General features: G+C 36.9%; 1 protein-coding gene across 2 annotated transcripts; it reads left to right on the forward strand.

Annotated features, from left to right (window-relative positions):
• The first annotated feature begins 456 nt into the window (after positions 1-456).
• Positions 457-31,913, forward strand: Fam199x (family with sequence similarity 199, X-linked). Of its 2 annotated transcripts, none has more exons than XM_058571606.1 (6): positions 457-937; positions 12,571-12,790; positions 21,085-21,234; positions 21,481-21,642; positions 23,113-23,250; positions 24,566-31,913. In XM_058571606.1, exons 1-6 carry the CDS (start codon positions 741-743, stop codon positions 24,734-24,736), a joined length of 1,038 nt encoding a protein of 345 aa, XP_058427589.1. In that variant the 5' UTR covers positions 457-740; the 3' UTR covers positions 24,737-31,913. The 2 variants fall into 2 exon arrangements, with proteins under 2 accessions (XP_058427589.1, XP_046276760.1); XM_046420804.2 differs by having other exon boundaries at positions 460-937; positions 23,113-23,379.
• Positions 31,914-72,089: the final 40,176 nt, after the last annotated feature.

Consider the following 72,089-nt stretch of genomic DNA (forward strand, 5'->3'; position numbering starts at 1 on the left):
CTACTTGGCGTTTTTCTCCTACAGCTCTTTGCACAGTGCTGGGCACACACGCTACAGGAGCTCAATAAATACTTGTTGAATTGAGACAGGATGATCGAGTACGCTGGGAACAAGGACACATGAATCCTTTCTCACGCACCCGCGGTGTGACCTTGGCCAAGTCCCTTTTCTCAGGGCTGCAGTTGCTGCTTAGGTGCGAGTGGGAAAGTGGAGGAGGACGCTGGTTTGAGTCAGTCTTTCCAAAGCCCTGAATCCCTGATTCGACGCGTCGGGCGGGGCGGGCCACGCGGGGCTGTGGCCCGCGGAGGTTCAGTTGCTCCTCCGCTCCAGCAGGGGGCAAGGGGAGCGGCTTCCCGCCGCTCTTCCTATACTGGACGGCGTCTGGCCGACTGCAGCAGTCGCAAGCTGCGAGCGCAGTGGGCGGGGCCGCCCAAGCGGGGCGGTGGCGCTGCGCTGACTGGCTGGGCGGGGTAGTGGCAGCGGCAGCGGCTGAGGCTGCGGCTGCAGAGGCCACTGGGGCGCCGACTGGGTGGCCGGCGACCCTCTCTGCCCTCGTGCAGCCTCTTCACACAGATCCGCACTCCCCGGGCAGCGGGGACCTCGGTGCTCAGCTCGCCAGCGAGCTGCGGTGGGCACACCCTGGAGCTGCGGTGACAGCGGACAGGTTAGAGTGGGGGCAGGGGAGGGCGCGGGAACAGCCCAGGGCCAGAGAAGGAGTCCAAGCCGGACAATCTCCAGCCATGTCCGACGAGGCGTCAGCCACCACTTCCTACGAGAAGTTCCTAACCCCGGAGGAGCCCTTCCCGCTCCTGGGACCCCCTCGCGGGGTGGGCACCTGCCCCAGCGAGGAGCCAGGCTGCCTGGACATCAGCGACTTTGGCTGCCAGCTGTCCTCCTGCCATCGCACCGACCCGCTCCACCGCTTCCATACCAACAGGTATGAGCCGCCTCCGAGGGCAGCGGTGGACTTCCGACATCGCTGCCTATTGCTGGAGAACGCGGGGTCGCGCCCCAGCCGCGTTTCAGGTCCTTTGCCTGAGGCTGAGCTTCCAATGGCCCCCTCCCCCACCTTCCTTCGACCAGCGCTCATTCCCGGGCTCTTTCCCTCCTCCTCCTCCTCCTCCTCCTCCTCCTCCTCCTCCTCCTCCTCCTCCTCCTCCCCCTCCCTATTTTCACCCCTGCCCTCTGATTTTCCTTCCCACTGGCATTACTAGGTTTCTTTCCCCCATTCATCTTCTGACTACAGCGATATCTTGTTTTCCTGCCCTCTGCTTTTTCCCTTCCACCTCCCCATGTGTACCCTGCGAATCCCAAACCCCCACCCTTGATTTTTAGATGCTCCCCTGTTTCCATCCATCTGCAAAAGTTTAACCCATTCCATTTCCGGTACGCTATAGAGTGAATTTTCGGTGGCTCAAAAATCAATCCATGGATCTTTGAAAGGTGGCACTTTTGAAGCTCGAACCTTCTCTTTCCCAATTTTTAACCTGTCTTAATAGTTATTTTCCCTTCCACCTCCCCCATTTTTTAGCGGAGTGCTGTAAAAACTACCCCCCCCCCTTCCTTTATGAACTCTTTGCCTGAGCGCTTTAGGCCCTGCCAAAATGTATAAAACTTAAAATCTGGAAGATTCCTTCATGTAACATAATCCTTCGTTTGCTTCCTCAGTATGGGGTTAGAGCAAGGCTTAAAATGAGCTTGTTTATACAAATTTTATTCAGAGGGTGCATCTTCTAACTGGTTTTATTGGAAGGCAGTGTTCTGGAGAATTCTCCCACGAAAGTACTTAAGTGTTACATCAAACGTTGTGGGGGATTTGAAGAGCTTTTAGATATAAGCCTCAACTTTTAATAACTGAGGATATTTGAGATAGGCATACAAAGGACTGGGTGAATGTGTAAAAGGGACTTGAGAGGGTTCAGCTGTAGAAAATACTGGAAGTAAGTAGTCTAGTTCTTATTTCTGATCCAAGTTTACTATGTGAGTTTGATCAAATCCATCCACATTTTAGTGTCTTGCATATTTTCCCTTCCTACCCACTTAAATCAATCTAGATCTACTGAGTCTCTACCAAATACAAGGAATGTATAAAACATGATTCTTATCTAAAAGAAAGTTATAGTCTGTGGAAACAAAGATGCTTTAATACTCTTTCAGAACATCCACATAACACAAAATGGCAGTAAATTTTTTACAACTATTCCAGGTTTTTATTGCAAAAATGAAGAAACTGAGGCTCAGAGAGAAAAAGACTGATTTGAAGGTCACAAAACCTTTCCTAATCAGGGAAAGGCCTAGTCAGACCTGGACTACTCCTTTGGAGCCAGTGATGGAACTTGGATCAGAACCAATGGATCTAGGGTTATCAATGGTCATTGTAGTTTCTTAGACTGACTCACAGAAGCCTGTTTAACCATGATGTAACTAACATGAATGTAAAATTGATAAAATCAAGTATTAAGGTTATTTGTTTTGAAAAATAATATAAAAGAATGCCTTTGCATATATTCGGTATTCAAGTTTTGCAGTAGTGGAGTAAGTTACATACCCAGGAAAGTTAAATGATTTTAGAATTAGCTGGCTCTGATGATGAGGGCAAGGAAGTGGGGGCAGACTTTGAAGGTCAATGTTGCCCAAACTGGTGGAGGTTATGGGAGTGAAGCAGTGAGAATAATGTGTTTCTTACAGCTTGTTCTGTTCCTCCTCCTCCCCATTATTTCCTTGTATTTTTCCCCTTTAAAAGACTGTGAAAAGGTCAGGGCTGTTTTCCAGAATGGGGCAGTGAGGGTGAAAGGAGGTTCCTGTCAAGGCCAAGTTTGTCTAAGTCAAGCTTTATTTTTTATTTTTTTTCTTACGGCCTTTTTTTTTTTTTTTTTTTAAATTACAGTACAGGGGATTGAACCCAGGAGTGCAGGACCACTGAGTTCCATCTTTAGCCCCAAACAGGGTATTTCTAAAATGCTTAGCCTGGCCTTGAACTTTTACTCCTCCTGCCTCAACCTCCACAGTAGCTGGGATTATGGGTGTGCCACACCTAGCACTGCCTGCTTTTTTTTTTAACTGTCCCTTTTCTACTATATTTTTCACAAGGCTTGGAATGGTAGCATGGGATCTAATGCTCTGCATTCTTTTCAGCAGAAAGTAGAAGAAACAGAATTAGCAATATTTATAGCAGATGATGTTTCTGCCCTAGGCTACCTTGCTTTTTAAATCTTTTCTCCTTCTGGAATGTTCTTCCTTCTTACCCCTCTTCAAGATGGTGTTTGAGAGAACCATATGCTTCCAGCCATTTCTTTTCAGGGAGAAGCAAACAGCTAAATCATCTATGTGGGCAAAGTTTAATATAGGGAGTTCTTTTATTTTGGAGTTGTATGCGTCACTTTTTTTCTTCATATCACATCATTTGCCAATTCAAGCAACATTCCAAAAATCAGATGTGAATAGTCGAGTACTAAAATTCTGCTTTGGGTTTAGTCACTGTAAAACAAGTTTTATTGAAAATAGAAAGCTTGTCAGTACGTAGATATTTGGTTTACCTTTATTTGGCTTCTTCCTTATTATCGGATAAGAAAATAGGGAGATTAATGCCCTTGATGAGGACCTTGTGATTATGACTATTGTGCCTACTCATTTACTTGAATGAGCTCTATTTCCAATCTTCATTAACCAAGAGAGTCATGGAACTAATACTGGTCCCTAAGTTTGAATACATGTGTACACATTAGAATCATGTTTGATATAGGTTGGTGTGTCACTGATCTAGGTTCAGTAGAAAATAAATTATAGGGACATAACCATTTTTTTGAAGAATTTTGATTTTCTATCAAGGTATGGTGATGTACTCTTGTAGTACCAGCTACTGTGGAGGCTGAGGCAAAGAATCACTTGAGCTCAGAATGTTATGAAGCTGGGGCCTTCCAGAAAACTGAGACAGCATGAAGATCCACCCTTCAAACCCTAATTCTTACAATGTAGTCACAAAGATTTCAGACATGCCACTCAGAGTAACAGAAATGAGTTTATTGAAGGGATAGGAAAAGGTAAAGGGGAAACTCTCAAGGGAGGGAGTGGGTCCTCTCAGAGAGGAGAGGAACAATGTGCCTCTCCTGGACTCCAGTTTTATTGGGGATCCCAGATAAGTTTCCAGAGAGTCCCGCCCAGGTCCACCTCTTGACTTTTGACTGATAGCAGGTTGACATCAGACTTTCAAGTGCCTGTTGCATGACAACTCTATGATACCCTGGCTTGTGATGAGTAGTTTTAATTGGACTCTTAATCATTTTTACATGTTTTATGGTCAGGAGGAACTATCCTTATCTTCTAGGATCTGATCTGTGAAGAGGGTCACAAAAGTTTTCCTTCAAAGTAACTTGGGTTCTTTTTATCAACAATATTTCCTGCTTACATTTCTTTACAGATAACAGGTAGTTTATTGAGGAATGTGACATATCCTGTCCACCCAGGCCAGGCAGGGCTGCAGGCAAATTGCTTTTTGGCAAAGAAAGCATGTGGGGTCAGCACAGTGAGCCCATTTTATAGAATTATTCTCTTAACCTCATGTTTCCACCATCCTCATCTGTCTGTCCCCTAACCAGAACTTAGACCAGAAAACCAGGTTGGGCAACATAGGAGACATTATCTTAAAAACAAACAAACAAACAAACAAAAAAAAAAACAGGAGGGAAATCACATCTTTTAGAATTTTAAGAACTAACTGAGTTTTTCTAGAATTTTGGAAAAATAGAATAAATTTAAATTAGCTAAAAAATTAAGACTTAAAAAGAAACTTGAAATGTCAGTGTTTATATATATATATATATTATATATACATATACATTATATATATATATATATATATATATATATATATACACACACACACACATACATATATATAATATTAATTTGTGTGGGCATGTTTTTAAGACATTCTCTGTGGTTTTTGGGACAGGGTTTTTCTGATGTAAATGGTGTTTTTCTCTTGAATTAGCATCAGGACTTTTTTTTTTTTTGTATACTAGCTATGTCTGCTGCAACAACCACTCCCATCACCAAAAACAGATGTCATTTAGCAGATTGGAAAATTTTTCATGATATTGATAGGTCCTATGATTAAATTGTGAGATGACAGAAGTTAATATTAACTACAAAGTGTGTTATTCTCTTCATCCTTCAGGACTGCATCAGTACTATGACATTAAACAATTGTGAAAAGTGTGTGGGAGGACAGTGCCTTACTTTTTGTACACCTTACCTGCAGGGTATGAAATGAACTATTGAATAAATCAGTTACTCGGTGATGAGATTTTAGAGCCCCATTTTCAACCATAATTAAGCAGAAAAATTCCAATACTATTGTGTTTCCTTTTTTGTTATTGTTTGGCAGTGCTGGGTATTGAACCTAGGGTCTCACACATGCTCAGGAAATGCTTTACCACTGAGCTACATCCCCAGCCCCTATTGTGTATATTTTATACCACACACAGTTTTACTATCTAGGTATAGAATTGGAGGTGCAGAAGAACTGTGGGTTACAGGTGGGAGAAACAAATTGGAGGAATTTGGTTTAGGGACTTGAGACAAAATGAGAATGGGGCTCAGGCTTTGGAGAAATTTCCAAGCTAGAAATAATAGACTTGGAGGTATGTATTATTCCTCTTTTTGTCACTGACCAAAATATCTGACAAGGGTAACTTAGAGGGAAAGTTTATTTGGGCTCATGGTTTCAAAATTTATTTGGGCCAACTCCATTTCTCTGGGCCCAAGTGAGAGAGAACCTCATGATGAAAGGACATCCATTCATGATAGCCAGGAAGCAGAGGAAGGGGCCACAGGGAAGTTAACCCCCAGTGACCCACCTCCTCTAGCCATACTCCACCTGCCTACAGTTACCACCTAGCTCACTCAAATTAGGATGTACTGATTAGGTTACAGCTCTCACAATTCAGCCATTTCACCTCTGAATATTTTCCTGCATTAATACAGGAGCTTTGCGGGGTGGGGATTCCTCATATCCAAACCAAAATAGAGTAATCAACAGAATTTCTAGTAGAGTGATAGTAGTAAAAGCATAGGTTCTAATGGCTGAAAGAGTGGGAGTTTTTCAATAAATCTAACAGGGAATGGATGATAAATTTTTTTGTTTAGTTTTTCTTTTCCAATAATAGATATTTTAGCTTCCTTGGAGCAGGCCATAGAAAGGGAGAAGTTGAAAACAGAAGAGAGGTTGAGATGAGTGGAGATAGATATGGTGAACTCAGAAGCCCAGATGAAGAATTGACTTTAGAAATGGTACAGGAGGGGTTGGAGTTGTGGCTCAGTGGTAGAGCACTTGCCTAGCATGTGTGAGGCACTGGGTTCGATTCTCAGCACCACATATAAATGAATAAAATAAAGGTCCATCAATATCTAAAAACAAATACTTAAAAAAAAAGAAATGGCACAGGATTTTTTTTTTTAACTTCTAAGACAGTAGAAGGAGTAAGAAAGATGGGTAATGATCTCAAGACAATTAAGGTAGCTGGGAGGACAGTAGGAAACTTATGGGAAATAGAGAAGTGGGTTGTGCCATCTACTCCCTATTGGAACCCTGATGACCTATTAGAATCCAAAGGAGAAGCAGAGTGGGGTGACTATGTGGGGTTCTGTCAGGGATTCAAAGATGAATACTTATGATGATGGGGGACTGTCCTCTAAGAAAGAATGTATAGCACGGATTTGGAGTGACCTTGATCAGCTTGACAGTTTTGAGTTTGACAGTGCCTGTTGGCTGGATTCTCATCCTGAGAGATCCACCTGAAAGAGGAAAGAACTACAGAGGAATGAGTACATGGTGGACATTTTTCCCTTTATTCCTTTATTCCACATTTAAATAGCTACTTATCAAAATACAACTTAAAATTGTTAGTCTGTATATTCTTGCTGAAAAACCTTGTAAAGAAGTGTTCTTGTCTTTTTTTTAAATTAAAATTTGGGGGGCTGGGCTTATGGCTCAGCAGTAGAGCACTTGCCTAGCATGTACAAGGCACTGAGCTCGATCCTCAGCACCACATAAAATAAATAAAATAAAGGTATTGTGTCCAACTACAACTAAAAAAATTTAAATTAAAAAAAATTGGGGCAAGAAGCCTAGTTATTGAGTTAAACACAATTTCATTGGAGTTCTTGTCAACATTTTTTCTTGTACACTTTTTGGAGAAAGTCTCCTTTGAGAGTAATGTTATAGTATATCTAGAACCTTAGTATTAGGCAGCTTTCCCTTAGTAAATAAGATGGAAGAGCTTGTAAATTTGAATGATTCAGTGCTACGCCTACACTGAACATTCATTGAAAGCTGTCAGAACAGTCAAAGTGAATCACAGTTAAATTTTTATTATAAAAGCTCATAATAAAAAAATGAAGGCATATTAAAACTATGAAGACCACTCATGATCCCTTTTCCCAGAGTTAACAATTTGTCAACACTTCAATGTTACTTTTAATATTCCTTCTCTGTACAGATAGAGGTTTAAGTATCTCTTATCTGAAATGCTTGGGAGTAAAAGTGTTTCAGATTTCATTTTTTTTAATAGTTGCATGTGCATAATGAGATATCTTGGGTGTGAGACCTAAGAGTAAACACAAAATTCATTTGTTTCACATGTGTCTTATACACATAGCCTGAACCTTTTATACACTATTTTTAGTGTGCCTGTATTTTGACTGCAGCCCATCACAAGGTCAGAGTGGAATTTTCCACTTGTTGTGTCAAGTCAACATTCAAAAAGTTGAATGGATTTTGGAAAGGTTCAAATTTTGGATTTTCAGATTAGTGATGCTTAACCTATGTAATTTTTAAAAATCACTATCAGGCCACATATACTATTTGTGATTTATTTGCACTAATATAGATGAATGCTTTCCTTTTCAACAAATCATCTGAAAATGTGATTTTTTAAATGATTACAAAAATACTATTATTGAGATATGACAGTTATTCCCCAGGTTTTAAGGTCATTTATTTTCCCATTTTTGCTATTATAAATGATATTTTTTTAGAGAGAGAGAGAGAATTTTTAATATTTATTTTTTTTAGTTCTCGGCGGACACAACATTTTTGTTTGTATGTGGTGCTGAGGATCGAACCTGGGCCGCAAGCATGCCAGGCGAGCGCGCTACCGCTTGAGCCACATCCCCAGCCCAATATAAATGATATTTTTGACATATTTGTAAATATATTTTTTCTAAATTTCTATTTGGGGAAAGGAATAGATTTCCTAGAATATAAATTAATGGAGTCCAAAGGTATGGACCTTCGTTGGTGCGGGGGAGGGGTGTCACTTGGGATTGGGCGCATGGGACTCTACCATTGAGCTGCATCCCAGCCCTTTTTATTTTTTATTTTGAGACAAGGTCTCATTAAGTTGCTGGGGCTGGTCTTGAACTTGTAATCATTGTGCCTCAGTCTCCCAAGTGGGTTGGATTATAAGAGTGTGACACCGAACCCTGCTAAGAATGAACCTTTTTAATGCTTTTGGTATGCATATACTACTAATTGCTTTTCAAAAGGATTATATCAATTTATACTCATATCAGAAATGGATAAAAGCATTTCTTGCTATGTTTTTATCCACACTGCTTTAAAATAATAATAAAACAATATTATAAATTAGAAGATAAAGAATTTTTAAAAAATCATTAGTAATAAAAATACGTTTTTTTTCTATTTTGTAAATGATTTGTAAAGTAAAAAGCCCAGTTTACTTGCCACTGATAATAAAAAAGACAAAGGCTTCTGAGAATATCTAGAACCTTGTTACATAGTCATAAATCTGAAAGGCTGAGAAACATACTAATTTTGCCCTATGGTAAGGGCACAAAACCAAGCAAATCCCTAACTTGCCAGTAAACTAATGGTTAGATTATCAAATGTGACATAGCTTTTTAAAAAGGTATGTTATTACTCATTGAGGGAAATACATTTCAGCAGAATTTTTACAAGCTGAAAAGAAATTCTAATTAAAAAACAATTATCTAACAGCTTTTCCTAACAGTGAACATTGTATTTGGCACACAGAAGATACTGACTAAATGTTTGTTGAATGGGTGAATGAATAAAGGGGGGAAAGTCAATGTGCAATTTGAAGACATGCAGTTTGAAGAGAAAATAGTTTGCTCAGTGTAACTGGCTTACTGTGTCTAGGAGAGAACTTATGATTGAGGTTTAGAGCTTTTATTGCAAGCTCTGAGCAATTTGGTTAGATCTACTAGTTTGTTAATTATTTTAAATGAGGATACTGCCCACACAACAAGGATACAATGAAACTAAGTAATACTACATAGTATTCTATAATTCTTAGATGAATGATAGATTTGTAACAAATTATCAACATGTGCTTTTTATTTATTGAACTGTAATAGTTGAGTGTGTCTATACAGGCTCCTGCACATTTCAACTCTACTGTCAGCCCAGCAGACATAGACACCATACATTTTTTTGAGTTTTCCAAATTTGGTAAATCATGAACTTCTGAATTTAATGTTAGCTATGAAAAATAAGGAAAGGCTTCGGGTGGTGTCATATCCTGTAATCCCAGAGATTCCAGAGGCTGAGGCAGTAGGATCTCAAATTCGAGGTCAGCCTCAGCAATTTACCAAGACCCTGTCTCAAAATTAAAAATAAAAGGTTGGGGATGTAGCTCAGTGATAAAGTGCACCTGAATTCAATTCCCACTTCAAAAAAGGCAGAGAAGGAAGTTAAAAAATTTTATAATTCAAAAAATCTGGATTTAATGAAGGATGAGGAACAACCTAATAATAGATAAATAATAGGCTTTTCTTCAGGAAGCCATTAGTTCAGTAGCTTATTAGTATTGGAAATCTTAAATCATTATCTTCAGGATTAATTCCCTATTCTACCAGCAAAGCAATGAAAAATATCCCATTATCTCATTAATGGTATGAAACTAGTGGAAATTCACAAAAGAAAACAAATTTTATACCGTTTTTTTTTTGGGGGGGGGAGTGGTAACAGGAATGAGCCCAGGGGCACTTAACCACTGAGCCACTTCCCGAGATATATGTATATATATATATATATGTATGTATATGTATGTGTGTGTATTTAAACTTTGTTTTTTAGTTGTAGATGGATTCAGTACCTTTATTTATTTACTTTTATGTGGTGCTGAGGATTAAACCCACCCAGTGCCTCACCCATGCCAGGCAAGCATGCTACCACTGAGCCACAACCCCAGCCCCCTATATATTTTTTTATTTAGAGACAGGGTATCGCTTGCTTAGGATCTTGCTAGGTTGCTGAGGCTGGCTTTGAACCCGCAATCCTCCTCCCTCAGCTTCTCGAGCCTTGGATTATAGGCATGCATCATCATGCCCAGTAAATTTCATAGATTTTTAAGACCATAAAACAACAACAAAAAAGGCAAACCCCAAAATCCCTTTAACAAATAGTACATGAAAAAAAAATCTTAATATTCTTAATGCATGAAGAATTCATGAAGTCAATAAATGAAAACATTCAACACATAGAAAAACACCATTAGAAAAATAGCTAATACATATTTAAAGTTTTGATCATCCTGATAATCAAATAAAAATGTGAATAAAATATTTCTGTCCCAGGAGATAGGTAAAAGTTTTCTTAAATGAAAATTTCTATGCTGTTATGGTTATGGTGAGATGAACCTTATTTCAGTTTTGATTTTTTGTGTGTGTGTGTGTGTGTGTGTGTGTGTGGTACTGTGGCTTGAACCCAGGGCCTTCCACTTGCTAGACTAGTACTTTACCACTGTCCTATATCCCCAGCCCCAAATTAACATATTTATATGTTGCCTTGGGGAATATGAATTGATGCAGCCTTTCAAAAAGGTATTTGACTAAATGTACTGTGGCCCTTAGGAGTGTTTATATTCTTTGACTCAGTACTTACCTTTCAAGCAGTCTATCCTGGGAATATTGATGTTTGGATAAATAATTATAAACAAAAAGCTCATCTCTGTGTTATGTGTAATATATAAATACAGAGAGCAGTCTACACATCTGTTATTGGGGAAATAAGGTAAATAAGTTATGATTCATTTCAATCAATATAATATTATATTGATATTAAAATAGTTTCAAATGATATGCAGGTTGAGTATACCTAATGTAAAAATTCAAAATCTGAAACTTCCTGAATGGCAACTTGACATAGCAAGTGGAAAGTTCCACTGTGACCTCACGTGATGGAATGCAGTCAAAATACAGGTGCACTGCCTGCATGTGGTGACACATGCCTCTAATCTCACCTATCCAGTGCCTGAGGCAGGAAGATTGCAAGTTTGAGGCCAGCCTTAACAATTTAGTGAAACCCTGTCTCAAAATAAAAAGTAAAAGAGGGTGTGGATATAGCTCAGTGCCTAGTACCTCAAGACAAAAAAAATAGGTGCACTAAAAATATTGTATAAAATTACTTTCAGGATATGTGTTTACAGTGTATATGAAACAAATGTATTTCATTTTTATACTCAGGTCTCATCCCCAATACATATCATTATGTATATGCAAATAATTCAAAATTTTAAAAATGATTGAAACAATTCTGGTCCCCATTTTGTTTTAAATGTTTTAAATAAGGGATATTCAACTTGTGCTTAGAAAAATGTTCAGTATATAATATTCAGTGTAAACAAGATACTAACACACATATATGTATACATAGGCTGATTGCCAATTCTGTAAAAAATATATGCATCTAGAAAAAAGTTACAAAATTTTATAGGCTAGCTGTTGCTGGATAGTGGAACTATAGGACCTTTTAAACATATTTACTCTTTTTTTATTCCAGCATCCCTACAGTGATCCTGTGTAACATTAATATATAAAAGTTATTTAAATATAACAACCACTTCTTAAACTTCTTCCTGTGTACTTTGTTGGTGATTTTCTCTGCCACGACCTGGCTGTCCTCGTCCTTTAATTTAGTAATAATAGCTGTCATATATTAAGCACTTTTGATGTGTGCTAAATTCTCTGTATACATTCTCATATACTGCTCACAATAACTCCATTTTAAAGATGAGGACGTAGGCTTGGAAAGGTTGTGATTTACTTAAGATCAAAGAGCTAGCAGATGATGACAGAGCAAGAATTTGTACTCATTCTGACTCCAAGGCTTAGTCATACCCACTGTGTTATATATTTTGTTTTGGAAGAAGGTTCTACTTCATTCCTAATTTAAATATATTTTTGTTTTAAAATGTTTTATTATAAAGTTTTTCAGACAACTATAAAAGAAAATAGTATACTGAATCCTTTGTACACATCACCCAGCTTCAATTATTCACATATGGCATCATGCTTTATCTATATTTCTAACCTATTCCCTAACTCCTTTCTTATTATTTTGAGGCAAATCCCAGACATATTTTACTCATAAATATTTTAGTATATTTTCTTAAAATGTAAATGCTTTTTAAAAATAATCACACTATTACCTAAAAATACATTCCTCATAAATGTTTCCTATTAATAACTTCAAAGTGTGTGGACTGTAGTCCCTGTCATGATTTCTTTTATGTTATGTTTTTAAAGGTGGAACCTAACTTCGTGTGGAACAAGTGTTGCCAGCTCAGAATGCAGTGAGGAGCTATTTTCATCAGTTTCTGTTGGAGATCAAGATGATTGCTATTCCCTGTTAGATGATCAAGACTTCACTTCTTTTGATTTGTTCCCTGAGGGGAGTGTCTGCAGTGATGTGTCTTCTTCTATTAGTACTTACTGGGATTGGTCTGATAGTGAATTTGAATGGCAGGTAGGTATTTGGTCATCTCCCTGCCCCTTTACTGGGGATTGAACCCAGGGGAACTTAGCCACTGAGCCACATCCCCAGCACTTTTGGTTTTTAATATTTTATTTTGAGACAGGGTCTTTCTTAAGTTGCTGGCTTTGTACTTGCATTCCCCCTATCTCAGCCTCCTGAACCACTGGAATTACAGGTGTGTGCCACCATGCCCAGCTTTGTTTTTTCTTTAATTGACATTATTACTATATAAATACAAGTATAATTTTTCCTTTTTCTTTTTTTTTTCATTTCTACCTCAAAGTAAGTTTTTCTACAATCTCCAGATCTGGGGATTCTTTGACAACACATTTTAATGTTGAGAATTCAATGAAATATGTATTTTTTATTTTTGCAAATATATCCTTTAGCCTTATGATGCTATAGATAATCCTTTTGTAGGTTTTTTAAAAATTTTATAGTTATAGATGGACAGAATGCCTTTATTTTATTTGTTTGTTTTTATGTGGTGCTGAGGATCAAACCCAGTGCCTCACGGATGCTAGGCAAGCACTCTGTCACTAAGCTACAGCCCCAGCCCCTTTTGTAGGTTTTTGTTTACAAAATAATCAGTACTTTTCTATGCATGAATCCAGGCACATTTATTCTCCCTGCTTTGTAATAGATAGCCTTATGTCCTCATAGGACACACATCAGTGTCACCTTATGTATCTAATGCCATAAACCATTATTACCATAAATACATAATTTTTGGTTTTGTTATCAGAAATGGAATATAATTTCTCATTTTGTATTCTCTTTGTAGACATTTTTTTTCACCTGACACTTTTCTCATGGCATGTATACCATACAAAATGCTTTTGTGGCAAATTGTTTGAAAATGCTGCCTTATAATGAGTACAGTCTATCAGAAAATATAGATGACGTTTTCCCTACATCCTTTTTTCTGATTATAAAAGGCAATAACATTCCAAGAGCTCTTCTTGCGTATAGCAAATGTTTTATTCCACAAATAAGCTTGAATGCTTACTACATTTGAAAACTGAATACTTGAAATGGTATTCCAAAACAGGAATCAGATATTTTATTTCAGAAAATTCTTAAAATATCAAATAATACAGAATGACATGAAGTAAAAAGTCTCAAAGTCTCACTCCACAATAGTCACCATTATTAAGACTTTATATGATAACTCTTTAACATTTTGAGGAACTGCCAACAATGTTTTCCAGAGTAGCTGCCTCATTTTACATTTCCACCAGCAGTGTATGAAAGTTTCACTTTCTCCACATTCTTGCCTACACTTGATATTCTTTCTTTTGATTATAGTGTCTTACTGGGTGTGAAGTGCTTATGTTCTTGTGATTTTTGTTTATATTTTTCTAGTGACTAATTGTGTTGAACAACTTCTCCTGTGCTTATTGGCTGTTTGTACATCATCTTTGATGTTGTTCTATTTAAGTCCTTTACCTGTTTTTTAAATTGTGTTATCTTTTAGTCCTAAGCGTTCTTTTGCTACTAAACTTTTATCAGGTGTATAATTTAGAAATTTTTGTCCTGTTTTGTGGGTTTTCTTTTCACTTGATAGTTTCTATTCACTTCATAGTATCTTATGTAAACATTTTGAATTTTGAAGTCTAATTTATTTGTAGACTAATCCAGTATCATTAAGATTTTCACCTGTTTTCCTCTGAGTTTTAGAGTTTTAGTTCTTATACTAAGTTGGTCTTTGATCCATCTTGAATTACTTTTTCTTTCCAGTATGAAATAAGGGTCCAAATTCATTACTTTGCATGTGCATTTCCAGTTGTTCCAGCACTATTTGTTGAAAAGACTATTTTTTCCTCATTAAACAGTCTTGGCACCCTGTCCAAAATAGGGTTATCTTTGGACTCGCAATTATTTTCCATTAATATGTGTGTCTGTCCTTATGCCAGTACAGCATTGTTTAAATTACAGTTTTGTAGTAAGCTTTCAAAATGGAAAGTGGGAGTTTTCTCACTTTATTTTTCTTTATAAAGATTGGTTTGCTTTTGGAGGTCCCTCTCAATTCTATATGAATTTTAGGACGAGGTTATCCATTTCTACAAAGGGCAGTTGGAATTGAGAGAGATTGCATTGAGTCCATACATCAGTTTGGGGAGTATTGACATCTTAACAGTATTAAATATTCCAATCCAAGAAATGAGATGGAATGTCTTTATTTACATCTCCTTTAATTTCTTTCAGTGATGTTTTAGAGTTGTCAGTGCCCAACTCTTATACTTCCTTGGTTGAATGTATTCCTAAATACTTTATTCTTTGTGCCATTATTATAAATGGTACCATTTTCTTAATTTCATTTTTAGATTGTTCATTGCAAGTGTATATATGTTTAAAGATGTCTAATTAATTTCTGTATGCTGATTTTGTATCCTGCAACATTGCTGAACTTGTTTGTTAGCATTAATAGTTTTTTCCCTGTATAGATTCTCCAGGTTTTTCTACATTTAACATCGTGTCATCTGTGAATAGAGATAGTTTTTCCTTCCTTTTTTTTCCAATCTGGATATCTTTTATTTCTTGTTTAATTGCCCTGGCTGGATCATACAGTGTTGAATAGAATTGATGAGAGTGGGAGGATCTTGTGTTTTTTTCTCATCTCAGGGGAGAAATTTATTTATTTTTTGCCATAAGCACCCTATATCATACTGAGGAATTTATCTTTTGTTCCAATTGGTACAATTTTTTTTTCATGAAGGAGTATAGAATTTCATCAAATGTTATTTCTACATCAGTTTAGATGATATATGTTCCTTCTTCATTCTATTAATAGAATTGATTGGAATTCTATTAATAGAATTGGTAGTGTTACATTGGTTGATTTTCATGTTTAACTACCCTTACTTTCCTGGAATAAATCCTAATTGGTTATGGTGTATAGTCCTTATTTTTTTTTTTTTAGAGAGAGAGAGAGAGATAATTTTTTAATATTTATTTTTTAGTTTCGGTGGACACAACATCTTTTTTTTATTTTTGTGTGGTGCTGAGGATGGAACCCAGCGTCCCGAGCATGCCAGGCGAGCGCACTACCACTTGAGCCACATCCCCAATCCGGTGTATAGTCCTTTTAATGTGCTTCTGGATAGTTTTTTTTTTTTTTTTTTAGTTGTTGATAGACATATACCTTTGTTTTATTTATTTATTTTTGTGTGGTGCTGAGAATCAAACCCAGTGCCTCATATGTGCTAGGCAGGCTCTCTACTACTGAGCCTTAACTCCAGCCCCTGGACACAGTTGTATAGTATTTTTTCAAAGGAATTTTGCATGTGTACTCATAAGGGATATTGGTCTCTGGTTTTCTTTTATCTTTGTTTTTCTTTGGTATCAGGTAACACTGGCCTCATAGAAGGAGTTAGGAAATGTTCTTTCTTCTTGATAAAATTTTGTAATATTTTCTTATTTAACATATGAAGTTTTCCATGTTCTTCATAATACGTTTTGTAATGACTACATGATATTCCTGCTGTTAGATGTGCCAGAACTTGTGAAAATGTTTTGTTTACTTCCGTTTCAATTTTTTTTTGTTACAGATAACACCACAGTGATAATTTTTATGTGTGTCTTTTTTATTCTTTAGAATCTCATTTTTAAGTGTGTAAATTGTATTTAAAAATCATACTTCAAAGATTCTTAATAAAGTATAATCAGATAGAGCCCTGATGATTATGGGAAATATATTTTCTGCTTAGTTCATATGATTTATTTAGAATTCTTATCATCTATAATGTCACAATGTGGCAGGCTTTTAAAATTTTTAATTGCTGGCTTCTTAACTCATTTCATGAGTGATTAGAGTGGAAATCCATCCACAACTACTCACAGTTAATGTACATTAGTGGCTACAATGTTGGAACAAAATCAGGTCTGCTTTAGTAATGTGTTTTCCCACTTCTGAAATTGGAGTATGGGTACTCTGTTACCATGGATATTTACTATTTAAATATGCTGAAAGGTTTAAAATGCTGTCTTATTTTTGTGGGGCCTCATAATGATGAGCATTAAATTGTCCAAGAGGATAATTACAAATTATATGTTAGGAATAATATAAAGTAAAAATCATTTACTATAGTTTAAAAATTCATATTACCTCTGTTGTGATTAAAAAGCATATGTGTTTAAATCTTTCTTTTAACATTAGATATTTCAGTTGCTACTAAAATAAAAATAAATAAAAAATAAATGATTCATAGATTCTCTAGGAAGAGAAGTGCTAACTTCTTGATAAAGCAAGATTTGAACCTTAGAATAAAGCAGATCTTAGCATTTGAGGTAGCATCATTGCATTTTGCTTACTGATCATTTGCATTGCTTGCAGTCCTTTCATTATTGAAGATATATTTGACTAGTCTTAGAGCTTGAGAAATTATTTCTATTGTTGGGCAGGAGAGCTTAGAAAATTTACGGAGTAATTCAGCTGTCACAATTGAAACCTAGAGGTGCAATCTGAAATTACACATCAGCTGTTACAGAAATGAGCTTACTCATAAAATTCTGCTGCATCCTGCAGAAAATATGGCAGAGCTTTGATTTAATTCTCTTTATGTGTCACAATTACTGATTATAATATAAATATACCAGATATTATCCCTGAAAAATATAGAATCGGACTCATTAAACATTTTTATTCTGAAATATATTATCAGTTATGAAATGGAACATTGCTGGTCTAATAAATATACAGAAGCCCATGCAATTAATTCTGCTGTACAACTGCTTCTCTAATCCCATATGTCCAATTGAGCACATGACATTTCCACTTGGATGACCTTATTATTTAATACTAACCTGTTATCTGATGCTGAATCCTTGGTCAGTGATGCCACTTCCAAGTATAGTGTTTCCATAGGAAAAAATAAATTCTGCTTTGTGATATGTCTTTATAGCATAGTGAAAAATGTCTATTGTCTGTTCAAAGGACATTTGTGTTTTTCCCATTATCACCACAGACTCTCAATATCCCAAATCGTGTTCTCTCATTCCAAATTGCATCCAAGGCAAGGCTGTCTGGCACAGTTGGAAGCACTGGACTTGTGTCAACTTCGAATTCTGCCACTAGTTGTATGCCTCTCTCTGGATGTCATTTTTCCTTATTTTTAAGAGGGTGTTGGACTACAAGATCTGTAAGATTGCTTCAGGTCTCTTCCTGTAACTATTCAAGTCTTTGAGAATATCACCATGGGTGTTCATATGACCTTGAAATATTACCAGTTTTCTTCTAGTCTCAACATCTGACTCCTTATTCTTGCATCAGTTATCAAACAGCTTTGTAAATTGTTTTTCATTAAAAAAAATGTTTCCTATTTATTCCCTTTTTTCTTTCTATTTTTGCTTTAGTTCAGGCCTTAATCATAACAAGAGCATCCTAATTCCAAACTTTTCTCACTGTTTTGTCCCCATAGTACTTTTTAACTAATTTTCCCTGGTGACTGCTTTCATCACATGATGCTATGGGCCAACTTCTATATGTCATTGGACATCTTCTGGTTCTTCTTTTGAGCTTTCAAATCCCTAACATTGATTTTGTTTTAATTGTATTGTTTTTCAACTTGCTTTTTTATATTTTCATCTGTGATTTCACTAAGTTATTCTCTTTACCTGAAATGCCATTTCCTTTTCCCCTTCTGTCATTCTGAAATACCTCCTTGTGAAACTCAACCTAGTCACTTTAGCAACATATAGTATTCCCTGAATATTTATGCTATCTTAAACCATGGCCAGAGATGGAAGAAGTTTTTAAAAATACATCTCTTTTTTGAATATCATCTATGTGTCAGGCATGTTATCTAATTTAAAGCTCTGTCAATAATCCTTTGAAATCAGTGGCATTAACCACATTTCATATAGTCTGGCGCCTAGGAGATATTCTCTGAAAACTTAGACTAAAGAAAATTTCTTGATTTTGAAAGTATAGGTATTTTAAAATATTTTTTTTAGTTGTAGATGATCAGAGTATCTTTATTTTATTTATTTATTTTTATGTGGTGCTGAGGATCAAATCCAGTGCCTCATACATGCTAGGCAAGCACTCTACCACTGAGCCACAACCTCAGCCCAAGTATACCTATTTTGAGTGTTTCTTTTTTCTACCTTCTTTGTTGAAGGAACTTGAAATACAGGAGACCTTTCATTTGATAAGGAGAGTCTCATTGTGTTTGGAGACTCTAGGGACATCTCGAATGTAATGTTGTGATTTGAAGTTTTGAAATCAATGAAAAAATAGCAGAGCTTTTTTATTTTTGCCAATAAAGCTTGGAAAAGAGATGACCTTCGTGTGTGTATTCAGCAATCATCCTTTTATAGCACTGGCTTGATAACATTAGGGATAAGGGCGAACGATTCAAGCAGTGTTAATGAGATTTTTACAAGTCCTACAAATTGTTAGAAGTTACTTATACACTAGTATTGGATTCATCAATGACTGTCATAGTGAAATTATGGTTTGTAGGATTAGTAGTTGCTTATGGAGATGTAGAAAAAATGGTCCCTAACAGTTTCATTCTAAATATCATAATTATAGTGATTGATCCCATTTTTGTGGCCTTCCCCAATCTCTTCTATATAATTGACTTCCCAATTCCCACCTTTAAAACCCTCACAGGTCTCCCAAACTTCAATCCTGGAGTTTCAACTCACTGCTAAGTATTTCTATGAATGACCTATAATCTCAGGCCTAGCATTCATCCTGTACTCTGTTATATTTGGGTGTTATTATCTTCCCAACTGGAGTATAACATTTTTGTGTAAGGACCAAAACTTACACTCCTTTGAATCTCCTGTGCTTGTTATATTGTGTGTATAATAGGAGTTCAAATACATGATTGTGATAGTTTGAAGAAGCTCTTCTCTTGGTAACTTCAAAAATCTGGAAAGCACTCAGTTCAGGTTTAGTTGCAAACACTATAGAACAACAAAAAGGTGCTGTTTTGTACCTTGAAAACATGAAAACAATATCTTTGAAAATTGTTACATGCTACTTCAGCAGAAAATGATTCCTCTTTTTAAAAAAATATTTATGTTTTAGTTATAGTTGGACACAATATCTTATTTATTATGTGGTGCTGAGGATCAAACCCAGGGCCTTGCACGTGCTAGGCAAGCACTCTACCATTGAGCCACAACCCCAGCCCCTGCTTTCTCTTTTTGACATATATGTTAAATACGTTTATTTAAATCTATTCTCACTTTTAGAGGTGAGGGATATGCTTATCACTTTTGATTGTGGTGATGGTTTCTTGGGTATGTGTATGTTTTCAAATGCATTGAATTGTATACATTTAATATGTACAGTTTTGGTTTTAAGTGTACATTAATAAAGCTATAAAGATTAAATCCCCTCTCTTTTTTAACAGGCAGTATAAAATTATGGCATGTATTTTTGCTGTTTGTCTCACCTTAAGCTGTTTTGATTTGCTGTGTGTTAGGCTTGCTTTTACTTCTCTTTTGTCTATACTTTGTTTTCTATTTTTCTATTTTCTTTAGTACTTCTGGTCTTTAAAATTTCTTGCTTTAGGGCAATACATATTTTGAATTTTTAAAATTTTCTTGAGATTGTTAACATGGACTTAAGGACAAGAACCATGGTTTATTTGTCTTTTTGTTGGCAATATGACTAGAAACGTCTGGCAAAAAGCCAATGAGTGACAGCTCACTCAGATCTCCCAATATTCAGACCAGTACTACTTATTTATTGCTGTTTGGGCCCTAGTAACAATGGCACTCTAAATTAAAAATCTTTAATGATTTGGGGGGATACCAGGGATTGAACCCAGGGACATTTAACCACTGAACCACATCCCCAGCTGTTTTTAATTTTTTATTTTGAGACAGGATCTCACTGAGTTGCTTCAGGCCTTGCCAAGTTGCTGAGGCTTACTTTGAACTTTAGATCCTCCTGCCTCAGCCTCCCGAGTCACTGGGATTACAGATGTACATCACTGCGCCCGGCTCCTTAATGATGATTGTCTCTTAAGTTAGCACTTTAACAAGTTTTGATTATGATTTTAAACTTTCAGAAAACATATTTTATTGAATAAGTGAATATATATATATATATATATATATATATATATGTAAAAAGAATATTGATTATGCTGCCATGTATAAATTAGGTGTACATCTGAATTTATGTTCTGTGATTGGTATATTTACCATTAGTTTTATGTTAAAGTAACTTTTAATCAATGAATGCAATTTGTTGTGATATTCAAAATGTGTTTTTAAAAATCTTGCTTTCCCTATCTCCTACCTTCCTTATTTTTATAAAGTTACCAGGCAGTGACATTGCCAGTGGAAGTGATGTACTTTCTGATGTCATACCCAGTATTCCAAGTTCACCTTGCCTGCTTCCTAAAAAGAAAAACAAGCACCGAAATTTAGATGAACTTCCTTGGAGTGCAATGACAAATGATGAACAGGTAAAAATGTTGACATGCTTAACTGAAAGCATATGTGGAGAATATGTGAAGCCCATTTTATTTCCTATTTAAAGCCACTTGGTAAATATGGATTGCTTAGTAAGTCTGAATTTGAGCTTTAATTGTTTTTCGGGAACCAAATATAATGTTAAGTGTTTCTGATACATAAGATACGTTATAATTGGTATATTGAAGGACCAAAGGTTTTAGCATTGATATTGTGTGTTGTAATTTTTCATCATATAGGTGGAATATATTGAATATCTGAGCCGAAAAGTCAGTACTGAGATGGGCCTTCGGGAGCAACTTGATATTATTAAAATCATTGATCCTTCTGCTCAAATCTCCCCTACAGACAGTGAGTTTATCATTGAACTTAACTGTCTCACAGATGAAAAACTGAAGCAGGTATGTTAATACAGTTTGTTTTCCTATTGAAAATGCCACCATCTTATAAAATGTAGAAATGAATAATCATGCATATATACATTGAGAAATCACTGTTGTGATTTGTAATATTTTTAAAAAAATGATGATGGGGGTGCTAGGGTTGTAGCTCAGTAGTAGAGCACTTGCCTAGCACGTGTGAGGCACTGGGTTCCATGGTCAGCGCCACATAAAAATAAATAAATAAACAAAGGTATTTAAAAAAATGATGGGACTGGGGATATAGCTCAGAGGTAGAGCATTTGCTTGCCTAGCATATGCAAGGATCTAGGTTCATTTCCTAGCACCACAAAGAAAAGAAGAAGAAAATGGAAAAAAAATAATGGTAATATTGGAGAACATGTGCTTTTAAAAGGTTTTATGTACTTCTTACCTGGTAGTACCTTTTCTGGTCAACATGGATCTAGAACCTGCTGTTCAGTTATAAAGGCTTTGAAACTTAGCTTTATTATATAAGGTGTGGTTAAGCTAAGGTATAGATTTATTCTAACTCAATTTACAAAAGATGAATTGACAGAATAAACGTACTAATTAACAAGCTCAATACTTTAGTAAATATATTAGCTGAGGGCTTTGAGTAGTCTTATGGAGTAATTGACTGGGGTGAAATCTAATGACTATTCCCTCTGCTGTTCTGAAACTTATATTTCTGGTATCTTCTAATTATAGTCTTTGCTGCTCCCTTTTTCTCTAGTAGATGGCTAAATGAATACTTAATATTTTTATGTTCTCCTTTTGGTTTATTTTGCATTTATCATCTGTGAAAAATTTCTCACATTTTGATTTTTCTCTCAATAGACATAGAATATAATTTTCTACATTCCAGCCCTTTTTATTTATTATGCTAAATTGCTGCCTTGCATTTGAAGACAGGTACCATTGACCCCTCACTAAAGTATAGGAACAAATACCCTGATCATAAATACAATTGTTAATTTACTTAAGTCATCTTAAGTGGAGATTTTACAAATGATTAATCACATCTTTGTTTTGATTTCTATTAGCCTTTCATTCACTGATTATACTTTTATGCTTTGAAAGTCTGTATCCAGGGGCTGGGATTGTGGCTCAGTGGTAGAGCGCTTGCCTAGCATGTGTGAGGCCCCAGGTTCGATTCTCAGCACTGCATATAAATAAACAAATAAAATAAAAATCCATCAACAATTGATAAAAAAAAAAAAATTTAAAAAAAGAAAGTCTGTATCCATAATATGTTTTCTAGCATTTCAAATAGTCAATTTTTTTGGTAATTGTTTTAAATTTAAAGATTTCTGTTGCCCTTCCATTCTACTTTATTTATACATTTGTAGCACTTTTGACAGTTTTTTTTTTTTTTTATTAAGGACAATGTGATTTTTTTCCCCCTCCAGTATCTTGACAGTCAAATATCAAGGTATAACACTAAGCTGTTTTTCATCCTCGTGTCCCAAGGTCAGAAACTATATCAAGGAGCATAGTCCTCGCCAGCGGCCTGCCAGAGAGGCCTGGAAGAGAAGCAACTTTAGTTGTGCAAGCACTAGTGGAGTGAGCGGTGCCAGTGCCAGTGCCAGCAGCAGCAGTGCCAGCATGGTCAGTTCTGCAAGCAGCAGTGGGTCCAGTGTTGGAAACTCTGCTTCAAACTCCAGTGCCAACATGAGTCGAGCACACAGTGACAGCAACCTGTCTGCAAGTGCAGCAGAGCGGATTCGGGATTCAAAAGTAAAATGTCTAATCAATACAAAACTTTACCTTTCAATATTAATATTAGTCCTTCTTCATTTAAATTTCTTGAACAGTGAAAATTGTCTATCTAGATGCCTGTGGGTTTGGGTTTTAATTGAACAAGCAGGATGCTCTGCTGTCAAAGAGAGCACTCTAGGCTGAGTGCTTTGAAGTACTCTTTTTTGACCCACAATCATTCACATTCAATTTTATTTGATTTTTGTGTCTGTCTTAAGTAAGATATTAATGGAAATAATGAGTAATTCTCAAGATTGCAATATTGACTGCAACTCATTACTGAGCGAATCTCACTATGTTGCTGATGTTGCTGTCTATTAGCTCCTAAAAATGTTGTATATACGTCTTTTGTGTGTGTTAAATGTTTTCTTGATGTTTTAACCTTGAATGTTCCTTCTTAGATAATTTAGACAATAATGCTTTCTGTAATTTCTGTCTATAGAAATCCTTTATAATAATATTGGGTACTTTTAAAAACAGAAAGTGTAAGTGTATATGGAATGGTTCTGAGGCTTAACAGGAACATTTGGTTCCTTGCAGTGATACAGTCTGGAACCAATTTAAAGATGAAAAGAGAATCTCTTTGAGAACTCAGTGGTGACTTAAAGATACACAATGATTTCTTTCCTGGTTCTTAACGAAGTAGCAGAAACATAGCCAGCTTTGTTGGTTGCCAGAGGATTTCTCTTGATATGTGGCCATTCCTTTTTGGCATTAGTTCCCTGGTATTGAAGATTGGATTATTCACTGGGGTTCTAATGGGCTTTTAAGATGATATTTGGCTAATATAAAAAGGCATGATTCTTTCCCAGCCATTATAAAAATTGCTAGTGCTTTTGGGTTCAAGCCTCCTTAAAAGCATAAGTGGTAGAGATTTATGAAAAGTTCTCTACATTCTATATTCATTTTGTCCCCTAGTATTAATTTTTTTTCACTATGCATTGATACCAATGTGCCTTAATAAGTGTCTGGTTATCCATAGCTAGCCCAAATGATCAAGTATCAGCCCTTCCTAGTCAGAAGAGTTGCTGATCAAATGCCATGAAAGGAGAATCTTGAACATCTCTTAAAATTGGGAAAGGAGAATATTGAGCTATAAAAAACACTTTGGGGTGGATATTCCAAGAAGTAAACCTTACTGATCTAGAGCTTTTTACTTTGACAGAAACGATCTAAGCAGCGGAAGTTACAGCAGAAGGCCTTTCGCAAGAGGCAGCTGAAGGAGCAGAGGCAGGCCCGGAAGGAGAGGCTTAGTGGGCTCTTCCTTAATGAAGAAGTGCTATCCTTGAAAGTGACTGAGGAAGACCATGAAGCAGATGTTGATGTTTTGATGTAATAAGGATGAATTTATCAGCGTTCTTTCTAAGCATTATTCTATCCTTATTGGTTTACATGCATCTTGACCAAAATTTTGGTTAGGGCTGTGCTGATATACCATTAGTAACTTAGGCCAGTGATTCTCAGAGGGTGGTCCCAGGAACTACAACTTTAGCATCACCTGAGAAATTATTAGGATTGCTTACTATCAGCCCCACTCCAGACCCAGTGAGTCAGAAACGCTGGGGGAGTAGCCCAGCATTGTTTTTTTCAACCAGTGCCAGGCTGTTCTGATGTGCATTCTGGTTTAAGAACCACTGGTTTAAGTAAATATTTTGACTATTTAAACTTTATGGTAGTTAAGTGGGTTTTTTTCAAAGACTAGTACTTTTTAGGAGATTTTACTTCATGGTACTGCTGACAAGTAGTTTGTTATGTACATGTGTATAGATCATAATTCAGTCCCCCTCCCCTTTTTTGTGGTGCTTGGGATCAAACCCAGGGCCTCACGCATGCCAGGCAAGTGCTCTACCACTGAGCCATATCCCTAGCCCCTTAGTTCCCTTCTTAATGTTAAGATTTCTTAGTTTACTTTTTCTAAAGGGCCATAGCATAATTCTCAATTCCTTGTGGGAATCTTTCTTGAAGTGGGGGTGGGGTAGAGTAGGGGTGTGTGTAAAGTGTGGATTGCTGTTTACTATAGTGCCTTCATTAGATTTAGTTCTATTTGTTTTCATTCATTGTTAACTCAAAGGTGTAAAAGAACAGGCCCTACTCTTTTTTTCCAGTTAGGTTTTTTGTTTTCATTTTTCCCTTTAGGTAAAATTGAATCCTTTCTGCAAATGATAACTACTGAGGATATAATGTTAGTAGTAGCTGAATTGTAGACTTGATGCTGTTGATTCATATGCAAGTAGAGAAAGCAATTAAGCAGAACAATTGATTCTATTTTCCCATTGCTTTCTGAAATTTTAGGCTGCAAAATTGTCTCAAAGATAGAAAATCTCTCTCCTCTTGCTCCCCTTCCCCTTATCATTCTCTGTTTCTCAAGTTCTTTTTGTGGGTCATTTTTCATCCAGCACAGCTCTAATTTTTAAATATTTGGTGTAACAGCTTCAGGCATGTGAACAAGTTAATGTTCAAAAGTAACTGACGACAGACAGCCTTTAGAGTTCTGCTAAATTTCTCTATAAATTGCTGTAAGTACACAGATCAGTGAGTTACAGAAAACACCTTAATTTGTTGGTTATTAATAGAACTCTAAATTTAAATGTGAAATCATGTAGATTCTTTAAATGTTTTCACAGAGAATTTATTACAGATTTAGAAATAGAGTGATTCCTTTTCTTCTACTACATGTCTTTGAACATGCACATGAGTTAAAGAAGATGGAAAGTGATACTACTGACAATCAAGCTGCTTTTCGACTTTCATAATTTTCTTTTTATAGTGAATAACATTTAGGAGGTAATCTTGATTCTGTAGGAAGAGTCATAATCAATATTTTTTTAAACTCTAGAGTCCAGAGGTTAATAGAATTTCAACTTAAATTCTTAATTCTCAGTTGTTATAAGTCTTAAACTTCACTGTAATCATTTGTTTTGAAATTTTGATTTCATTTTGATTCCTTGTAGGTTAAAGAATTGAAACTGAGGATAAAATTAATACATTGCAGTTTTGCGAGGTCTGTGATTTAGTGGTAACCTTTTGAAGACTACTTCTAAAGTCAGAATGTAAAAGTTTACTAAAATAAAATCATATGTGTATCTTTCTGACTTTCCTCTTACTTCCTCTTTGGTGCCCCTACCCAGCTTAGAGGACTCAAAGAGAGCTGGGAAAAGACCCCAAACTACTTGGAAGAAGATGGAAAAGATAAACCTCATTGTTTTCCCTTCCAAGTATAGGAAGAATAAAGGGAGAGAAGAGCAAATACATCTGAATTCTCTACCTGCTTTTAGGAAAAACAAAATCCAACAGACTTATTGCCTGCTGTTTATCTATGATTCAAGGAAATAGGCCACATTGGGAGACCAATGTGAGCAGAATTTATCTGTCACATACTTGGAAACTATTTACTTTATATGGTGACCTGTAAAAGAAAATCCTGGTGGTCACTAAGAGAAATTCCTAAACAGGGTCATGATATGATTTTAAGACCAATTCCTGTATTCTCCCAACAATCACATAGTTTTATTACCTTAGATTTAACTTAAGTCACTATTAAACAAATTTACCAAAGTGCCACAAAGCGAATTTTTAAAGTTTGTAAACGTTTGATTGTTTGTAGAAGTGTGTCATAAAATTTTGTGTAAATCTGGATGCACTATCTTTACTATAAGTTAGAGCCAACCCATAAAGAGGATTTGGAAAAAAAATGAAATATTTCTTTCATTAAAAATAAATAAATAAATAAATAACTTGAACTTGCTTATAATCTAAGAGGAAGACTACCAAGTCTTTCTCTATCCCTTCAAAAAAGAAGCCAGCCCAAAAAGAAATGATTTTTATCTTTTTAATGCTTCATGTGGATAATTAAAGTTTGAATGATCTCTTTCTTGGAATAAGTAATTATTTATTCAATCTGTTATCTCTCTGAGTTCAAATAAAAGTGATACAACTCAGTATTTATCCTTCTTAAATATAAACCCTTATTAACCAATTAGTATTAAGGCAAGGCTTATTTGCCCCAGTGTTGGTTCTCATTTGTACAGAACTGACATTGCTGCAAATAATTCTCCTCTTTAAAAAATGAAACTTGTTAACAGAGTGCATGATAAAGTTCCCACAGACTTTCCAGAGACCTTTGATTAGAGATCTTGTAATGAATGGTATTTCAGTCCTTACTGCTACTTTTAAAAGCATGAACCTTGAGTTAAATAAAATGGCGTGTATTTTTCTACAGTTTTGCAACCTATTAAAGGAAGACAGTGTGCTATAATGTGTTAGTGGGGTATAAAGGGCTAATTCATTCTTTCTCAACAAAAACTTAAAAGTAATACTTGTCTCATTTTATTGGATGTGGCAGCTTAGTTTAATTTCTTTGTCCCTTGGGTAAATTAGATATTGCTGAATTAATCTCAGAAACTGACTTAATAAAATAATGACTCTTCATAGATTGAGTAGATGTCTCATTTTATTTAGCTTTTGAAATGCTAAATCTCAAGAAAACTAAAATTATAAGAAATTATTATATAAAGTTATCCAGATTCTGATGAGCTTTAAAAATTGTAAAATTTGTCAAATATCTTCATATTTAAGCCAAAAATGTTAGTATATAAACAATATAGAAGTCTTGTTTGTTTTGGGTTTTCTGGTAGACTTTTTGTTCATGGCTTAGTCTTTTAGCCTCATGTGCCTTAAAAGGTGGTGAACTCTGTACTTTTTGTCAATATCAGGCTTCTCCAAACTCAAAAAATAATCATGTGATAATTCATTTTGTATAATGCCCATGGTGTTTGGATATCAGTAAGTAAAACCTTTGAATTGAACCAATCTGTAGTGATAGAGTGTAAAACAAAAACAAAATCCTTCAGATCTTAAACCTCATTTGTGTAACTTTATTTTCTACCCAGCTAGATCACTGAAGAATCTTGAAAGTTATCTGGAGTATGACTTAATGTATTCTTTTTTTTCCCCCTGAGAAAAGTCATAGGCCAGTATACTTTTAAAACCAGATACAGTTATTTGGAAAGAAAATTTTCAAGGTATAGGTAAAAGTATTCCAAGAGCCAAGAGTATATAGCAAGCTGATTCTCTTGTTAACTTTAAGGATTCTTTGAATTCATTTGTGTCATAATTGGAATACTACCTTCCCTTTCTGTGTTAGTCAGCTTTTCATCACTGTGACTAAAAGGCCCGACAAGAACAACTTGGAGGAGAAAAAGGTTTAATTTGGGCCCACAATTTCAGAGGCTCAGTCCACCGACAGCTGGCTATATCACTCTGAGCCGGATGGAGGTGAGGCAGAACATCCTAGCAGGGCAGGGTGAAGAAAAACTACTCAACTCACAGAGAATAAGTGCCAGGGACAAAATATGATTCCTTAAGGGCATGCCCTTCAGTGACCTACTTCCTCCAGTCATGCCAGTTACCACCCAATAATCCATTCAAATTATCAAACTATCAAATGGATTAATCCACTGATTAGGTTATAGCTATCAGTCTAATCATTTCACCTCTTAACATTTCTGTCTATCACATGAGCTTATTGAATGATAACTCATATCCAAAAACATAATACTTTCCTTTAATCTTTTAGCACTTCTATCTTATTTGGCATTGAGGGGGAATACTTCTGTCCATTTTTATTTGGGGACAGTTGATAGTAAAATTCCTAGTTACATTAAATAATTTTGTTGACAATGAGTTCAGTGATATTCAGCATGTCTAAATTACAAGTATATTTAATCATGAAAAGGACTATTAGTAAATAAATTTGTATACATATGTACTGTGGTAACTTCAGATTAGTTTTCAGTCTGATAAAGTAAATTTTTCTTAAAACTGAAATTAGGTTAAGTGGCTAAGAACCATCTGGGAGACACTTTTAGCTAAACACCTCTGAGCATAGTATCTGAAACATACTCCTTAGAAATTAAGTCTTAATGTTACCAGCCATGGTCTGGGATCATGTTGTGTTTCTCAGATCTGGAGTTCTTGCAGGAGAAAATTCCAGGCAAGGCATGAAAAGCAGTAAAGTCTAGCAGTTTTATTAGAAGGAAAAAAGCACTCTCAAGAGGGAGGAAGATGCGGGGGGGTCTCAACTTTTTGACTGATAATAGTTTTGCATCAGATTTTTAGTCCCTACTGCATAGTATCTTAGCCTCAGGTACCCAAGCAGAGCCCGTGGGGGGAATTTTACCACGTAATGCTAAAGATCTGAAGGCAACTCTGGTCACTTCGGTCCACCTAACCAGTTCTAATTGGAACTTGATTTTTTTAAAATTTAAACAGATTTCATGGTGGGCGGGCTTTGCTTTTAATTATCCCTTCTTCCTCAGTAGAACTTTTGGTGTATATAAGGGTTATGAAAGTCTTCACTTCAGGGTACTTTGTGTTCTTTTAGGCAGAGAGGGATCTTAAGTTCCTTATGCCTGAGAATAACTCTACAGATAACAGGTTGCAACTCATCCTATTGCCTTAAGCCAGGGCAGGGCCTGAGTGGCCTTAGGTAAATTGCTTTTTAAAAGAAAGCATGTGGGTAGGCCAACACAGTAGGCCCATCTATAGAATTATCCCCTTAATGTTCCTACTGTTCATGTCTATCTGCTACCTGTCATTATTTCTTTGGAAAATAATTTACTTATTCCAAAAGGCTTAGAAAGAACTCTGAAAATTCTTCTAATTGGGTATTAAGAATAAGGAAGTTGCATGGTATAGCTAAAGATCTGAGTTGACTCACTAAAATTGTATTCTCATTTTAAAAATATTAAAATTGTTTTCAGCTCCCTTTCCAATTATTTTTTTTTAAATAATGTTATTAGTGTCTTAACCGAGATCAAATAATGGTGAATTACATTTTAATTTGAAATTCATGAGGAACTCAGAAAAACCAGTTTGGTCTGATTTGGTTTTTGCTGAATTTGTAGAACTTTTTCTTTATTGTCAAGTTTATTGTTGCGTTTTTGTGGTTAATGGAACCTGTGGAAATCTGTGTTCGTTTTTGTGGTGAGGGATGGAGGTAAAAAAAAAAAAGGTGAATTGCTTAATTATGCATATACATTTTGACTATGTAAAGGTAGTTGTACAAGTAATATGTATAAATGACAAGTTAATACTTACTATTCTGGATTGTTCTAAGGAACATTGGCCTGAAGCCATGACTTGTTTTGTGGAGCTACTTGCTCTTAACAGTAGGTGACTTATTGTAAAATGAAACTTTGGAGTTAGCTTATCTAGCTGAGGCGTTTAAGAATGGAGCAGATAATCTCTGTTCCTGAAGTAGATTCATTTAATTTCCTATTTGATATTTCCTAATTTAGATATAAATATTAGACATTCTAAATCTTTGTGTTGGGAATCTAATAGAACTCTTTGTCAAAGATATTAATGATCAACCCCATCTAAGACATTTCACAGATGGTTAAGTATTTCAAATTATTTGAGGGTTTTTTTTTGTCTTTGTTTTTAGTTTCAAAGATTAGTTATGTAGCATCAATATCATAACCAAAGCGAGTAGGAAGTTGACTGGTTTGGAGAATCTTCAAGTAGTCTTAAATACTGTAATGTATCCGGTTGTTAACCAGGATTTATTTTTCCTGTATTCCTGCTAAATGTATTAATGCACTTTTGTATATATAACTGTCTTCTGTACATTCTGTACTTACTACAGTGTATATAAAGCCTGTTTTTCCTGAAGCTGTGTGAGGAAATAACAATAGTTATAACACAAGTCATTTCTATTTTGAGTTCCTTCTTGTACTTGAAAGTAATTCAGTAGTTAAGTCTAAATGAGTGTGTGTGATTGTAATTAAAACTGGCTATGTGGCAGAGCTGTCTTTTGAACTGAATATCAGAATGAAAAAATGTTTCCAGTTATTAAGAACACTTGTAATACTATCATTTTTATTGTTTCTTTTGATGTGCAAGTTTTTACAAACCCTGCTGCTGGTTACCACTTTATACTTCTGAATCAGTTTCTTTCATGTTCATCCTAGGACACTGACCAGCAGAGAAGAATCGCTCTCTTTCCTTTAGCTCTCTGCTTGGGTAGAGCCCAATTCCCCAAAAGTCATTGGCAAAATATTTTTTTTCTGAAGAGATTAGATTTCAAGAGAGAGATTAATGTTGATAATAAGTGAAAATTAGGCCTTATTTTGTTGACAAAAATGATCTGGTTTCCTTATAGTCACTCTAAATCTTTTTAAGTTATGGTTTTATAAAAGAAATCCCTGTGTGCCCTTTGATGTATAGAAGAAACAGGAGCAGTTCAGCTTTTCAGCAGCAAGTTTATCTCTTGCCACTAGAGGGAGGCCTATGATTGCTCTCTCCTTTGGAAAATGTCCTAGCTGCTTTTCCTTTGTTTTTAATTTCAGAGGTTGGCATAGACCTTATTCTCAAAATTCCTTTGTGGTATTAAGTACTTTCATTTATTGGTCAAAGGTAACTTAATTAAGCTTGTTTAGTGAAGCCAGTCTTATTCATGCTTTTCTGTAATCTTCAATTTTTAATAAATGTGAGTTAGGTATTAAGTGAAACTTGAGTATGTGTATTTCTTCTTTTGTGTACTTGAGAGCTGTACTGTCCCTATGGTAGCCATTAGCCACATGTGGCTGTTTATTTATTATTTTTTAAAAAATACATTTTTAGTTGTAGGTTGACACAATACCTTTATTTTATTTATTTCTTTTTATGTGGTTCTGAGGATTGAACCCGGTGTGCCTCGCACATACTAGGCAAGCACTCTACTACTAATCCACAACCCTAGCCCCATATGTGGCTATTTAAATGAAATAAAACTAAATAAATTTTGAAAATTAATTCCTTAGTCCCATAGCAGTGCTTCAAGTGCCCAATGTGAAATATTTCTATTTCTCTATTGGAAAGCACAGGCTCTAGAACATTCCCATTACCACAGAGAGTTCTTGACAATGCTGCAATAGAGATTTGATGGCTTATATAGCAAGCCATTAATCATTATTTTACTAGTGAATGATAACGAGTGGCTAAAAACTACTGTTTACAACTAACTGTTGTGATTGGCATGAGAGGAAAAGCGAGATCTATTTCATCTTCTGCTTCATTAAAGCCACTACCAAAATTAGGAGCTTGGTGGTTTCAAGGAGGAATTACTCAAACATTGACCATTTCATTTGACTATTAAAAAGATATATTCGAATACTATGGGAAATTTGGTGCATTTTCCCAGGTTTGTATGTTTTAGTGCTGGGGATTGAACCCAGGGCCTACCACGTGTGTGCCCTGCCATTGAACTATACCCCCAACCACACAATTTCTCAGTTTTTATCTTTCCAGGTTTCTTTATGAGTCTGCCCTTTGATGCAAAAACAGTTGTAAATGACAATACTAGTACTCAGAACTGAATACATACATTTTAAAAGACTGCAGTTTTTTAAAAAAATATGCTTATAAAAAAATAGAGGGCTGGGGTTGTGGCTCAGTGGTAGAGCACTCACCCAGCACATGTGAGGCACTGGTTCCTCAGCACCACATAAAAAAAATAAAGGTATTATGTTCAACTACAACTAAAAAGTAAATATAAAAAAAAATAGAAGTGTGAATTTCCGAATCATCCTCCCAAAGTGTTTCTTCATTAATCCTTAGGATACAAGAGCCTTAATAGATTCACTGTTTTTTGGGTCTGACAATTCTTCACCCTTGCCATTAGCTTGGATCTCATGGTAAGCGGGATGCTTGTATTATAATATCTATGTTTCTTTACTAATAGGTTGATACTACATTTAGGTACAATATCACTTCCATTTGTAATGAGTACATAATGTTTTAACACTCCTTTGGTTATCAGAATCCTTCAGACAGATTATTGGATTTATGTATTTTCAATTTCATTATAAAAAATTTCAAGTAGAGAAGAATAAAATGAATCCCCATGTAGACATCTATACTTTGACTCTCACCACTAGTCTTTTGTTTCTTTTACCTTAGCTATCCACCCACTCACCTTATCTTAAAATTCCAGTGATACTGAAGCTAATCTCAGGTGACAGAATCTCATTTTTAAGTATTTTAGTATGTGATTTTTAAAGACAAAGATATTACTGTCTTATATGTAACTATAATACCACCATCATACCTCTAAAAATAATACCTTTAAAATAGTTCCTTAATATCAAATATTTGTTTTTGTTTGCAGTCAAAATCATGATCATTTGTATAATTCATTTCAAAATCATTCATTTTGTTAGCACTAGTGTAGAAGAGTTTTTACTATTGCTTGATAAGCCCTGATGGTGTCTTAAACACTTTTCAGTGAAAGTGAGATGTCCTGTTGCTTTTAGATAAAAACAGATTCTAGTTGTTCCTCAGTACTTAGTTATTAAAGCCATGGGATAATTTGGGTAGGAGGCAGGAGGAAGGGAAATAACTGTTCAAGATAAGTTGGAGCATGTATTTACTATCCCACCTACCTCTTAGCCCAATAACTTTCTTTTTAGCCAAAATTGACCCATGTGGTAGATTTGTAAATAGGTATAGAATTTTGTGAGGATACTGTGGAGGAAACAAGGAAAATTTAAGATTTGTATCCCTTAGAAATTAAGAAATCTGGGGCTGTGGCTGTGGCTCAGAGGTAGCACGCTCACTTAGCATGCATGGGGCACTGGGTTCGATCCTCAGCATCACATAAATATAAAATAAAGATATTGTATCTACCTATAACTAAAAAATAAAAAAAGAAGAAATTAAGAAATCTACTTTTGGGCTGGGAAGGTAGCTCAGTGGTAAAGCAATGCCTAGCATGCGTGAGGCCCTGGTTCAATCCCCATCACCACATAAAAAATAAACAACAATAAAATGATTTTTAAAAAGAAGAAAGAAATCTACTTTTAACAGATGTAACTGAGACTTTTTTGTAGCTTTAAATGGACAGCATGTCTATTTTTATGTATATTGTGTTATAACTTACTGAAGTTTACGCTTTCCAGTTAAACTATAGAATATGGGTGCTTCAAGGGACCTACAACCCTACCTTGATTTTTTTTAAATGGTCTCATTAAGTTGCCCAGGCTGGCCTTGAATTTGGGATCCTCTTGTCTCATCCTCCCTAGTAGCTGGGATTATAGGTGTGCCCCTTGTGCCCAGCTTCCATATCTTTTATCAAGGTCTCAAGTGGGTTTCCTGGGGCTGAGGCTGGGGCTGGGGCTCAGTGGTAGAGCGGTCACCTAGCATGTGCAAGGTTCTGGGTTCAATCGTCAGTACCACATAAAAATAAGTAAATAAAATAAAGGCATTGTGTCCAACTACACCTAAAAAATACATATTTTTTAAAAAATGGGTTTCCTTCCTCCTAATAGCTACAACTGTCTATATAGGGCAATTTGGTTTTTAGAAATAACTGTCATTTGGAGGCTTTCTGGTAGTTAATGTGGGTGAGAAAGCTGGAAATTGATGGCTTTGGCCAATGAGGTGTGATTTTTTTTTTAAATGAGACTTTGTTTTATATTTTTAGTTGTAGATGGACACAATACCTTTAATTAATTAATTAATTAATTAATTTATGGCAATGACAACATGATTGAACAAGGTGTATCATGATGACATGGAATGAAGATAATATTAATTTGGACCTGTTCTGGCTTATTGTTTAAAAATAGTATTTTATTGCTTCATAATAACATATACTCTAGAGAAATATTTTCCACTAATGTTTTTTAAATATTGGATTAGACTCACACAATTCTTTATCAAATCTGAGATAACAGAACTAGTTGGTGCCAGGTGTAGGGGCACACAACTATAATCCTAGTGGCTTGGGAGGCTGAGGCAGGAGGATTGTGAGTTCAAAGCCTATCCCAATAATTTAGCAAGGCCCTAAGCAAGTAAGCAACACCCTGTCTCCCAATAAAATATAAACAAGGGTTGGGGATGTGGCTCAGTGGTTAAGTGCCCCTGGGTTCAATCCCTGGTACCAAAAAAAAAAAAAAAAAAAAAAAAAAAAGAACTATTTGGTGATTGGAAAGCTTGAAAGAAGTTTTATTAAACCAGTGTCTTTACTGTGTAGATGAGAAACTTTGAGGCCAAGGAAGGTTAAGCATTTCATCTAGGTCATATGGTTTGATGATGACAAATTAAGGACCAGAATCCAAGTCTGTGAAACTATAGACCAATTATCTTTCCACTGGATCACACTGCTATTCTGCTACATTTCATAGTGGTTTGCACACTTGTACAATTCACACTAAGATATTGGGACTTAAGATTTGGGTGTAAAACAATGGTTCTCAAGGTATGGTCCCATCATGTAGAGCAGTAAAATCAGCATCACCTGAGAACTTTTAAGAAGACCAATTTCTCAGGCGCCATTCCAGATCTACTATGTAATAAATCCTGAGGTGGGGGACTAGAAATCTGTGTGGGTTTTTGTTTTGCTTTGTTGTTGTTCTTGTTTTTGTGATTTGAACCCAGGGTTTCATGCATGCTAAATAGGCACTCTCCCACTGAGTTTCATCTCCAGCCTAGCAATCTGTTTAGCAAGCTTGCCAGGGAATTCAGATGCATATTTATGTTTAAAAACCGCTGATACAGTATTTCTCCACTCCAGCTAATCATCAGAATCATCAGGAGACTTTTGGAAAATACAGATTTCTAACTCTTCCCACCCCTCATCCAGATAAATTAGAATCTTAGAGGCAAAGTCTTTGCATTTATTAGTTCATAGCAAACATTTTATTTTGGAATAATTTTAGGCTTATAAAAAAGTTGTAAAGATAGTACAGAGAGTAACTCCCATTTAGTTTCCCCTAATATTAATATCTTGCATAACTATAGTACATTTTGAAATTCACTTTAATATGAACATCAGTGCATTACTATTAACTGAACTACAGATTGATTTCCTTTTGATTTCACTAGTTTTCCCACTAATAGCCCTTTTAGATCCTGGAATCTAATCCAGGATACCTCATTGCATTTAATCATCATGTCTCTTTAGACTCCTCTGGTCTGTGATAGGGCCATAGTTTTCCTTGTTTTTAAAATATGAAAATTAGGTTTTTATGGAATGTTATTCCTCAGTTTGGGTTTGCCTGATGTGTTTCTCATGGTTAGACTGGAATTTGGAGTTTTGAGGAGTACCATAAGGGTGTGGTGACATTCTCATTGCATTGTCTCAAAGAGTTTATCCTATGAACATGGCTTAACACTAATCATGCTAACTGATAACCTGGGTAAGGTGCTATTTGCCAGTCTTCTTCATTGTAAAGTTACTGATTTTCCTTTTTTTTTTTTTTGTACTTGGTATTGAACCAGGGGTGCTTAACCACTGAGCCACATCCCCATCCCTTTTTTGTATTTTATATTTAGAGAAGGGTCTTGCTGAGTTGCTTAAGGACTCGCTAAGTTGCTGAAGCTGGCTTTGAACTCGGGTTCCTCCTGCCTCAGCCTTCTGAACCACTGTGACTACAGGTGTGCTCCACTGCACCCAGCTTGATTTTCCCTTTCTGTACTGTTTTTCAGAAGCAAGTTACTCCATCCAGCCCACAACCAAAGGGGAAATGAGATTCCATTTCCTAAAGACTGGAGTATCTACACATATTATTTGGAATTCTTCTCTATAGAGGATTTTCTCTTTTGCCCATTTATTTATTTATTCAATTATTTATGTCAAATAAGTAGACAAATGGGTATTTTATATTTTGGGTTAGAACCTGATACTATGTTATTTATTTGTTACTCAACTTTTTCCAGCTTTGATATCAGAAACTCTTAAGGCTTTTCACCTGAGTACCTTTGACCTAGCCTCATTTAATTTTTGTACCAGGAATTAAACCCAGGAACACTCAACCACTGAGCTACATACCCATTCCTTTTTATATTTTATATTGAGACAAAGTCTTTGAACTTGTGATCCTCCTACCTCAGCCTCCTGAGAGGCTGGGATGGAAAGTGTGTATCACTGCATCCAGCCACCTTACATTATCTTACATTGGTTTTCAGAGTTTCAGATCAGAGATAACCAAGATGCATTTCATCAAAGGAAAGCTAATTTTCAAACCAAGAAGGGAGGAAGGCATACTTCTAAAGAAGATGTATGAAAACTTTTCCACATTACAATTTTGGTCATTTTGTTACAGACCAGTGAAGAGAATTCATTCTGGTCTGGCCACAGGCCCCATATAGGCATTTCGGAAGTCCTAATTCTCATGCATTTGAAGGTAACCCTTATTCCTCTCAGGGTGTGTTTCTTTTAGGCACTGTTAAAACATTTATTCTACCTTCATTAAGCATGTATGCCATTCTGCCTTACAATTAGGTTTATTTGTCATTCCCATGAGTCCTCATTTTCATTTTCACATCTCTAGTTTCTTGCACATGTACAGAGCTTTGTGAATTTGATATTAATAATAGCTTTTAAATCTGAGTTTAATGGAGATTTCAATTCAAATAGAATTATTTTAAAAATCCTAGTCCTATTATTCTTCATATTTATTGAAAGCATGAACACTGTTGCTTCTTTGCAACTCCCCATTCCTTTCAAACTGATTTAAATCATGATCATATTTATTAAGGTATGATCATGGACATTGAAACTCTTAAGGCTTTGCTCATCTTTGACCTATCCTCATCTCTCTCTCTCTCTCTCTCTCTCTCTCTCTCTCTCTCTCTCTCTCTCTCTCTTTTTGTACCAGGGATTGAACCCAGGAGCATTAAACCACTGAACGACATCCCTAGCCATTTTTATACTTTATTTAATCATTGAAAAAATGCTATTCAAAGGCTGATGAAATTAAGATTTAAATTTATGATTCCTAAATATATTTTGGACATGTATTTAAATTCTAGACTTGTTTTGTAATATTATATTATCCAAAATTTATTTGTAATGTATGCTGTCATCTAACATATTTGCACAATATCCTATATGATAAAAGTATGCCAAAATATATATAAAAAGGTCATTACTTTTGCTTAAATGAACAAAAATTTCCTGCAACTAATACCTGCTTATAACTAGAACAAATTCATTAGCTTATAAATTTAGAGCAGTTAACTGCCTTGCAAGGAAATAATAGTTTCCCAGTGAGAGTTAGCACTGATTTCTGATTAATTATTTTACTTGGTGATTCATCCTTGATCATAGTACAACAAAAATGTCATGTTTGCTCAGTGGTATTAACTTCATTTATCTCATGTGCATTCAGAAAATTGCATTGTCATCAGTATACTATGTCTAAATATGACAGTGATTAAAATATTTTTCCCCACGGGAGTATGATCATTTAAAAACCTCCTAAGAGAATTCAGTTTGAGTACTTTATTACATTATTTAAGATGCCACCATTGGTAGCAAAGGAATTTGACATGTTTTCCTTGATTTCTTTTTCTTTTTTTTTAATATTTGTAGTTATAGGTGGACACAATATCTTTACTTTTTATTTTTATGTGGTGCTGAGGATCAAACCCAGTGCCTCACACATGCTAGGCAAGCACTCTACCACTGAGCCATAACCCCAGCCCCTTTTTGTTGATTTCTGAAGGAAATTTTTTAATTCTTTTTTAGATATATTGGGATCCTAATTAGAATAAGATGCACTCCATGTTTGTATAAATATGTCAAAATATACTTTACTGGAAATATTTTTAACTAAAAATATTTCAAATTTTCCTTTGCTTCCCCATGTTAACAACATACATTTCATGAAATCTTTAATATTATCCTCATTTTTTAGTTAAAATTATCTACGAACTACATCTGATATCTGGTCTTTCAAATTGTTCATTAGGTCAATATTTGATATACATATAAAACACAGACCAATATGAAGTAAGAATGGAGGGCACCTTATTACTTAGTAGAGGTAGGATGGAGATGATGCTGTCCTTGTCTACATAGCTTTGAAAAGGAAAGTGTACATTTAAAAGACCTTGTTTATATGTGTGTGTGTTTTGGTTAAAGATTCTATGTAGCTAGGTGATTTGAGTTTGAATGAATTCAGATGAAATCAAAGGTAATTTGTAAGATACATATTCCAGGAAACAACAGGATAAACAACTAAATTTCCTTAACAAAAACATTGCAAAGCAAATGAGAAGATGGAGGAGGAATCTTATCCATAAAAAGACACACGAGAAACAAACATTAGTTTCTTTTTTTTTTTATAAATAGTTTTTAGTTGTAGTTGGACACAATGCCTTTATTTTATTTATTTTTATGTGGTGCTGAGGATCAAACCCAGGGCCTTGCATGTGCTAGGTGAGCACTCTACCACTGAGCCACAAACCCAACTCCAAACATTAATTTCAATGTATGGACCTGTTGAGTCCCTACCCTATTCAAACAATTGTTAAAAAAGAAGCAATCAGGGAAAATGTGAACACTGGATATTCAATGATCTTATATATTAAAGAATCATCTATTTTCCTAGAGTGATAACATGTTGTTGTTATCTTTAATTTTTAAGAGTTTATATTTCAGAGATGCACATTAATATATTTATGGGTGAATCATAATATCTGGACCTTCAAAAGGGTAAATATGAAAGATTAGCATGAATGGATAATTGTTGACATTGGGTGGCAGTTACATCGGAGTTAATGATATTTTCTTGATTTAAATAGATTTAATTTTTTTCATTAATAAAAGTTTAAAATATGAGGGCAAGTTAAAGCATTTTCAGAATAAAAAAGCTGAGATTAGTATCATTAGATTCTTATTAGGCCAATTTCTAAATTATATACTTTAGAAGGAAGAAAAATAATTCCAGAAAGATATCTGACATTTGAGAAGGAAGGACAATTGTATTTAAGATCTGTGTTGTTCAATGTATGTCAATTATATTCCAATTAAGATAAAAGTGGAAAAAAATGATAAGGTTCCAAAAGGAAAACATAGGTAAATCTAAAACATAAGCAGTATAAAATAATACCTACTTTGTGGGGTTAAAAAAACATAACAGTTTAAAAATAGCATAGGGCTGGGGATGTAGCTTAGTGTGCATGAGGCCCTGGGTTCAATCCCCAGCACCACAAAAATAAATACAATACCATATACTCAAGTTGGATTTAGAGAGTGGAGGAACCAGAACTTTCAAAAATTGTTTAGCAGTATTTACTATAGCTGAACATATGTATACCTTAATACCCAGCAATTCTACTCTTAGATATTTATACAATATAAATATGTATGTTTGCCAAGACATTTACTAGAGTACAACAATTATAATATCTTCAAATTGGAAACTACCCAAATGACAAAAATGTGAACTTAATAAGAGTAAGTATATTCACACAATAATACTGTGCAACTTTGATCATGAATGATATGCCACTACATCTAACAATGAGGATATATATCACAAGCATAATGTTGTGTTTCAAAATATTCTTCTGTTTCAAAATACAGAAGAATACCTAATACATGGTATAAACAAAAGAGAAGATGGTGTATGTTGCTAGAACTAGCTAGGATAGTGGTTACCCTTAGGAGCCTAGGGTGCCCATAATAACTAGAAGGGTATTTGAAGAGGCCTTCTAGGGTACTGGTAATTTTTAGTATCTTTATGTAGCTGTTAATTAAATAATATGGTCAGCTTCTAGGAAGTCAGTGGGCTGTACACTAATGTGCAATGTTCTGTACGTATGTTATATTTCAATAAAATGCTTTTATATTATCACTTAAGGCTGGATGTGTTGGTGCACACCTGTAATCCCAGCAACTCAGACGCTTAGGTAGGAGGATGACAAGTTCAATGCCAGCCTCAGCAACTTATTGAGGCCCTAAAGAAAAGAAAGGAAAAACAAGGACTGGGGATGTGGCTCAGTGGTTAAATGCCCTTGGGAAAAAGCACTTAAGCCAGCAGGAAATTAAAGTAAAAATATTCTAAGGACCTATACACAGTACTTAATAACATTTAAATTTTATTTTAGTAGGGGCTGGGGTTGTGGCTCCGTGGTAGAGCATTTGCCTAGCACATGTGAGGCCCTGGGTTCGATCCTCAGCACCACATATAAATAAATAAATTAAATAAAGGTATTGTGCCCAACTACAAGTAAAAAAATGAATATTAAAAAATTTATTTTAGTAAAATAATTGTTAATTAAACTTGTATCTCAGGGATGACTACTAAAAATAAAAACAGCAGTTTTAATTTCTAAATTGATAAAAGGAAAAAAGTGGAATAAGAAAAAACTTTTAATTCAAACGTAGGCAAGAAAATAAAAAAGAAAACCAAAGTGGGACAAATAAAACCCATAAAATGACTGAAAAAAAAACTCAAACATATTTAAAATATCACAGTAATATAAAACAACTGTTAAACAACAACAAAAAACTTATGACTAGGTTAATTCTTTGTAAGAGGCACCTATAAAACATGAAGACCCATAAAAGTTAAAGGTGGCTGAGGGAAGGAAGAATAGAAATTCACTGGATTAGACAAGGGGAATGAAGGAAAGGGAGAGGGGATGCGAATAGGAAAGATAATAGAATGAACCAGACATTACATTCCTAGGCTCATATATGAATACATGACCAGTGAAACTCCTCATCATGTACAACCACAAGAATGGGAAGTTATACTTCATGTATGTACAATATGTCAAAATATACTCTACTGTCATGTATATAGAACATATTTTTTTTAAAGGAGGGCTGGGGTTGTGGCTTAGTGGCAGGGTGCTTGCCTAGCATGTGTGAGGCACTGGGTTCGAGCCTTAGCGCTGCATAAAAATAAATAAATAAAATTAAAGCATGCTGTCCATCTACAACTACAATTTTTTTTAAAAAAACAAACAAACAAAGATAAAGTTTAAATGAGGAAAGATACAGACACATACTAACCAAAAGAAGGGTAGTGTAGCTGTATTAATACCAAACAAAGTAGACCTGAGGGCAAAAAACATTGTAGAAATAAAGAAGGTTGCCATTATATAAAGTAAAAGATTCAAATCACCAGAAGAATACAACAATTCCAAACTTGAATATGCTTATAAAAGGAGTGTCAAAGTGTACTGGGCAAATTTACAGAACCAAAAGGAGAAATTGACAAGTTTACATCATAATGGGACTTTAAAATTCTTTTTTTAGATCAGGTCAATAAAAATTCAGTAGAGAAGCTGGATGCTGTAGCACACATCCCTAACCCCAGCCCCTCCTGAAAGAGCCTGAGGCAGGAGGATCAAAGCCAGCCTCTGCAGCAGTGAGGCACTAAGCAACCCAGTGATACCCTGTCTCTAAATAAAATACAAAATAAAGCTGGGGATGTAGCTCAATGGTCAACTGCCCCTAAATTCAATCCCCAGTTTCAAAAAAATTTTTTTTAGTAGAGACAGACTTAAAAATGTAATTACCAAGCTTAACCTAATGGAATATGTAGAACAGTATGCCTAACGATAACAGGATTCTCAGCAAGTTCAGTGTATTTTTATGAAATTTGTCCATATACCAGGACTTAAGCATGTCTGAACCAATTTTTAAAAATATCTTCTGGGCTGGGGTTGTAGCTCTGTGGTAGGGTGCTTGTCTAGCACATGTGCGGCACTGGGTTAGATCCTCAGCACTACATAACAATAAATAAATAAAGGTATTGTGTCCATCTACAACTAAGTTTTTTAAAAAATGTGTCTTATTCAGAGCACATTCTCTGCCCACATGCAGATAAATTATAAGTTAATAAAAGGTAAGATAGGAAAAAAATTGGAAGTTTGAAAATACTCTGCATGAAAAATCATGGTATCACTTGGCTCGGTGGCGCATACCTGTAATCCCAGCAGCTGGGGAGGCTGAGGCAGGAGGACTGAGAGTTCAAAGCCAGCCTCAGCAATTTAGCAAGGCATTAAACAACTCAGTGAGACCCTGTCTCTAAATAAAATACAAAATAGGGCTGGGGATGTGACTTATTGGTCGAGTGCCCAACCCCTGGTACCAAAAAAATAAAAAATAAATAAATAAATAAAAAATAATGGTATGCAGCTTAACATTACCAACAGGAAATACAGTCCTCCATGCTTATGTTTTAAAAAAGAAGAAAGAATTAAACATTAATTCATTAAGTGTACAAGTTAAGAATTCAGAGGCAGAATAAAACTAAAAAAGAAAAAAAAACAGATAACTGAATGAACTGGAAAACATTACATGGAATAACTTTAACATCATCCATAACTCCTTTATTTAATTTATACTTTATACCCAATCTGTTGGCAAATCCAACAGGCTTTTCTGCAGAATCTGACCACTTTTTTTGTTTGTTTGTTTGTTTGTTTTTGTATTTTTAATTTTTTATTGTGGGTTGTTCAAAACATTACAAATTTCTTGACATATCATATTCCACACTTTGATTCAAGTGGGTTATGAACTCCCACCTTCACCCCATACACAGATTGCAGAATCACATCAGTTATACATCCATTGATTTACATATTGCCATACTAGTGTCTGTTGTGCTCCGCTGCTTTTCCCATCCTCCACCCTCCCCCCTCCCCACCTCTCCCCTCCCCTCCCCTCCTCTCTCTCTACCCCCTCCACTGTATAACCCTGAGGGTCTTCTTCCATTACCATGCAATTTCCCTTCTCTCTCCCTTTCCCTCCCACCTCTCATCCCTGTTAAATGTTAATCTTCTTCTCCTGCTCTTCGTCCCTACTCTGATCTTAGTTACTCTCCTTATATCAAAGAAGACATTTGGCATTTGTTTTTTAGGGATTGGCTAGCTTCACTTAGCATAATCTGCTCTAATGCCATCCATTTCCCTGTAAATTCTATGATTTTGTCATTTTTTAATGCAGAGTAATACTCCATTGTGTATAAATGCCACATTTTTTTTATCCATTCGTCTATTGAAGGGCATCTAGGTTGGTTCCACAGTCTTGCTATTGTGAACTGTGCTGCTATGAACATCAATGTAGCAGTGTCCCTGTAGCATGCTCTTTTTAGGTCTTTAGGGAATAGACCAAGAAGGGGAATAGCTGGGTCAAATGGTGGCTCCATTCCCAGCTTTCCAAGAAATCTCCATACTGCTTTCCAAATTGGCTGCACCAATTTGCAGTCCCACCAGCAATGAACAAGTGTACCCTTTTCCCCACATCCTCGCCAGCACTTGTTGTTGTTTGACTTCATAATGGCTGCCAATCTTACTGGAGTGAGATGGTATCTTAGGGTGGTTTTGATTTGCATTTCTCTGACAGCTAGAGATGGTGAGCATTTTTTCATGTACTTGTTGATTGATTGTATGTCCTCCTCTGAGAAGTGTCTGTTCAGGTCCTTGGCCCATTTGTTGATTGGGTTGTTTGTTCTCTTATTGTCTAATTTTTTGAGTTCTTTGTATACTCTGGATATTAGGGCTCTATCTGAAGTGTGAGGAGTAAAGATTTGTTCCCAGGGTGTAGGCTCCCTATTTACCTCTCTTATTGTTTCTTTTGCTGAGAAAAAACTTTTTAGTTTGAGTAAGTCCCATTTGTTGATTCTAGTTATTAACTTTTGTGCTATGGGTGTCCTATTGAGGAATTTGGAGCCCGACCCCACCGACTGTAGATCGTAGCCAACTTTTTCTTCTATCAGACGGCACGTCTCTGATTTGATATCAAGCTCCTTGATCCATTTTGAATTCACTTTTGTGCATGGCGAGAGAAAGGGATTCAGTTTCATTTTGTTGCATATGGATTTCCAGTTTTCCCAGCACCATTTGTTGAAGATGCTATCCTTCCTCCATTGCATGCTTTTAGCCCCTTTATCAAATATAAGATAGTTGTAGTTTTGTGGATTGGTTTCTGTGTCCTCTATTCTGAACCATTGGTCCACCCGCCTGTTTTGGTACCAGTACCATGCTGTTTTTGTTACTATTGCTCTGTAGTATAGTTTGAAGTCTGGTATCGCTATACCGCCTGATTCACACTTCCTGCTTAGCATTGTTTTTGCTATTCTGGGTCTTTTATTTTTCCATATGAATTTCATGATTGCTTTCTCTATTTCTACAAGAAATGCCGTTGGGATTTTGATTGGCATTGCATTAAACCTATAGAGAACTTTTGGTAATATCGCCATTTTGATGATGTTAGTTCTGCCTATCCATGAACAGGGTATATTTTTCCATCTTCTAAGATCTTCTTCTATTTCTCTCTTTAGGGTTCTGTAGTTTTCATTGTACAAGTCTTTCACCTCTTTTGTTAGGTTGATTCCCAAGTATTTTATTTTTTTTGAAGATATTTTGAATGGAGTGGTTGTCTTCACTTCCATTTCAGAGGATTTGTCGCTGATATACAGGAATGCCTTTGATTTATGCGTGTTGATTTTATATCCTGCCACTTTGCTGAATTCATTTATTAGCTCTAATAGTTTCTTTGTAGAGCCTTTTGGGTCTGCTAGGTATAGAATCATATCATCTGCAAATAGTGATAATTTAAGTTCTTCTTTTTCTATTTTTATGCCTTTAATTTCTTTCGTCTGTCTAATTGTTCTGGCCAGTGTTTCGAGAACTATGTTGAACAGAAGTGGAGAGAGAGGGCATCCCTGTCTTGTTCCAGATTTTAGAGGGAATGCCTTCAGTTTTTCTCCATTCAGAATGATGCTAGCCTGAGGCTTAGCATAGATTGCTTTTACAATATTGAGGTATGTTCCTGTTATCCCTAGTTTTTCTAGAGTTTTGAACATAAAGGGATGCTGTACTTTGTCGAATGCTTTTTCCGCATCTATCGAGATGATCATATGGTTCTTATTTTTAAGTCTATTGATGTGGTGAATAACATTTATTGATTTCCGTATATTGAACCAGCCTTGCATCCCAGGGATGAATCCTACTTGATCATGGTGTACAATTTTTTTGATATGTTTTTCTATCCGATTCGCCAGAATTTTATTGAGGATTTTTGCATCTAGGTTCATTAGAGATATTGGTCTGTAGTTTTCTTTCTTTGAAGTGTCTTTGTCTGGTTTAGGTATCAGGGTGATGTTGGCCTCATAGAATGAATTTGGAAGTTCTCCCTCCTTTTCTATTTCCTGAAGTAGCTTGAAAAGTATTGGTATTAGTTCTTCTTTAAAGGTTTTGTAAAATTCTGCTGTATACCCATCCGGTCCTGGGCTTTTCTTAGTTGGTAGTCTTTTTATGGTTTCTTCTATTTCCTCAATTGATATTGGTCTGTTTAGGTTTTCTATATCCTCCTGACTCAATCTGGGCAGATCATATGACTTAAGAAATTTATCTATGCCTTCACTATCTTCTAATTTATTGGAGTATAAGGATTCAAAATAGTTTTTGATTATCTTCTGTATTTCTGAAGTGTCTGTTGTGATATTGCCTTTTTCATCCCGTGTGCTAGTAATTTGAGTTCTCTCTCTTCTTCTCTTCGCTAGCATCCATAAGGGTCTGTCGATTTTGTTTATTTTTTCAAAGAACCAACTTTTAGTTTTGTCAATTTTTTCAATTGTTTCTTTTGTTTCGATTTCATTAATTTCAGCTCTGATTTTAATTATTTCTTGCCTTCTACTTCTTTTGCTGTTGTTTTGCTCTTCTTTTTCAAGGATTTTGAGATGAAGTATGAGATCATTTATTTGTTGGTTTTTTCTTTTTTTAAGGAATGAACTCCAAGCAATGAATTTTCCTCTTAGAACTGCTTTCAATGTGTCCCATAGATTCCGATATGTTGTGTCTGTGTTTTCATTTATCTCTAAGAATTTTTTAATTTCCTCCTTGATGTCTTCTATAACCCATTGATCATTCAGTAACCTGTTGTTCATTCTCCAAGTGATGTATGCTTTTTCCTTCCTTCTTTTATCGTTGATTTTCAGTTTCATTCCATTATGATCAGATAAGATGCATGGTATTATCTCTACTCCTTTATATTGTCTAAGAGTTGCCCTGTGACATAATATATGATCTATTTTTGAGAAGGATCCATGTGCTGCTGAGAAAAAAGTGTAACTGCTTGATGTTGGGTGGTATATTCTATATATGTCAATTAGGTCTAGGTTATTAATAGTGTTATTGAGTTCTATAGTTTCCTTATTCAACTTTTGTTTGGAAGATCTGTCCAGTGGCGAGAGAGGTGTGTTGAAGTCTCCCATGATAATGGTATGGTGGTCTATTAGACTCTTGAACTTGAGAAGAGTTTGTTTGACGAACATAGCTGCACCATTGTTTGGGGTATAAATATTTATGATTGTTATGTCTTGTTGGTGTATGGTTCCCTTAAGCAGTATGTAGTGTCCCTCTTTATCCCTTTTGATTAACTTTGGCTTGAAATCTATTTTATTTGATATGAGTATGGACTCTCCTGCTTGTTTCCGAAGTCCATATGAGTGATATGATTTTTCCCAACCTTTCACCTTCAGCCTATGTATGTCTTTTCTTATCAAATGCGTCTCCTGTAGGCAGCATATTGTTGGGTCTTGTTTTGTGATCCATTCTACTAGCCTGTGTCTCTTAATTGGTGAGTTTAAGCCATTAACATTTAGGGTTATTATTGAGATATGGGTTGTTCTTCCAGCCATATTTGTGTATTTATGTTACTAAACATGGTTTGTTTTCCTCTTTGATTATTTTCCCCCCCTTTACTGTCCTACCTCCCACTGTTGGTTTTCATTGTTATTTTCCATTTCCTCTTCCTGTAATGCTTTGGTGAGGATGTTTTGAAGAGATGGTTTTCTAGCTGCGAATTCTTTAAACTTTTGTTTATCGTGGAAGGTTTTAATTTCATCTTCTATCCTGAAGCTTAATTTCGCTGGATACACAATTCTTGGTTGGAACCCATTTTCTTTCAGTGTTTGAAATATGTTATTCCAGGATCTTCTAGCTTTCAGTCTGTGTTGAAAGATCAGCTGTTATCCTGATTGGCTTACCCCTAAATGTAATCTGCTTCTTTTCTCTTATAGCTTTTAAAATTCTCTCCTTATTCTGTATGTTGGGCATCTTCATTATAATGTGTCTAGGTGTGGATCTCTTATGATTTTGCACATTCGGCGTCCTGTAGGCTTCTAGGATTTGGGATTCTGTCTCATTCTTCAAGTCTGGGAAGTTTTCTCGTATTATTTCATTGAATAGACTGCTCATTCCTTTGGTTTGGAGTTCTGTACCTTCCTGTATCCCAATGACTCTTAAGTTTGGTCTCTTAATGTTATCCCATATTTCTTGGATGTTCTGCTCATGGTTTCTTAACAGTCTTGCTGAGCTGTCTATGTTCTTTTCAAGTTGAAATACTTTGTCTTCATTGTCTGATGTTCTATCTTCTAAGTGTTCTACTCTGCTGGTAGTATTCTCCATTGAGTTTTTAAGTTGGTTTATTGATTCCTGCATTTCTAGGATTTCTGTTTGTTTGTTTTTTATAACCTCTATCTCCCTGTATAGTTGATCCTTTGCTTCCTGGATTTGTTTGCGTAATTCATTGTCGAAGTGATCTTTCATTGTCTGATTTTGCTGTTTAATGTTTTCCTTGATACTCCAGATCATCTGAAGCATGTATATCCTGAATTCTTTATCTGACATTCCATCTGCTGCAGCTGTTACCTCTTCTAAAGTTGCGTTGACCTGCATTGCTTGTGGTCCTTTCTTTCCTTGTCTTTTCATACTGCTTGCGTATCTTTCCTGCAGGTGCGGGCGGCGGCTCTGCTCTCTCCTTATTCCAATTGGGGTGTCGTGGCTACCACGCCGGCAGGTCACTGGGCCTGTTCTGGGCGCTGGCGGCGGCTCTGTTCTGCCGCTACTCCAATTGGGGTGACAAGTGTACCACGCCGGCAGGCCACCGGGACTGATCCGCCGGTCGGTTGCAGGTTTGCCTACCCTGCAGGCGCGGGCGGCGGCTCTACTCTGCCCCTACTCCAAATGGGGTGACGTGTCTGTCGTACCGGCAGGCCACTGGGCCTGTCCCGCTGGTCGGTTGCAGATCTGCCCACCTTTCGGGCACAGGTGGAGGCTCTGCTCTGCCCCTACTCCAATTGGGGTGTCGTGACTACCCCGCCTGCAGGACGCTGGGCCTGTTCCTGGCACGGGCGGCGACTCTGCTCTGCCCCTACTCCAATTAGGGTGGTGTGTGTACCACGCCGGCAGGCTCCTGGGCCTGATCCGCCGGTCTGTTGCAGGTCTGCCTACCTTGGAGGCACGGGCGGCGGATCTGCCCTGCCCCTCCTACCATGCCTGCGGACCCCTGGGCCTGATCTGCAGGTTTCTGACCACTTTTTATTGTTACCATTTCTACTACCGAGGTCCAGGTCACCACAACATTACTTCTCTGCAGATTTGTGATACAGACCTGAAACCTGCAAGAGCAGGGTAGCAAAGAGAACTTGGGATGGGGATCAAACTCACATTACACTGCAGCTCTGATACAATTTAGGTCAGCCGAATAGGGAGCTCTGTTGCAAAGATTGCCCATGTTAAAAGAGTGTCCTATGCTGTCCAGAAATTTTGAGGTTTTGAACAACCACAATCCTCTATCATAGCTTAACTGCCTAGGAAACACAAGGCTCTGCTCAAAAACTGAGCTGACCCTGAAGGAACTTGCAACTGGAGGCTGTCAGATAATTGCACTTCTTGAGATGGGTTCTATCTTGAACGAAGATCTGAATGGTTCACCTTCATGTCTGACATAGTAACCATTTTTCTTTGATATAGTCAAGGTGACACTCAGGACATTTGATATAGGGTTCCACAAACTATTACCTATGAGCTAAATCCAGTCAGCTGCCTTTTTTTCATAAATAAAGTTTTGTCAGGATACAGCCATGCCCATTCATCTATTGTCCATGGCTGCTTTCGTGCTACGATGACAAAGTTAAGTAGTTATGACAGAGGCAATATGACCCACAAAGCCTAAAATATTGTCCTTTAGAGAAAAAGTTTGAGTACTACCAATGTGCAGAGTCCTGTAGGATCTATGAAGTTGTACAAGGTAACCAGTTGTACAAGAAAAGTAAAACATTTGCAAAAATCCTTTATTAATGCCAGGATTATGTTATGATTTCTATGTCTCCTACAACATGTGAATCATTTGGGTGCATAGAAGGAAGGATTTAAAAACAACAGTTATATGTTCAGTCTCAGATTTTTAAAGGACTATTTTGGTGGCTCTATAGAGAACATATTATAGGAAAGCAAAGATAAGCTGGCACTGTAGCACATGCCTGTAATCCCAGTGATTTGAGATACTGTTCAGGAGGATTGTAAGTTCAAGGCCAGCCTCATGCATGCTAGGCTAGTGCTCTGCTGCTGAGCTACAGCCCCAGCACAAACTATAAAGCTTTTAAGGGCAAAGATATTCATGTTTTGGTATCAAAGCTGAGTACAGTGCCTAGCACCACAGGCATTTAATAAATAGATGTTGGAAGAATGAGTTTATGATTTTTCCCATTTTGCACATAAAGAAATCAGTTCTCAGAAAGGTAAAGTGTCCTGCCCAAAGTCACACAGTGTCTATATTGTTGAGCTTCGTTTGGGTCCCTATCCATCCCATTCTAAAGCTGCTCTTGTCCTCTAACAGTGGAAGGTTGCCTATGGTAGCTCACCTAATCTTCACTATAGGTCATGACCTCAGGAGCTAGGTCATGACCTCAGGAGCAGTATCAGTCATCTTCATTTTATAGAGGAGGCAGCTGAGGTTCAGAGAGATAAGTAACATGTTCAACATCATACTTTCAGAAGGTAGTTGTGCTGTTCTAGTTTTCCTCATTTTGTTCTTGTCCCAGGGATTGAACCCAGAGGGCCTTAAACACATTCCCAGCCCTTTAAAAATTTTTTTTTTAAAAATTTTGAGACAGTGTCTTGCTGAGTTGTTTAGGGCCTTGCTAAATTGCTGAGGCTAGCCAGGAACTCCTGATCTCCTGCCTATGCCTCTGGAGTTGCTGGGATTACATGGATGCACCACCATGTCTAGCTAGATTTCCTCATTCTTTCTTCTTAACTCTTTTTTTAAAAATGTATTTTTAGTTGTAGATGAACACAATACCCTTATTTTATTTATTTTTATGTGGTGCTGAGGTTCCAATCCAGTGTTTCATGCGTGCTAGGCAAGCGCTGTACCACTAAGCCACAACCCCAGCCCTGTTCTTAACTCTTTATCACAGGGCCTCATAAATACGTTTAGATTGCCTGCTCTCAGAACAGAGTATAATTACCACATTTTCATTTCAGACTGTGGTGTCCAAAACTCTCACATTCTAAAATAATTTTGCCACTTTTTAGATGGCAGCTTCTCCCAGTAAGTTTGCACATGGGATTCTATCTTTGAAACTTTCAAAGATAGAACTCTGGAACAGATCTGGGTGTGAATTTTATAACTTCCTTTCTGAGCCTCAATTTCTTGATCTGTAAAATGGGGCTAATAAGAGGACCTACTTATCAGATTGTCATATGGACTAGTGCCTGATGATAGAATTCTTATGGTCCTGTAATCCCAGAGGCTTGGGAGGCTCAGGCAGGACGATCATGAATTCAAAGCCAGTCTCAGCAATTTAGCAAGGCCCTAAGCAACTTAGAAAGATCCTGTCTCTGAATAAAATACAAAAAAAAGGCTGGGGGTGTGGCTCAGTAGTTAAATGCTCATGAGTTCAATCCCCAGCACACACACAAAAAATACTTATGTCATTGTTGGTAATGTTACTTAAGTTCTTGTTTTATAGATGGGAAAGAAGGACATGAGAGGTATAAGGTCTTTTTCCTGTTTCAGGTTGTATTCTCCAACAAGATTTTACTTGAGGAACAAGTGTACTTGAATAACATAACAAATGTTATTGAGTGGCTATTTAGGGATGTAGAAAAAAGCAAGTGTGTTAGCTTTTTTTTTTTTTCAGTACCAAGGATTAACCCAGTGCTTAACCACTGAGCTATATTCCCAGCCTTTAAAAATATTTTAGTTGTAGATGGACATAATACCTTTATTTTATTTATTTATTTTTTATATGGTGCTAAGGGTTGAATCCAGTGCCTCACACATGCTAGGTAAGTGCTCTACCACTGAGCTACAACCCCAGCCATTTTTTTCTTTTTTCTTTTGAGACAGGGTCTTGCTAAGTTGCTTAGGGCCTTGCTAAGTTGCTGAGGCTGCCTTTGAAGTCATGATCCTCCTGCCTCAGCCTCCTAAGTCGCTGGGTTTGCAGGGCCACCATGCCTGGCTGTCAGCTTTTTTTAAAATTATTTTTTATTTTTAGGTGGACACAATATCTTTATTTTACATTTATGTGGTGCTGAGGATCGAACCCAGTGCCTCGTGCATGCTAAGCGAGCACTCTACCACTGAGCCACAACTCTAGTCTCTGGTTGTCAGCTTTTTGATGCTGTGACAAAATACCTGAGAAAATCAACTTAAAGGAAGAAAGATTTTCTGTGGCTCACAGTTTCAGAGGTTTTAGTCCGTGGTCAGTTGGCTCCATTGCTTTGGGCCTGTGGTGAGAAGGATGTGGCAGAGCAAAGTTGCTCATCTCATGGCAGCCAGGAATCAGGGAGGGGGAATTGGGCCAGGGACAAGGTATAGTCCCTAAGGGCATGCCCTCAAGTACCCACTTACTTCAACTAATTCTCATCACCTACAGTTTTCACCACCTCTCATTTTGCTATGAATCTAACAATGATTGCCCATTGATGAGGTTAGAGCCCTGAGGATCCAAACTATAGCAGCAAGACAGACAAGACCAGCTTTCTTTCCTGGATCTTACATTCTAGGGGGAAGAGAAGAAAAGGAAGGAGAGAGGGAATGAAGGAGAGAAAACAAATAGATGTATTTTAGGTGCTTGAAAGCACTATATGAAGAAGACAAAAATCAGGTAATGCAATGGAAAGTGATTGTGGAATGGGTCACTTAAGACTAAGGAATACTGAGGAGGGAAAATTTAAGCTTTGACTTGAAAGACAAGATTAGGAGGCAGCCATCCATTCCTGGCAAAAGGGGGCCTGCTAGGGCAAAGAGACAGCTTGGAGCACAGTACTGCATACAAAATAGGTGCTTTGCAGATTCTTGTTAAACACATTATGATGGCTGCCTATTATCATTGCTTTTCAAGTTAAAATGTGATTATTCTTCCTTTGGGCAAAACCATTCATGATGTAAAAAGCAACAAATCCTTCTCATCCTAACACTGTCATTGATCACGCTAGGTTTAACTTAATACCCACAGAGACGAGAGAAGGGAGAACTGCTAAGGCCACCAAATGTATTTGGCCAGCCACCAGCCACTTTCGTTGGATTTGCTAACCAAGCCTCGTGGCTTGCCAAAGTCCAGCTGGACTCCTGGAAGCACAGTCATAGCTACAGAGCACTTTACAAGGACACCTGCTTCCCAGGAACAAGGTGCTCTTTAGGCTAGGGGTTTAAAGCTAAACAAGGAAAGCTGCCCAGCAGCATCCAGTGATGCCTTCAGAGTGTTGTTTCCAGGGAGGCACTGATGGGTCAGAGCACTGAACAGGAATTTCAACCACAAAGCAGCCATATTTGGGAGAAGGGGTGTTGAGTGGAAGTGGTAACACCCACTGATAAAGAAAAGGGCTTTTTTTTTGTACTAAGACCAAGAACAGTAGACTACCCTCTGAGCATGTGCAATGGGAAGAACATTTCATGACACAGTAAGTGGGAAGGTGTGTATAGGAGAGGTGTTGAGAATGCCAGACAGGCAAAATCATCTAAGAAACTTGTTACAAAGGTAGACCACTTGTGGTTCACATTCTCAGATCCTTTTGACTGATGCTGCTTGCCAGAGAACCCAAGAATCTGCCTTTTAGACAAATGCCTTGGATAATTCTGATGTGGGTAGTCTGTATATCACTCTGAGAAACATGACTCAAAGTATGGAGATCTAGTGATTTAGTCAGCTTTTTCACTGTTGTGACGAAAGACTTGATAATAACGACTTTAGAGCAGGAAAAGTTTATTTGGCACTCATGGTTTCAGAGGTCTCAGTCCATAGATGACTGACTCTATTTCTCAGGGCTTGAAGGTAGAACATCACAGCAGAAAGGTATGGAGGAGGAAAGCAGCTCATAACATGGCCACCAGGAAGCTGAGAGAAACCTGTGTTCACCAGGGACAAAATATAAACCCCAAAGTATGATCCCAATGACCTACCTCCTGTAGCCACACCCTACCTGCCTATAGTTACTACCCAGTTAATCCCTATCAGGGGATTACTGCACTGATTATGTTAAGGCTCTCATAACCCATTTGTTTCACTTCTAAACTTTCTTGCATTGTCTCATACATGAGCTTTTGGGAGATATGTCATATTTAAACCATAATGTCAGGGTCAGTGGTTTTCAGCCTTGGCTTCACATTACCATCACCAATGAGCTTCTTATAGCCAACAATGGCCAAGCCCTACTCAACACCAATTAAATCAGAATCCCCTTGGTGAGTGGACTCATGCAGTGGTAGCTTTTAAAAAATTTCTCAGGTGATTACAATATTCAGCCAACATTGAGAGCCAGAGAGTGGTAGCAGATCTTTTTCCCTGCATGGAGAGAATCAGAGAGGCTACAAAGTAAATATGTTGAAGGGACAAATATATTTCATTGTGATTTGGTACTTTAATATCTCTCATATTCCCATTCTAATTGTTGTAAACATTAATGTTTTTCTAGTCCTGGGGATTGAACCCAAGGACCCTCTACCACTGAGAAATATCCCCAGTCCTCTCTGAGGGGAGGTTTCACTATATTCTGAGGTTGGCCTGCAACCTGTGATCTTCCGGCTTCAGCCTCCTAAACAGCTGGGATTGCAGATGTGCACCATGTGCCCAACTCTCTCTCTCTCTCTCTTTATAAAAGATTGGGTCTCATTATGTTGCTAAGATTGGCCTCAAACTCCTGGGCTCAAGCAATCCTCATACCTTAGCTGAGTCTCTGGGATCACAAGCACCCAGCTATAAATATTACTTTCAATACCTCTACTTTTTGAGGAACTCTGAGCATAATTTAGTTCAATTCAAGAAACATGTATTAATTGCCAACCATGGACGTTCTCTAGATCTTTCAGTAGCTACAAAGTTGATACTAAAAATAATGATTATCATTATTGATAATCAAATGATGATTACCATGTGCTAAACTGCATGTAAAAGCTATTAAGTTTTCTCACCCTCACTGTAACCCTATGAATTTCCTATTTTTACACATACAACTGACACAGGGAGGTTAAGCAATTAGTCCAGATCACATAGCTTTAAGTTAGAGATATGAATCAGAACAGCAAGACTGTTTAATGTGGTAGCCACTGGCTACTTGCAGTGATTAAACACTTGAAATGTGCTAGTCCAAACTTATATGTGCTATAAACTTTTAAAAAAACACACACACACACCTTGTGCTGGAGTTGTGGCTCAGTGGCAGAGCGCTCGCCTAGCATGTGCGAGGCCCTGGGTATGATCCTTGGCACCACATAAAAATAAAATAAAGATATTGTGTCTATCTACAACTAAAAAATAAAATATTAAGAAAACACCTCATTTCTAAGATTTTTAGGAAGAATATAAAATATCTCAATAATATTTTAATGTTATCATATGTTGAAGTGCTAATTATTTTGATATAAATTAAAATATAGGGTTATATTTAATTTTATCTGTAGATTTTTTAAGGTGGCTACTAGAGAATGTTCAATTATATATGTGATTCACATTATTTTTCCATTGCACAGCTCTGCTCCAATGGCTGCATACTAAGTCATGATTTCTGCTTGAATCAGAGATGAAGCCAATGGGTTACACTGCCAAGAAGTTTATGGTTTGAGTAAGGAGAGTATAAGAATCAAATGCTTCTTTCTAAAATTGTATTATAGTTAAGTGTTATGAAAAAGGAAGGAGAAAGTATCTCTAGTGTGTTATGTGGCAGGAAGAACATTTAAGCTGATCTTTACAGAGATTAATGGGGATGGTAAGGGTAAGTGAAGACTTGGGATATACTTGGAAATATGCTGCTAGTCGAGTTTGGGGTATATGATACAGCAAAGAGAATAGAAGAAGATGAGGCTAGATAAATAAAGGAGGATCAATGCATAGCATGCTTTGAATGCCAGGTCAAAGAGTTGGGATTTATTTTGTCCATTATAGGGAGCTGCTGTCAGGTTTGAAGCAGGACGGTAACAAAGTGACTTGGCTTTGGGAATGTTAGTCTTCCAGTTCCATGGAGAGTGGCAGTGGAGATGGGATTGGGGACAGAGAAACTGGTGATAGGGAAGAATTATGAGGCTGTGCCACTGATTCAGGAGAGAAGCAATGAACACCTGAACTTGTTGGCAGCAGGAATTAGGAAGTCATGGGTTGCCTTGCAAAATACTGCCAAAGTAGAATCACCTGATTTGGCAATAGGTTGGAGCAGGACATAGTAAGTCAAGTACAATTCAGTAATTGCAAATAGTGGGCTTTCCCCAGATCTGGGGACTGACAAAACGGTCAACATGGTCAGGGGTTCCCAATATCTAGATGTAGCATGACTTTAAGGTTAACCTTAGAGTCCCAGCAGGCCTGAGGTAAGTGAAGGCTAGAGAAAGGAAGAGTAAGGAGGAAAAAAGAAAGGTAATGTTTGACTCACTAGGAGCTGGGAAAATCTCTTCCTTCTTTGGTCTTAATTTGTCCATCTAAAAATGGGAGATGGAACTAAATGATTCTTAAGTGTCCTTCCACTGTGAATACTCTTAAGTCATGTGTAGTGAATGTCAATAACGCATAATAATTTTACCTTCTGAAATTAGGTACCAACCATATTTATCAGACTTTCTTATAGTTGTGATAAATTCCAGTTCCCTATCACAATGAATTTATAGTTGCCATATTTGGTGAAGGGGGTGGGAGGAGAAAGGATACCATGTAAAATATTTTAAGAACATTTAAATATTTGCTGCCTAAGAAATATCATTAACTAAGATACAAAGGAAAAATACATGAGTACAAGGAGTTACTGAACTAGAAGTGATTAGCATCAGCTTATAGCTTTCAGGTCTTTTCTTCTTATTGATTCTAAACAGAATAAATCCGTAAATGATAATAGTGCTCAATTTAAATTACTTACAGCAAGTGCTGGTTTTCAAGTCCTGTCGGACACCATGCTGCTCTTTCAACTGCACTTTTCATGTACAAAACAAATTAATGTGGATGGAAACAGTTGTAATTTAGGTCAGTTTACCAGTGTATCTTTTCAGTGCATACAATTGGTTTTGACTTAAATGGTTTTAATTACACATATAATATGATATGTAGTTTTCTACATATATGGTCCTGCTGAAAAAGCAAGATGACCCAATAGCAGGCACAGCTTCATCAGTCTCCTTCAGAGACTGAGCAGAGAAAGTCCAGGATGAGGAGGTGCCAGAACAAAACCAAATATGATATTAGTAGGGAGTGGTTCAGAAAATGCCTTTCCTCTGATGATTTTACATGTCTTAAAACAGTCAATCCCTGTCAAAATTGTCATATGGGCAGTCAGAGAAAAGGGAGGAAGCCTAGAATCCAATTGTGTCATGGAGGCAGGGGCAGAGAAGGTGTGTAGTAGGGTGTCTTAGTCTGTTTTCTGTTGCTATAACTGAATAATCATAAGCTGGATTTGTAGAATTTAATAAGAATAGATATTTATTTGGCTCACAGTTCTGGAGACTGGGAAGTCTAAGAACATGGCATAGTTGCTTTTTCAGTATCTGGTAAAAGGCTCCTACTGAACGTGGTGGAGGGCATCAAAAGGTGAGGCAGGGCAAGGTAGCCAGAGAGCTACATTTTATAACAAATCCCCTCTTGCAAAAGCCATTTATTCTTTCAAGAGGGCACTTGATCCCCAATGCAACAATTTTGAGAGGGAATTCTTTTGGGGATCAAGTTTCCAACAGATAAGAGTTTGGGGCTTTCAAATCCTAGCAAAGGTTGTGTCTCTGTGGCCAACAGATGACCTCCAACAGATAGAGTTTTGGGGGATGCTTTCAAATCATAGCATAGGGTGTGTCTCTGTGGCCAACAGATGACCTCCAACAGATAGAGTTTTGGGGGATGCTTTCAAATCATAGCATAGGGTGTGTCTCTGTGGCCAACAGATGATCTGGCAGCATGAGTACTGGAAGACAGAGTTAACATTCAGTGTCCTTTCAGCAAAGTTAGATTCCTGTATTCATGATGTCTTATAGTCCTTACTCCACAGAGGGCCTCAGGACTACCTGCATCAGTATCAAAAATTAAGGGATTCTTTTAAATTAGAATCTTTGGGAGTGGAGTTTAGGCATATGCATTTTAATGAACTTCACGTGATCTGAATGCAAACCAAAGTTTGAGAACACTGCCTCACAAGAGCAAAAACCCTTGAGGTATACATTATTTGTCATGCTTAGCACAGTGTTGGGCAAATTCAAGCAATTCTAATAAATTATTGGACTTTTGTGTGTCTGTGTGGCACTGGGGATCAAGCCTAGGGGCTGTTTACCACTGAGTTACATCCCCAGTTCTTTTAAAAAAATTATTTTGGGACAGGGTCTTGCTAAGTTGCCAAGGCTGGCCTTGAACTATTCAGTCTATTATAATTATGGTGCTACTGTAGGTTTTTCAGAATTGTTCCTTAACAAGTGAAGGAAATTCCCATTGATTCTTAGATTGCTAAGAGTTTTTTCTTTCTTTCTCCTCCTCCTCCTCCTCCTCCTCCTCCTCCTCCTCCTCCTCCTCCTCCTCCTCCTCCTTTAGCGGTAGATGGACACAATACCTTTATTTTATTTATTTTTATGTGGTGCTGAGAATCGAACCCAGTGCCTCATATGTGCTAGGCCAGTGCTCTATAACTGAGCTACAAGAATTTTTTTTTCTTAAATCAAGAGTAAAAGTTGTGGCACGCCTGTAATCCCAACGCCTCTGGGAAACCTGAGACAGGAGGATCAGGAGTTCAAAGCAAAGCACTAAGCAACTCAGTGAGAATTTGTCTCTAAATAAAAATACAAAATAGGTCTGAGGATGTGGTTCAGCAGTTGCATGCCCCTGAGTTCAATCCTTGGTACAAACAAACAAAAAAAAAAAAGAGTGAAGATTGGATTTTATCAGATGCATTTTTCTGTGTCTATCACAATGCAATGATTTTTCTTTTTTAGTTTGTTAATTTGGTAATTACACTTAGAATTTAAAATTTACTTTTTATTCATTCATACATTTTATTTTTAATATTTTTATTAGTGCATTCTAGTTATACATAATAGTGAGGTTCATTTTAACATATGCACACAGGCATGGAATATAATTTGTTCATTTTAATTGCTAATACTTCCACTTTCTCTTGCCTCCTTCCTCCCCCTGTACACTTTCCTCTACCCTTCCGGTCTTACTTCTGTTTATTTATTGCTTAAAAAAAAAAACAAAAAAAAACCTGGAGCTTCACAGATATAAAGAAAGGTGGAATTCACTGTGGTATATTCACATATGCACTAAGGATAATTTGGTCAATTTTATTCTGCAGTTACTCCCTTTTCCCATCCTTCCTCCCCCCACCTCAACTGCACTGATCTCCCTTCTATTTTCATGGAATCCCCCTTTTATTCCTTTTTTTCTGTACAGCTTCCGCATATGAGAGAAAACATTTGACCTTTGACTTTCTGAGTCTGGCTTATTTCACTTAGCATGACATTCTCCAGTTCCATCCATTTACCAGCAAATGACATAATTTCATTCTTCTTTATGGCTGAGTAAAACTCCATTGTGTATACATACCACATTCTCTTTATCTATTGACAGGCACCTGGACTGGTTCCATAACTTGGCTATTGTGAATTGTGCTGCTAAAAACATTAATGTGCCTGTTATCACTACAGCATGCTGATTTTAGTTCTTTTAGATAATTACACTGGTTTTTGAGTGATTAAACTTTGTGCTTTGGCAATTCATCAAAATTTCAAAAGTTCACATGAGATATTCTTAGAGATAATAGCCTAGCTTTGATCCTAACTTACTTATTGAGATTCCTCTGAAAAGTTAAAAGATGTTTTTTGTTTTTTGTTGATTTTAATGTTTTATTGGTGTATTACAATTATACATAACAGTGGGATTCATTATGACATATTCATATATGAAAAAACATAATTTGATCAGTTTCATTATCCAGTATTTCTCCTTTCCCTCCCTCCCTATGAGCCCCTTCCTCTACTAATCTCACTTCTATTTTTTAAATTGATGCATTATAATTATACATACAAGTGGGATTCATTGTGATATATTCATGCATGCACATAGCATAATTTGATCAATTTAATTCCTCAGTACCCCCTTTCCCCTCCCCTCCTCCCTGTACTCTATATTCTCCCTTCTATTTTTGTGAGGTCCCAATTTTATTCCTTTTTTTCCCTCTCTTTAGCTTCCACATATGAAAGAGAACATTTGATTCTTGACTTTCTGAGTCTGGCTTATTTCATTTAGCAAGAAGTTTTCCAGGGGCTGGGGTTGTAGCTCAGTGGTAAAGTGCTTGCCTAACACATGTGACACATGGGTTAAATCCTCAGTACCACATAAAAATAAATAAAATAAAGGTATTGTGTCCATCTACAAGTAAGAATATTTAAAAAAAGAAAATTTCCAGTTCCATCCATTAATCAGCAAATGCCGTAATTTCATTCTTCTTTATGGTTAAATAAAACTTCATTGTGTACATATACCACATTTTTGTATCCATTCATTTGTTGATGGACACCTGCACTGGTCCACTAACTTGACTATTGTGGATTGTGCTGCTATACACATTGCTATGAATGTATCATTATAGTGATATTTATCTTTTGGATACATTATCAAGGAGTGGTGTAGCTGGGTCATGTGGTGGTTACATTCCTAGTCTTTTGAGGAATCTCCATACTGATTTCCCATAGTGGTTGTGCTGATTTACAGTCCCACAAACAATGTGTAAGTGTTCCTTTTCCTCTGTATCCTTGTCAGCTTCTATTTTGTATCCTTGATGGTTGCCATTCTAATTGGAGATGAAATCTCAGTGTAGTTTTGATTTGTATTTCCCTGATTGCTAAGGATGATGAACATTTTTCAAATAAATGTTGGTCATTTGTATTTCTTCTTTTGAGAAATGTCCATTTAGTTCTTTTGCCTATTTATTTGCTGGGTTATTTGATTTTTGGTGTTGTTCATTTTTCAAAAAGAATAACATTCCTTGTAATAATAGAGACTAGAAAGCTACTATTATTTGCAGCAATGTAAAATTATAAAAGGCTTTGGGGAACTCTTTGCTATATATCTCATAATATGTGTATACTGGATTTCCATTTTGTTAACTCTGTTTAAAGAGTGATATTATCAAGCCCCATTTTCCATCAGACACTTTTATTTGCCTAAGCAGGTGATCTTTGGGCCTAAAGAAATTATCTCTCAGTAAATTACTATTAGCTCCCTTACTGAATTTTAAGTGTCATTTCCATTTACATCTGAGTATCTATGGAGATAATATTGTGATTTATTTCTTTGATTTGTTCTGTGCTTGCAAGTGACATCCAATTCTTCTTAGCCAAAGAGGTGATAAAAGAATACACACAACACTGGCTGCTCTTGGAAAGTTTACATTGATTATAGCATAAGTGTCCTGCTGTACAGTATCTGATGCCAGCTTGCTCACTCTATTTAATGTCTCTTCTTTTTTTATTGTTCCTTGGACTTTAATTTTAGGCTGATAAGTAAAAGTAGCAGTGGAGAGGATTTTTGAGTAGCTCCTCTCACTGAAAGAACTAATGGTAAACTTATTTTGTAAATTACCTGGCTTCTTTAACATATTTGGCAATATCTTACTATAAATACCCAGAATTATCTGACCATGAAAATAGCTTACAAATTCCTCAATTGTTTGCATTTTACTTTATTGGTGGAAACATGCCAGAATGCTTAGTGGTAAAGAGCAAAGAAGAAAGAGTTTATATATATATACATATATATTTTTTTTCACTTAGAATTTGCTTTTCTTTTCAGTGGCATTGGAATTGTAAATCCTAAGAGTGGTCAGGCAGAAGGAAGACATAATTAAGTGCATCATGAAATAGTGAATGGATTTTTAAAAATACCTTGCTATTGAATGTTTGGGTGACTTAAAATTCTCTATTATAGAATTAATTATATTCTTCAGGAATTTCTTAAAAGGAAATGCTAGCTAGCAATGTAGTAATAATGTGGGATGAGATTATTTTAAAAATACCCAGGAAACTATCAAATGTGACCCTAAGGATGCAGAGTAGGTACTTGTTGGTGAAGTGCAGGCAGGAGGCAGAGAATTGCTATCAGTAGTTCTATACATATTTTGCTATTATAACTAATAATGTCTCCAATTTTCTTTCCCTCCAGTGTCAATAAGGTATTAACAATCATGCCGAAAATTCAAGGAGATACAACAATAAGCATTTATTTCTTATACATTAATTAGCAATTGTCTGATCAACACAGTTTTATTGAGTGACTATGTTTCAAGCTATGCATTGACTGGGATTGGCTCATTGTACCTGGTCGGTTCTGATTTGCTTCATATGTGTTCATTCTAGCTCAGGATGAAAATGTACTAAAAGTACACAGGGAAAGGCTTTCTGCTGGCCAAAAGTAGAGACATTAAGGGTAAGTGGAGAACAGATCTGCAGAGGAATTTTTCAAATGACAATATACAAATAGTCAATAAAGACATGAAAATTTGCTCAACTTCATTAGACATTAGGGAAATGAAAATCAAAACCATGAAGAAATACTACCTCACACACACTAGGATGGCTCTGATCAAAAAGTTAGGTATTAACAAATGTTAATGAAGAAGTGGAGCAATCATACACTGCTATGGGAATGTAAAACCATGCAAATAAATAAAAATAAAACAAAATAAAAGTGTTGTGTCCACCTACAAAAAATTAAAAAAAAAAAAAGAAAACCATTCAGCTGAAAAAAAAAATTTTAGTTGTAGGTGGACACAATACTTTTATTTTTTTTTATTTTTATGTGGTGCTGAGGATCAAACCAGGGCCTCACATGTGCTAGGCAAGCACTCTACTGCTGAGCCACAGCCATAGTGCTGCTGAATGGTTTTCTAAAGTGGTTGCATGGTTTTACATTTACATTCCCATGGTCTTGATATTCTTCTAGGAAATCACCTGACCATATATGTGACTCATGAACTATTTTTATAATTATTGTCAGATAAATTTATGTTTATGACAATTGTCAAGTAAACTATGCCAATAAATTAAAAAAAAACACAAAGATTAGCATGCATTGAAAACATTGGATTCAAATGCTTTTTAATGAATAACATTTCCAATTTCAAATGATAATGTATGTTCACAGACTGTCCTTAGTTCACCCAGAAAAAGGGAGATTAATTTCTCTTAAAGGGGCTGTAGCTCATTGGTAGAGCACTTGCCTAGCATGTGTGAGGCACTTGGTTCAATCCCTAATCCCCAGCATTGCAAAAAGGAAAAAAAAAAAGACAGCTTAAAACAGAGAAAAGGGAATCCACTTAAATTGTTCAGGTAGAAGAATAAATGAGAAAACAAAATCCCAGTTTAAGACCCAATATTTTATCTAGAAATATTGCATGATGATATATTAAAATAAATAAATCCTTAGTACATCAGAATATCCAATAAACGGGATTATTCTTCTTAGTGGAGATTTCTGTTGAATTGGAAATCAACAAGAAATCCATGTTTTGTGCATTTCCAACTTTTCTATCAAAAAGATTGTGAAAATATTCATTAGTTCTTTTCCTCTCAAATTTTAAGAGTCTAGTAAATGGAATGAAATGCTTGATTCAGATTATGTATTAAGCAAAGGAACAAAAACTTGTTTGGATTCTATCACAACCACTTGTCAGCTCTGTGATTTGGGGCAGATTATTTAACCTCAATGGTTTTAGTTTCCTCATCTGTAAAACAGCACTTATTATAATTCACATAAATGGGTAGGCACAGTATTTGGCACATTGTAATCTCTCAGAAAATTTTAGCTGTTAAAATTTTAGCTGTTAAAGCTCTGGATATGTCCTGAGGCCTAAGCCTTTAAACAGTATTCTCAGTATTTATTATTGTTAAATATGGAGCATCATCCTTGGTGCAATGGAAGAAGAAAAGTAGGAGACTCATTGGAAACTCTAAGTGCTTACTGTGCAGTTAAAGGATACAAGAACTACATCCACTAAGTACTTAAATTTCAGTGGAATGTTACAAGTTAGGAAAGTTCTTGTCAAACAAGTGATGCACATTTCAGGCCCACTGGGGTTCAGGGATGGAGACAATAGCTGGGCAGGTGAGGCTGAGAAAAGGAAGAGAGGAAAGAGGAGAGGGGAAAGGAGAAAAAGGCAAGACAGAAGCAGGCAAGTCTCAAATGATTCATCCAGAGGAAGAAAAGGGATGCAACAGTACAAAACAAAGGTGTGGGTCAGAAACGAGTATGGCATGCTTTGGGGATTATCTGTGAGGTTGAAGTCATCATTCCAGAGATCAAATTCCTTGCTAAGACTATAGCTGAAAAAGACATAAGCAATTAGACTGTGTGATAACCTCACTTGCAGTGGCTATAGAAAGCACAGCACAATGAAAACAACAGTAAGAAATTGTTTAAAAATATAAAAATAAAACAGAGACTTTTCTGGCAATTTGTGTTTCCTTGCAATAAATATATAATCCAAATAAACCAGTGTTCCTTACAAATGTGATTCTAATTTAATTGAGATATTAATGTATAATATTATAGTTATGCTCTTCATTATGATGATTTGGTCGATGATGAACCACATATACAATGGCAGCTTCATAAGGTATTGCCTAGTGACATCACAGCTGTCTCAATTGTGTAAGAACACTCTAATGATGTTCGCCCACTGATGAGATTATGTTCAGAATGAATGGATTGAACTGAATGCTCTCTCTCTCTCTCTCTCTCTCTCTCTCTCTCTCTCTCTCTCTCGTGCTGTCACTCTTTTGTTCTTTGGTCCTGGGGATTGAATCCAGGGGCACTTTACCACTGAGCTACATCCCCATCCCTTTTTCTTTTTTCTTTTGAGACAAGGTCCCACTAAGTCATTTAGGGCATCGCTAATTTGCTGAGGTCGCCTTGAAATTGTGATCCTTTTGCCTCATCCTCCCCAGTTACTGGGGTTACAGACATGTGCCACTGCTCCTGGCTGAACACTCTTTTGAGTATTAAGCAGAGTTTTGAGACTATAGAGTATGTTCACCTAATGGAAAAACAGATTTGACTCTGGATATGTCCTGAGGCCTAAGCCTTTATATTGAATGAACAGCAGAATGACTTTACTATCTTGTAATATTTCTATCTGACTGCCTGTTGTAGTTAAGATTTTGAAGTGTTAGGTGGGGCCATGGAATTATCAAAAATGTTTGGAAATTCATTTTGTTTAAAATAAAATAATAGAACCATCCTGAGTATTTTGTGAGTTGTCTGTGCTACAGACCTTGGACAGGGACAACCATAATTTAGTATTCCTCCACCCTCACTGGTCTGATTCCTCCTCTTTCTTCATAATTATTTTTTTTTGGTACTTGGAATTGAATCCAGTGCTTATCCACTGATCCACATCCCCAACCCTTTTTAAAAAATCATTTTATTTTATTTTTTTAGTTGTAGATGGACACAATACCTTTACTTTATTTTTATGTGCTGCTGAAGATCGAACCCAGCGCCTCACACATTCGAGGCGAGTGCTCTGCCACTGAGCCACAATCCCAACCCCTCCCCAGCCATTTTTAATATTTTATTTAGAGACCATGTCTCACTAAGTTGTTTAGGGCCTCGCTAAGGTGCTAAGGCTGGCTTTGAACTCATGATCCTCCTGTCTCAGTTTTCTAAGCTGCTGGGATCTTCATAAATATTTCAATGCTGGTGAGAACCCCTTAAGGTGATCAGATGAGTTATGGGAGAACATGGAGAAGAGAAAATGAGAAAAGGCAGCTCCATCATCTCACCCTGTTATGAGAACTGGGGAAGGAGATATGAGGAACTGATTTGTTTTTCCTTCTCTTTTGTAAAGCCCAGCTGGCCAGAGCAACCTCCCTGAGCCCCACTCACTACCTCCCAGAAACACTCTCCAGCTGTCAGTGCCCACTCACTACCCAAAACCCCAGCAACAGTTCAAGGCCCAGTCATGGACATAGATGGACTGCTTTCTCCCTGGATCTCCACAGCCTGATTTCCCACTCCTGACTTCAAAACATCTGTTTCAAATCTTGGTCTTCCTTATTCAAGGCAAACTGGCTAGAGACTCTTCCTTGGTCCCCATCCTGCCTCTTATTTATTCCCTAGATCAAGATTCCTGAGCTTGGAATAGAAAATGTGTTCCAACTCTGCATTTCTCATAGAGGCCCTAGTTTTGTCTGGGGACTGTGTTTCAAAAGGGTCCAGGTGTATCAATTATGCTGCCCATGCCTGCATGCCGCCTCTTCAATCACTTGTGTCCCCTTGTTTGTAAAGCACAACAGAGTGTGCTTTCAGAAAGAGTCTTTTGTATTCCTAGAGTCTAAAAATATTTGCATGTAAATGTTGGGAATCCAGACAGTCTCCTTAAGATCTACACTTCGCATGGGGAGGCATACAGACCACTTTGGTACATTTGAAAATTGAATCTACACCAATTGCACCTTGGGTCCTCGCCCCATAGTGCTGTACTAATGTCTGAGAGGGAGAGAGCGTGACATTGATTGAAGCAAAGCATAAATAACCACATTTCAAAATGAATACAAATTGCATAATGACAGTTTCCAAACTATTAGCCTACTTTACAAAAAAAGTTAATTCAACACAAGCCCAGAGCTGGCTGTTGCTTATGTGTTGTGCTGCCAGTTGGCAGGCACAACTTCGCAAAGGGATTGGGGGAAATGAGGGTTATTGTAGTGGAAGCACACTCAGCCTTTTGTGAGGAGGGTACAAATTGCATCACTCTCTCAAGCCCCTGCTGTTCAGTGTTGGAGAGTGGACACCAGGATATTGCATGCCTTCAGGAGAAGTTGCTTACTTTTCCTAGAGGTAAAATGGCCCAGTGCCCAGGCTTGAGGAGGTGCCCTGAGATTACAGTCCCTTGAAAGAAAGTATTCTGAGTAGATGAAGGTGATAAGCACTTAGGAGCTGTACCTGGGCTGGTGTGCACTGCACTTAGCTGGCCAGTCCTGGGCCCTGGGTGGGAAGGACATGACCACACAGATGCTGGCCTTCTCTGGGATGAATCTGCCTGCCATCTAGGACAGGTCATTCCTGATGTGCACATGTTCTTCCTTATCTGTAAAGTGAAGGGAATACACTGGGTGACTGTGAAAGCCACTAGAGTTCTCCCTTTAAATTGGGTGTCCCCTAAAAGAAAGGCCCATTGCTCAGGAGGGCAGCATAAAACAGTGTGTCTGGCTTCCTGTTGTTGTCATCCTTTTACTGTAGGACTCATGAAGATTTGTCTCACTTGCCAAATTAACATGATCTTGTGTGAATGTATCTCAAAGGAAAACCAGAAAGTACCTTTTAGGAAAGAGGACATGAGAGCTGAGGCAAGGTATCATTCTCTTCGGGACACCCTACTGCCTTGATGAATTGGGAGGGAGCATTAGGAAAGTCTTGATGAATTTCCCTCAAAAAATTTCATGCAACATTCTCAAGAAATGCTGCACTCAAGTTTTGAGAACTCCAGTCCAAATTCCATTGTACTAATTGCTCCATTTCTATCAAAAGGAGGCCCTGGATTATGATAATTCAAATTAGACAAAGTAGAATTACCTATCAGGAATCACTGTTTTAAAAACAGTGACACTGTTTGGGCACCATATTTTTACCTTCAGGTACTCAAAAATTCTAGAGTAATCTCATCAGCTCCAAATGATTGGGTAGAAAACAGTATATCCATATATGCTCAGAACATGACCAATTTTAGGTATAACACCCTGTTAGAATTCAGGCAAATGTATCTTCTTTGAAACAACTCATGTAAAACTTTCTTCAAGAGTTGGGGCTGTGGCTCAGTGGCAGAGCACTTGCCTAGCACGTGTGAGGCACTGGGTTCCATCCTCAGTACCACATAAAAATAAATAAATAAAATAAAGGTATTGTGTCCATCTACAACTAAAACATAAAACTTTGTTCCACATTTTGTATATATTTACAGTGACTCTTCTTTTTGTTCAAAAGTTACTTTTCATACTTATCTCAAGGCAAACCCTTGTATTATCAGTTAAATAATTATTTCTAGTCCCTTCATTTCTTTTTTTTTAAAGAGAGAGAGAATTTTTAATATTTATTTTTTAGTTTTCGGCGGACACAACATCTTTGTTTGTATGTGGTGCTGAGGATCGAACCCAGGCCGCATGCATGCCAGGCGAGCGTGCTACCGCTTGAGCCACATCCCCGGCCCTAGTCCCTTCATTTCTTATCCTTTTTTATAAGTACTTATAATACAAATTATGGCTTAGAATTTTGATTCTCAGTCACTTTCTAGTTATATCTCCAAGGTTCTGATAACATCTATGTAGAACAAAATTCAGTTTATAGAAATCTAGTTTTAATAAAAAAGCTTTTTGCATTCCCCAAATAGTTGATAATACTTCACTTTTGCCTGCTTAATTTCACCATGAAAGTTACTGTTGTGAAAGCTCCCCAGCATGTGTTCTCCAATGTGAAATAGCTTTAGAAAGCAAGAGCACATCCCGAATTATGAGATTACTGCAAATTGCTCACATTTCTCCTGAGATTGTGTTTATAACTGTTTGGCTAAAACTAACATTTTCAAAGACTACCTATCACAGGTAAATATATTTGCTGGTAGCCAGTTTCTAAAGATGTTTTATAAATCAAAAGAATTTCCTTATATTAAAATAGCTTCTGATCTATGCCTTAGGGATATTTGGAATGTACTTTAAGAGAAATGCTCTGTGTGGGATTATTTTATTTTATTTTTTGTGGCATTGAAGATAGAGACCAAGGCCTCATGCTTGTTAGGCAATCTACATCCCCAGCCCTTTTTATTTTTTTATTTTGAGACAGGATCTCACTAAGTTACCTAGGTTGTGCTCAAACTTGCAACCTCCTAACTCAACCTCCTGAGTAGCTGGGATCATAGGTATGCCCCACCATGTTTGGCTGATGAGATTATATTAGAAGATGTCTTCCTTTTAAAACCTAGCAGAGGGTAGGGGGCATTTTATCTGCAGAAATGTTTTGCATATTGCCTGTTCTCTTCCTACCACACTTCCTTAAATCATCTGGTACCCAGAAGAAGTATATATAATTTTTTTAATATTTATTTTTTAGTTGTAGTTGGACACAATGCTTTTATTTTATTTACTTATTTTATAAGGTGCTGAGGATCAAACCCAGGGCCTTGCACATGCTAGGCGAGCACTCGACTGCTGAGCCACAACCCCAGCCCCTATAATTTTTAAAATAGTATGAATGTCTCTTGAAGACCTCATCCACTTATGGAAAAGAGTATTCAGATTTTTTACTTCTTCCTAGTAGTCTGAGATTAAAAAACTGTTCTGTTTGTGTGGTAAGATTGGATATAAGAGTTAACTGTGGGATTTGTGTGCTGGATGCTGTTTCGCTTTGAGTCTGAGGTGGCAAGGGCCCATGATGGAGTCCTGGAACTTGTATTTATACCAATCCTATGGTTCCAAGAGGATTTAAGGTATTGAGAAACCTGAAGTTTAACAAGAAGTAAAGGGGTCAGCAATAAGAATGGTTGATTTCAAAACCACCTGGTGAGGATGGCTGTGGGCATGCATGAGTGCATTCCTTGATGTTCCTCACTCCCAACAGAGGCTGGGGCCTCTGGGGTAGTGATGATCTTTTTGCAGCAGAAGTCTCACATTAACTACAGCTGCTTTGCCGGGCACCATGGTGCATGCCTGTAATTCCAGCAGTGCAGGAGACTGAGGCAGAAGGATCATGAGTTTAAAGCCAGTCTCAGCAAAAGCAAGGTGCTTATACAACTCAATGAGACTCTGTCTCTAAATAAAACACAAAATAGGGCTGAGGATGTGGCTCAGTGGTTGAATGCCACCGAGTTCAATTCCTAGTACCTAAATAAATAAATAAATAAATACAGCCACTTTGCTGGTGGTTGACATCCACATTGTGAACAGTGGAATCAGGGAGAGAAAGGAATTAAAAGTATTAGACAACACTGCAAAACCCATACACTTTGCTGAGAAAACAGCCTCCTCCATTCAATTTGGGAGCATGTAACTGCTGTGTAATTTATCTTTAAAATCTTTTTTTTGAGATGGAGTCTTGCTATACACATTGGCTTCCAACTCCTGAGCTACCTCAGCCTCCCAAGTAGCTGAACTACAGGTGCATGCCACTGCACTCAGATTGTAACTTATCTTGATACCACTACCACCACCCTGCCACCTCCTGTGAGAAAATTCTGGCATGATCATGACACCCTTATCTGAATCCACTGCAGTCATTTCATAGTATGACTTATATTCATAAAATTACCATATATTGCTAGTAATTGCTCAAAAACAAAGGTTTTGCCAAAACGAAATGTTTTAAAAACAGTGAGGCTGGCTGAGTGTAGTGGCACAGGCCTGTAATTCTAGTCACTCAGGAGACTGAGGCAGGAGGATCACTAGTTTGAGGCTAGCCTCAGCAACCTAGTGAGTCCCTAAGCAACTTAGCAAGACCCTGTCTCAAAAGAAAATAAATACATAAATAAATAAAGGGCTGAAGATATAACTCAGTGTAAAACACCCAGAGTTCTATCCTCATTTCAAAAAAAAAAAAAAAAAAAGAAAGAAAGAAAGAAAAAAAAAGTGGGTCTGGCCTTCCTTCCTATACCCCACTTTAGTTTTTTAATTTTTTTGTAGGTGCTAAGGATTAAACCCAATGCTTCACATGTGATAGGCAAGTGCTCTGCCACTGAGCTACAGCTACAGCCCCTGGTTTTGTTTTCTAATGAGTGATTATTCTGCAACATTACTCAGGGCACTACATCTTGCTTTGAGTAGCACTAAACCAGGTTCCCTTTCAGTGTTTAATCAGCAGGAACCAGGATTCTCTCCAGGATGTTGAAGGCAACCAAATATACTTGAAGGTGAAATTGTCTGCTTTCTAGCTGAGGAAACTACAGTAATATGCTCTCCTGGCCTGCAGGTGAGGAAAGGAAGAGCCCTTTTCTGTTCTTGATGGAACTCCCTCTCATTACCTTAGAATTTGCAGATCTTTGGAACCTGAATAGCTTTTTTTTGGGGGGAGAGGGTGGTACCAGAGATTGAACCCAGGAATGCTTAACCACTGATCCTCATCCCTAGCCCTTTTTCTCATACTTTAAAGACAGGGTCTCAGTGAGTTGCTTAGTACCTCAATAAATTGCGGAGGCTGGCTTTGAACTCACGATCCTCCTGCCTCAGCCTCCAGAGCTGCTGGGATTACAGGCATGTGCCACTGTGCCTGGCTCTGAATGGCTCTTGCTCCTCTACCTCCTCCACAAAACAAAGGACAGTAAACAGAATTAGAGTACAGGGTGAGTGTTTGGCTGCCACCTTCACTGCCTGTGAGGAGCCTTAGTTTCCCTTAGAGTCCAGGGTGTAGCCTGAGCTCCTTTGCATTAATGGATCAGGTTCCTTCCTGGAAACACTGTTTTCTCACTAGACTTGCACCCTTCCCAACTGACATGTTATGTTCTCCCAATGGGGTAAAGTGGGAATGAGGATGGGAGGGATGAGGATCAGTAGGTGTGGAAGGACAATGTGTGGGTCAGTATGAACCTGCCATGGATACTTAGAAAATTGTGAATGTGCACAGTCTACTGATAGTGACTTAGGGCTATTACCTCATTAAATATTACCTTATGAAAGG

The sequence above is a fragment of the Marmota monax genome, unplaced genomic scaffold (genome assembly GCF_021218885.2).
Source record: "Marmota monax isolate L192 unplaced genomic scaffold, Marmota_monax_Labrador192_F-V1.1 WCK01_AAM20220418_F8-fsc00050, whole genome shotgun sequence".
Taxonomy (NCBI): domain Eukaryota; kingdom Metazoa; phylum Chordata; class Mammalia; order Rodentia; family Sciuridae; genus Marmota; species Marmota monax.

What these genes read in the sequence shown, in the direction of transcription:
- Fam199x (XM_046420804.2), top strand. Translation starts at nt 741, where the DNA reads ATGTCCGACGAGGCGTCAGCCACCACTTCCTACGAGAAGTTCCTAACC. An exon ending in CAATGACAAATGATGAACAG is followed by an intron (nt 21,235 to 21,480) that starts GTAAAAATGTTG and finishes TTCATCATATAG; the next exon opens with GTGGAATATATTGAATATCT. An exon ending in AGCGGATTCGGGATTCAAAA is followed by an intron (nt 23,380 to 24,565) that starts GTAAAATGTCTA and finishes TTACTTTGACAG; the next exon opens with AAACGATCTAAGCAGCGGAA.